Consider the following 72,089-nt stretch of genomic DNA (forward strand, 5'->3'; position numbering starts at 1 on the left):
GTTATCTGGAATGCACTGTCTGAAAGCGTGATGAAAGCAGATTCAATAGTAGCTTCCAAAAAGGAACTGGATGAATACTTCAAAGTAAAAAAAAATTACAGAGCCATGGGAAAGAGCAAGGCAGTGGGGCTAGTTTGATTGTGACACCAGAAAGCCAAATGGCCTTCTTCTGTATCATATCATTTTCTATGATTCCATGAGCACTCATTATCCAGCAAGCGATCAGGAAGGCAAATAACACATTTATTGCCAGGGCACTGGAGTACAAGGACAAGAAAGTCTTGCTGCAATTGTAAAGCAATTTGGTGAGACCACACCTGGAGTATTGTGCACAGTTTTGGTCTCCATATCTATGGCAAGATACACTTGCCTTGAAGACGGTACAGCAAATGTAAACTAGGGAGATGAGAGGCTGAGTAAATTGGACTTATCCTCTCTGGAGTTCGGAAGAGTGAGTGATGATCTCATTGAAACACATAAGAATTTGAAAGGGTTTTACAGGCTTGACACTGAGAAGTTATTTCCCCTGACTGGGGAATCTAAATCACAAGGACACATTCTCAGGTAAAGGGTACAATCAGTTAGGACTGAGATGAAGACAAATTTCTCCACTCAGAGAGGTGAGAATCTTTGAAATTTTCTTCCCTGGAAGATTGTGGATGCTCCATTGTTGTGTGCATTCAAGGCTGAATAGAAAGATTTTTGATCTCTCAGGGAATCAATTCATTTCGGGAGCAGGTAGGAAAATCACCTATCCTCTTACCTTGCGGCACAGTTTATCTTCTGAATGTTCTGGATGTGAGGTAGGCCAATAACAGGATAGTTTCTATTCACTGTGACTATTGTGTATACTTGTATGTTATAAAAAACATTCTTAGAAGGAGAACAATTTTGGAGAAGCGTTTCTAAGAGAATATCCTCAGAATTAATCTTCTCGTTCCACTTGCTACCCTGTCTCCTTCCTGGAATCCTGGTGCTTGATGAGTTAAAATTTGGTCCCTATCATTATCCTCATCCTCATTCAGACAACCTGTTTCCTCCTCGTCAATGTTTACTGTTTGTAAGCTACAACAGATTCACTGGATAATTGGAAATAGAAGAGTCATTTGTAGTGATGTGAAACATTGTTTTCAGTATTATCTTTTGTACCCTCCTTACATTGCGGTTCATTTACATTTGTGTTAAAGTGAATAACTTTTGATGGGTTGGGATTTAAAATGAATATTCCTTCACTTATAGTTAAGCAAACTAAATACATCATGTGTACTGACCTGGGAGGAAAGCAATCAATCTGTACAAACATTGAAGGTTAACCATGCTTTAGGCAGTGAATCATCATTTCTTCTGAAGTACTATTGATTTTCCTGCTCACAAAATCATGGAAGACCTTGGTCCTATTAGTAAAATAGTTTCCATCAGGAATATATTTGCCATCTCTTTATATCCTATTTCTTCATGGTTATTACATATTACAATCTAAATGTATAGTCATTTTTAAAAAAATATATTCTTTTATGGGATATGGGTGTTGCTGGCTAGGCCAGTACTTTTATTGCCCATCCCTAATTGCCCTTGAGAAGATAGTGGTGAGCTGCCTTCTTCAATCGCTGCAGTCCCTGTGGTGTAGGTGCACCCATGATACTGTTAGAGAGGGAGCTCCAGGATTTTGGCTCAGCAGCAGTGAAGGAACAGCGATATATTTCCAAGTAAGAATTGTGAAAGGCTTGGAGGGGAACTTCCAGGTGGTGGTGTTCCCATCTGTCTGCTGCCCTTGTCCTTCTAGATGGTAGCGATCGTAGTTTGGAGGGTGATGTCTAAGGAGCCTGGGTGAGATGCCACAGTGCATCTTGTAGATGGTACACGCTGCTGCTACTGTGTGTCAGTGGCACAAGGGGTGCCAAGAAAGCAGGCAGCTTTGTCCTTAATGGTGTTGAGCTCCTTGGGTGTTGTTGGAGCTGTACTCTTCCAGGCAAGTGGAGGTTAGCAGGATTCCTAGCCTCTGGCCTCCTCTTGTAGCCAAAGTATTTATATGGCTGGTCCAGTTCAGTTTCTGGTCAATGGTAGCCCCCAGGATGTTGATAGTGGGGGATTCAGCAATGGTAATGCTGCTGAATGTCAAAGGGAGATAGTTGGATTTTCTCCTGTTGGAGATGGTCATTGCCTGGCACGTGTGTGGCATGAATGTTACTTGCCACTTATCAGCCAAAGCCTGAATGTTGTCCAGCTCTTGCTGTATCTGGGCACAGACTGCTTCAATATCTGAAAAGTCGCAAATGGGGATGAACATTGTGCAATCATCAGTGAACATCCCCACTTCTGACCTTATGATGGAAGGAAGGTCATTGATGAAGCAGCTGAAGACGGTTGAGCCGAGGACACTACCCTGAGGAACTCCTGCAGTGATGTCCTGGAACTGAGACTATTGACCTCTAATATCCACAACCATCTTCCTTTGTGCTAGGTATGACTCCTGCCAATGAAGAGTTTCCCTACTGATTCCGATTGACTCATTTTGTTATGGCTCCTTGATGCCACACTTGGTCAAATGCTGCTTTGATGTCAAGGGCAGTTACTCTCACCTTACCTCTTCGGTTTTGCTCCTTTGTCCATGTTTGCACTAGGGCTGAAATTAGGCCAGGAGCTGAGTAGCCCTGGCAGAACCCAAAGTGAATGTCAGTGAGCAGGTTATTGCTAATCAAGTGCTGCTTGATAACACTGTTGATGACCCCTTCCATTACTTTACTGATGACCAAGAGTGATGGGGTGATAATTGGCTTGGTTGGATTTGTCCTGTTTTTTGTGTAGAGGACATGTTTGGGCGGTTTTCCATATAGCTGGGCAGCCAGTGTTGTAGCTGTACTGGAATAGCTTGGCTAAGGGTGCGGTTAGTTCTGGAGCACAAGTCTTCAGTCCTATTGCCGGAATATTGTCAGGGCTCATAGCCTTTGCAGTATCCAGTGCCTTCAGCTGTTTCTTGATATCACATGGAGTGAATTGAATTGGCTGAAGACTGGCATCTGTAATGCTGATGACCTCTGGAGGAGGCTGAGATGGATCATCCCCTAGGCACTGTTGGCTGAACATTGTTGCAAATGCTTCAGCATTTTGCACTGATGTGCTGGGCTCCCCCATCATTGAGGATGGGGATATTTGTGGATTTTCCCCTCCAGTGAGTTGTTTAATTGTCCACCACCATTCACGACTGATTGTGGCAGGACTGCAGAGCTTATATTTGATCCATTGGCTTTTTAGTTGATTGCTTAGCTCAGTTTATAGCATGCTGCTTTCACGGCTTGGCACACAAGTAGTCCTGGGTTGTACCTTCACCAGTTTGATACCTCATTTTTAGGTATGCCTGGTAATGCTCCTGCCATGCCTCCTGCATTCTTCACTGAACCAGGATTGATCCCCCAGCTGATGGTAGCGGTAAATTGGGGAATATGCCAGGTCATGAAGTTATAGCTCATAGTTGTGTACAATTCTACTGTTGCTGATGGCCCACAGACCCTCATGGATGCCCAGTTTTGAGTAGCTAGATTTGTTTGAAATCTATCCCATTTAGCATGGTGATAGTGCTATATTACACAATGATGGATATCCTCAATGTGAAGTTAGGACTTCGTCTTGAAAAGAACTGTGCACAAGTTCACTCCTACCAATACTGTCATGGACAGATACACCTGCGACAGGTAGATCAGCAAGAATGAGTTCAAGTAAATTTTTCCCTCTTTCTGGCTCAGTCATCACCTGCAGTCTGGCAGCTATTCCTTTAGGACCCGGCCAGCTCAGTCTGTCCTTGGGCCACCTGCCACCCTTGATGATGGACATTGAAGTCCCCCTAGAGTAAATTTTGTATCCTTGTCATGCTCTGTGCGTCCTCCAAGTGGTGTTCAACATGGAGGAGCACTGATTCACCAACTGAAGGACAGGAAAGCATGATAATCAGCAGGAGGTTACCTTATCCACGTTTGACCTGATGCCATGAGACTCCATTGGGTCCAGGGTTGATGTTGAGGACTCCCAGGGCAACTCCATCTTGACTGTATGTCACTGTGCTGTGTCTGTCCTGCCTGTGGGCATGAGATATCCAGGAATGGTGATGGTGGTGTCAGGGACATTATCTGTAAGGTATGATCCCATGAGTATGACTATGTCAGGCTATTGCATGACAATTCTGTGGGGACAACTCTCTCAATTTCAGCACAAGTGGATAGATGTTAGTAAGGAGAACTTTGCAGAGTCGCCATTGTTGTTTCCTGTGCCTAGGTCAATTTCAGGTGATCCATCCGTTTTCATTCCTTTTAATTTGACAGAACAGTTTGATACAACTGAGTGGCTTGTTGAGCTATTTCAGAGGGCACTTAAGGGTTGACCACCATTGCTGCAGGCCAGACCATGTGTTATGACATGGCAGATGATGTTTGCTGGATAGACCAAATCCACAAGGGAAACTTGATCGTGCTATCACAACGGTTTTGCAATTTGTATTTATTTTGAGATATGTGCACTGAATTCAAAAGTAATAAGTCCACCAAGGATTTTAGATATTTTTTTTAAAAAAACTAAACTAAAATTTGTATTAACAAAAGAAAAGATTTAAAGCACATGTAGGACTACAAATTACTACTATAATAACTCCTAAAATTCCTAATTAACCTGGCTCCCAGTTATGCCCCCTTTAAGGCTATGGTCCAAGCATAGATTTTAGAATTTAAACAGATCCAGCAAATTAAGACAATACCCTTAACAGTGGAATTCCAATTAACATTTTTCCAGCTTCAGTTTTGGTAGACAGCACAAATGCACAATTACTGGAGGCTTCATTAAGGCTGTTTCACATACTTCTGTTAAATCTCACAATGCCTTTTCCTGACACAGCCTCTTTCTCCTTTATATGTGTTTCTCTCTTTTTAATATGTAAATTCTATTGTTTCATATGTCTTTGAAACTGTATCTTCCTAACAATATAAAAACTTTCATGTTGTTATTATTTATTGTCAATAACCTTTGGGAAAAATAAGCACATTCCTTAGCCTTACTTATCTGGCTATTTGTAAACAGACTGAGATCCATTTGAAATCCAAATCTCACTTAATTTATGTAAAAATACAAATTCCCTTCACACCTTACATGCTAACCCAACATCCATGTCTACTCGTTAGCATATCAACCACCTTCTTTTGATGAGTCAAAACCTGTAGTCTTGTTGACTGCAAATTTAGTTAAATCACACACAGACAGACCTAACTATACTTACCCACATAAGCCTACATTACAATAAACCAGAAAAATTTTATGAAAATTATTATACTTTCATGACACCTCCCTCCTTATGAGAAAATGAATCATCCTAATTTTAAAAGATGGCTTCATTTTCTTAACCCATCTTACACTACCTACTCTACTTATCCATATACCCACACTATTACATTACCAGATACATGCATTAACATAATATATATATATATTAAATCCTTGGTATCAACAGAGGTCTTTTCAGTCCAGTACCCAGGTTTTAAATGTCCAATTTCTCTTTGAGCTTTAAACTTCCAACAATACATTTGCAATTAGATTTTCTCATTCAGCCACATGTGTAATATGTAGATTAAATGGCTGTCGTAAAAAAACTTCACCTGAACAACCTTGCACTTCAGTTTCGAATCGGTCCAGAAATTTTAAAAGATTGTGGTCTGTATAAACAATTGTTTCTGAAGAATTGTTTGCAACATAAGCTCAAAATGCTGCAATGCTAACACCAGACCCAGAGTCTCCTTTTCGATTGTTGAATATTTTCTCTGTTGTACATTCAACTTTTGTGAAAAATACCCTATCGGTTTCTCAATTCACGTTTTATCTTCTTGCAACAGTACTGTTCCAATGCCCACATTACTCACATCAATGGCCAACTTAAATTGCTTGACATAATTGGGTCCTGCCAAAACTGGTGTCATAGTCAATACAGTTTTCAAATTGTCAAATGCCTTCCAATTCTCCTGTGACAATTAAACTTGTTTTTTTTTAAATAATTCATTCAGTGGAGCAACCGCACTGCTAAAATCTCAAAACTTCTTGTTTTGTTGTAGGCTTGGAAAATCCATGATTGCTTTGGCTTTCACATCTCTTGGAGCCATCTTACCAGGTCCAATGGTATGGCCTAGATATGTAACTTACACTTTTGCAAATTCACTTTTAGCCAAGTTCATCACCAAATTAGCTCCTTGTAGTCGATGAAATAACTCTTCCAGATGTTGTAAATGCTCTTCCCACGTTTGACTGAAAAGTATCAAGTCAATAATAAATTACTAAGTTGTGCAATTACTTTGTCAGTCTTTGAAAAGTTGCTGATGTATTTTTCATACGAAATAGCATGACTTTAAACTGATGTAATCCATCTGGCTTCACAAAAGCCAATATCTCATTTGATCTCTCTGATGATGGTACATGCCAATATCCTCTCAGCAAGTCAATCTTTGTGATAAACTTTGATCATCCCACATTCTCAATTCAATCTTCCAACCATAGTATAGGATATGAATCTGCTTTTATCACTGCATTCACCTCTCGATAGCCCACACACAGTCTTTGTATTCCATCCGGTTTCGGTACAATCACAATAGTTGAACTTCAGTTATTGCAACTAGACTCAATGATGGCATTTTGAAGCATGAATTCAATTTGTTTCTGTACTTATGATAACTTTGCTGGACTTAATCTATAAGGATATTGCCCTATTGAAGATGAATCTCCTATACTCATATCGCGTGTAGCTAAATTTGTCTTCCCCAGCGTATTTCCAAAAATAGCTTTCTGTGACATCTCCAAATCACTTTGACACTTGTCCGGAAGATGACTCAATAAGTACCCCTTCATTATCCAATTTAATAGAGAGAAATCAATTTCAGAATCCTTCATTTCTACCTCTTTCTCTTTATCTACCACCACTAATACCTTATTTTGGTCCTCTACCCTGTTAAAATACTTTTTAAAGCATATTTACATGACTCACCCTCTGCTTCTTTCTTCTATCAGGAGTATATATTAAATAATTTACTTTACTCAGTTTCTTTTCAATCTTGTAAGGCACATTAAACTTTGCCTTTAATGAATCACTCAGTGCTGGTAACAAAAGTAACACTTTTCCCCCAGCAACAAAACTACAAGCTGTGGCTCTCCTATGTCTTCACTTTCATCACTTGCTGTGATATCTTTAAATGTTCCCTAGCCAACTCACATGCTCTGTTCAATCTTCCTCTGAAGTTTGATACATAATCCAGGAGAGTGGTGTCTGAATTTTGACCCATTGATTTCTCATGATTTAACTTTAGTGGTCCCCTTACATCATGACCATAGACTAATTCAAAAGGACTAAATTCAGTTGATGTGTTAGGAGCATCCCTAATAGAAAATAAGAAGAACGGAATTCCCCTATCCAAATCCTGTGGATAATCTTGACAAATGCCCTCATCAAGGTTTTTAAATTTGATGCCATCTTTCAAAAGCCACATGTGATTCAGGAAGGTAAGCTGTTGACTTAAACTGTTTTATCTCCAAACTGTTCATTTATTCTTTAAATAGCTGTGACATGAAATTTGAACCTGGATTTGATTGTATTTCTTTTGGCAAACCATAACTTGTAAAAAATTTAATCAACTCTTCCACAATTGTCTTTGTTGTAATATTTCTCAAAGGTATTGCTTCAGGAAACCTTGTAGACACATCCACTATTGTAAGTACTGATTTCCACTTTTAGTCTTAGGAAGAGGTCCTACACAATCAATCATGACCCTGGTGAAATGTTTCTCAAATGTTGGAATTGGAATTAAAGGTGCCAGCTTAATCAATGCTTGTGATTAAGCTCATAGGTTTCCCCATGACCTGACACATGTGAGATGTTCTACAGAATTTGACTACTTCTTTATGCAATCCAGTCCAATAAAAATGTTTTTGTATTTTTGCCTTGTCTTTCTAATTCCTAATGCCCTCCTATTGGAATTTCATGAGCTATTCTCAGTATGTCATTTCTATATCCAGATAGTATATCAATCTGATGCACTTCCATCCATTTTTCATCTACTGAAATTTAATACGGTCACCACCTTCTCATTGCACATTATCCTTAAGGTAATAACATTCTGGAATACATTCTGCCTCTGTTTCTGAGTAAGCTGTTTGATATAACTGCTTCATCCATGGATCTTTTTGTTGTAACTCTACCCACTGCCTTGAGCTAAATATTTCAGCTGCATTCTCTTCAATTCTTTCTCCTTTATCAATCTTATGAAAGATTGTATCAGCTAATTGAACTTCAACATCTTTTCCCTGCCTTTTAACTTCCTCTTCTTCCTGTTTCAACCCGTGTGCCTGTGATGTCGTTACCACACAATCTGGAAACAATCCACACTGCTTTTTCTGATACACCTCTGTTGAAAACACCTCTACAGGTTGCTCAACTACCACAGGCATCACCCACATTTGTTACCCAGCTACATTATTACCTAAAATAAATTTAACACCTGCAATGGGCAATTTTTACACTACTCCAACAATCACCTCACTTATTTTCCACTTACTCTTTAAATTTACCTTCCACAATGGAACAGGCTTAGCATCTCCATGAACCCCACTTATTATCACCTGCCTTTGTAAAACTCCCTCTGAACAACAAATCTCACTATCCCATAACATTAAGGATTGACTAATCACTGTGTCTCTTAAAATTTTACTATCTTCACCTGCTCCACCCTTTACACATGGAAAGTCTTCCCCTTCACATGCAAAATCTTTTAACATTTATGCAATCTGCTCCTCAGAAAATTATTATACTTTCATGACACCAGGTAAGGATGGCAGATCTCCTTCCCTGAAGGAAATTAGTTAACTAGATGGGTTTTTACAACATTGACAATGGTGTCATGGTCACCAATACCGGAACTAGCTTTTTTATGTTCTGGATTTGTTAACTGAATTTCAACTGCATCAGCTGCCGTGATGGATTTTGAACTCATGGCACCAGATTAATAGCCTGGGCCTCGGGATTGCGAGACTGGTGACTTTACCATTACACCACCACCATTTTCAGAAGTTGCACCTCGTGATACCAAATAAAATAAAAAATAATTGACAATCCAATTAAAAAATTTCTGGGAAATCATTTTGGATCAAGTTGTTCTTCTCCTTCTATTCCACTAGATGGCAGACAATACTTACTTTGCAAAGGATTTACCTTAAATGTTGAACTCTCAAGATGTCATTATCAGGCACTATAACATTGAAAGAGACAGGAGGTGTAGAGAGAGTTTGGTGACATTTAATTGTCTGTTAAGGTATGAAATAAACGTTTAACTACTTTTACATCCTTTGCTAGTGAAGATCATTTCAGGCTTAACACTCATTCAATGTCATTTATGCTGCTACCAATCTGCTCAACTGCATCCTCACCTCCACCTTTGATGTCCTAGCCCCCAATAAAACCACTTCCCTCTCTCACCTGGACCATTCCCTTGGCACATCCGTTATTGCCTCCCCCCTTAAGGTTGTCAACTGTCCTGGATTGGCTTGGAGCCTCCAGGAATGGAAGATCAATCTCCAGGGCACTAGTGTCTGCAATCCTGGAGAAAAATCATAGGGACTTTAAAAAAATTGGATTTTAAAAAAAATTTTTTTCTTTCAAAATAGTGTAGGAAGGCAGTGTGTGTTGGTTAATGAATGGCTGGAGCATGGAGGCAAGTCATGCGATGAAACCTCCAGGAATACATTCAATTATAATTGGCAACCCTAGCTCCCTTAAGTCGAAGGAATGCAGACTTGAACAGAAACACTGAGCAAATAGTTCAGCCATTCACAACCAGATCTGGCTGGACCACATAAAGTACTATTAGTTCCTGCTTATGCCTGTGAAAATTGCTCACTATTTTGGAATGCAAATATAACCCCAGCTTCTTTTCTCTAAAGCAAACTGTCTTCCTCAACAACTCTCCCCTATCTCCTCCACCTTCAGCTCTAACAAGTGTGAGGAACTCATGGACTTTTTGTCACTAAGATTGACATTATTTTATCAACTTCCTCTGCCACATCTCTCCCCTCCACTGGCCCACTTAACCAAACTTTCCCTAAGGTTTCCCTCTGCCCTAGCCCTGAACGTGTATCCTTCTCTAGTTTCTCTCCCATCTCCTCTCATACCTTGATCTCCAAGCTCACCTCCTGCTCCCTCAGCCCTACTCTCACTAAACTGCTGACCATCAACCTTCCCTTCCTGGCTTCCAAGTTAGCTGATGTTGGTTCTCTCTTCTCAGGTGTTGTCCCCTTCCCCTCTGTGTTATCATCACCAGGGCATCATTGCAGGAGTTCTTCAGGGTTGTCTCCTTCATCAATGACCTTCCCTCCAACATAAGGACAGAAGGGGGAATGTTTGCTGATGATTGCACAATGTTCAGCACCATTTGCAACTCCATAGGTAATGAAGCAAATGCGTGGGAATAGCATCACCTCTTAAGTTCCCCTTAAACTCACACACACCATCCTGACTTGAAACTATATCACCGTACCATCATTGTCACTGTATCAAAACCCTGAAACTCCCTCCCTAAAAACATTGTGGGAGTATGGACTGCAACAGTGCAAGAAGATGACTCACTGCCACCTTCTCTGGGGCAATTAAGAACAGGCAATAACTGCTGGCCTTGCCAGCAATGTTCACATCCCATGAACAAATAATTTCAAAAAATTGCTCTGTCATTAGTGGCCATTCCTTTAGCTGCCAATGCGCTAAGCTTTGGACTTCCCTCCCTAAATCTCTCAATCTCTCTTTCCTCCTTTAAATGCTCCTTAAAACCTACTCCTTTGATGAAGCCTTTGGATATCTGCCCTATCCTTATATGGCTTGGTGTCACATTTTGATTTATCATGCCCCTGTGAAGCCCCTTGGGGTGCTTTATTACATTAAAGACAGAAGGTAAATAAAAGCTGTTGTTTCTGTTCTTATTCAACACTTCCAATGTACCCCACAGTAAACCTCTATCCGGTTTCAGAAGAATAGCCCCTCCCCATATCAGAATTATCTCAATCATAGTACTTTTATGTTAAGATATCATTTGCCACTGCAGTTGAGTTGGATTACAAACTAAGTGGAGAGAAATTAAAATAAATTAGAGTTTGAAACCCTTGGGAGATTAGTTAGATGAAGGCTTATGAAGTCAGTATTGTTAGACTTCAAATTGCAATTATCAGCATATTCAATTAAGAGTCTTAGTAAGAAGTTGCTGAAGGAATGGCTTTTGGCCTCAGTATGTGTTGAATATATAATATATTATAATATCATTAATATAAGCTTGCTAAATAAAGGACAGATATTTAAGAGTAACTGTTATTAAATTGTGAATCCATCTAATTTGGGTATCTTGGTTCCTTTCTACATTGTTGAACCTTAATTGTTAGCATTCAATGAAGCGCAATTTATATTTATTCACATCTTAATGTAGGAAAAATGCCCCGGACATTTCACAGTTTTCTCACCAAGCAAGAGTGAAGAAACAAATTACAGGAGGCACTCAAGGCAGGATCAAAGAGGTTGTTTTTAAGGAGATGTTTGGAGATGAGAAAGATAAAACAAGGCACAAGCATTTAAGGAGAAATCCAAGATTGTAGGGGCAAGATATGGTACGGTGAAGGAGAGGGAACAGAAAGCTGCCAGAATTGGAAGAGCAGTAGTCAGGGCAGGCTTGTGAAGCTGTAGAAGAAGTTGCCTGGAGGGATTTGTAGATGGCTATGAAAGTTTTGAAGATTACATGCTGAGGGAAAGAGCATTAATGTAACAGCCATATGAGGGTAATTTTCTAGCCATGTGTTTCTAGGAGCAATGCTCACTCACCTGGAATGGATATCAGGAATTCAGGCACGGGCTGTGCATGATTATTCTAAATGGTTGAAAATCATGCACAGCTGGTGCTCCAATCACCAATAAGCCTATCTTATAACATTTTGGGTGGAATTTTCTGCTGTGGAGACGAAGTGCAGTGTCGGACAGGATTAGCGGTGAGTTTCCCGCTAATCGGTGAATTGGGCTGATCTTTCACTTGAAGGCTTATTAATTATGTGCAGGCGAGCTGTTCATGGAATCATGTGGTGGGACAAGCACTGATTGTCCACCCGTCATCACCTCATGGGCCCGAAGTTCCTGGCACTATATCTAAATGCCACCTGAACACACATATTACTTTCCAGAGCTGGCCCCAAGGAACAAGAAGAGTGCACCAAGGTTTAGCCACAGCTCCCTGGAGGCTTTAATTAAAAGCATCTGCCGGCACCAGGTGATTTTTTTTTTCCCCAAGGAGGGATCTACTTCACTGTCCTGGGAGGCCGTCACAAAAGAGGTCAGGTCCACATGCAACCGCCGAAAAACACCATCCAGTGTAGGAAGAGGATGAATGATCACATTCGATGACGTGCCTCACTCCAGCACAAAGTCAGAAAATTATGTAAAACAGAACAGCTATGACCATGCCAGCAGTTACCTGCCTTATTTGGATGTAAATGATAGCCACATAGTGGTAATACATCTATGAAGAGAGGTAGGGGGAGACCAGACAGAAGTTATAGTGCACATAGGAAATGGCACGTTCAATATCTTGCAAAGAGAATTTGAGGCGATCATTCTAAGTTGAAGTGTAACACCTTGAGAATAGCAATCCCAAGGGTATTCCTAATGCCAAGCACTGAAAGCATTGGGAAGAATAAATTCAATGTTTCAATGCATAACCAGAAAATACCAAAAGAAATCTTTCAGAATGCCATGATATTTAATATTTAAGGGCCAAACACAGTGTTCAATCATTGAGGATTTCATCTAAATTGGGCAGGTTCTAATTAGATCTTAATATCCATACATAGAGTAAATAGAGTAGTGAGGGAGGATAGAAACTGGTAAGGCTAAACAAAGGTGGCCAAAAAGAGAGGAAAAAAATAGTGATACCAGAAAGAATATAAGGAATATTTTGAATGACAGCATTAAATATTTTATACAAATGGAAGGAATAACAAATAATGTGCTTGAGTAGAGATATATTCAACTGGCAAGAAGATTGACATTGCCATCCGAGAAGAATAGCTAACACCAGTGGATAGCCAAGAGTTGGAGGTAAGTGGATATGAAATATATTATAATCAGACATCCACAAGGGAGGTGGAGAGGCTGCTTTATTGCAACAGAATGATATAGCTTTAAGAGAAAAAGTGAATGTAACAATGAAACGGGATAAGGCAGCATTAATAGGGGTGATATTTTGAACTTGATCCTTGTCCAGAGTGCATATGAGAAAATGTGAACCCATGTGCATGATTTTCTGTTCATTAATATTCATCAGATGCCAATAGCAATACTACCCCTCACTGCAGACATCTCTAACTTGGGTATGTAATTCCCATGATCTTTGCATGTACATAAAATGATTTGAACCTATCTCTTAAACATTCTGGGCTGAATTTTCCGCTGTGGAGACTACGTGCAGTGTCGGGCAGGATTAGTGGCGAGTTTCCCGTTAATCGGTGTATCGGGCTGATCTTTCGCTTGAAAGCTTATCAATTATGCTCAGGCGAGCTGTTCATGGAATCACGTGGTGGGACAAGCACTGATTGTCCACCCGTCATCACCTCATGGGCCCGATGTTCCTGGCGCCATATTTAACGCACGTATTACCCTCCAGATCTGGCCCCAAGGAACAAGAAGAATGCACCGAGATTTAGCCACAGCTCCTTGGAGGTTTTAATTAAAACATCTGCCAACACCAGGCGATTTTTTCCCCCAGGATGGATCTACCTCTCTGTCCTGGGATGCCGTCACAAAAGAGCAACCGCCAGAAAAATGCCATCCAATGTAGGAAGAGGATGAATGATCACATCCGCACCACCAGGGTAAGTCAACTTTCAGCTCACTCCAAACCCACACTCTCATCACGGCATTGTGTAGTCAAAACGTCACACAGCTCAGGGATCTCACACAATATTACTGCTGGAGATATCAGCATTGAAAGCATATTCACCATCCTGTACAAACAGCATCTTCAGCCCTTACGTTGGAGGGCTCAGCACACACAGTAGGCATGCATGCTTCCCAACCTCTGCTCCATCCCTTCTCATCACATCATATCAAAAGGGAGAGATCCCAGACTGGTGGAGGGATGGCCAACATCCAGGAGCTCACCAAATTTAGGGACTGCTGGAGAACAGCCATCCACTGAGTCTGAGTCAGATGATAAGCTTCTGGAGCAGCCGCCGCAAACATGCTGGAGATGCAAAAACAGGCAGTGGTACATCAGGCAGAGTTTTGAGAGGCAGCCAACAGACAAGATTGAACGTTGGAGGAGTCCAGCTGCGTTCTGTCTGATGTTGTGGCTCTGACGTGTGAGCACCTTGAAGTTACCATGGGAAGGGTGGCAGTCAACTTGGAGACCATGGTCCAGCAGGTTCTGCCGGATTTGCATTCAGACCTGCACTCCATCGCTATAGGCATTGGTGGGACCCATCAGTGGCTAGGCAAGAGGGGGCAGGCACCAAGACCTCCCTCCAGGTGTCCCTTCTCCTCAGGGAGTCAGGCAGGGGCTCTCAGGCACCCACAAGGAGGAGGACCAGTAGCTGGACACCGCAGGGGCATCCACTCAGGTGATTCTGCAACTGTCCAGCTGTCCCCAATCCCCTCTGCCTGTGACCACCCTCACCTCCACCTGTACAGGCAAAGGAAGGTGCAACTGCCTCACAGCAGGACGCCCAAAACAGGCCAGGGCCCTCTAGGCCTCAGCCCTTCAGTGGACACCTGTCAAAGTCATCAAAGACAAGTGTGTAGCAATGAGCAGGTTGGCTCCATCGCTGCTGCAGATGCCAGGGATGCAACAAGACAAAGCTGTAGAGTTTGAAAGATTAAGAAACATTAACATCAGCTCTGGATGTTGGGTGGTCAATCACTGTTTATATCACACACCTTTGTAAATACATTTTCTGTACATGAAAATAGTCTTGTCACTTGAAAGCGTCGTGCATACACATTTATGCACCCTCTTATGGTGAGAGTGGCCCAAGCCACCATTCTGTAATCACCTCCCTTTGTGAGCCTCACATTCATGTGATGTCTAGCTGACTCATGATCGTTACTCACCCCTTGTCTAATGTCTGGGAGATGTATCAACCTCTTTATTGAAAGTGATTGCAAATTGAATTAGGAAGTGATATTCATTAAAAGACAACATGGAGTTATGTGTGCTCAGTTTCATTGGAGGGCAACACTCATGTCTCATTATCAAATAGCTATCTTCATTGTTTTTGCCAAAGCACAAGATCTGCAGTCATGATGGTCTCTCCAGCTATGTGAACAACTCTGTGGCTGCAAGAAGTGTCTCATTCAGGAGGCCACAATTGCATCAACTCCACTTGATGCAGGGTTTGCGCTGGAGAGCTGCCTTTCACTACTCAGCATGGCTACATACAGCTGTGGCTGCTGACCTTTCCAAAGATTACGGCTTGGTATAACACGAGGGTTGGAGCTCCAACGCCCAATGCTGACCTTTCTCTCAATGTTAGTGGTTGTAAAGGCCTTTCAGTTCATTGCATGCCACTAAGGGACAGGAGAAATGAGATTGGGTACCGTGGCTTGCAGTTTACTCCTCCTGGAACCTTGTGTGTCACGGGCACGGCTTCTGTGTCTTGCGGCTTCAATCACATCCTCAAGTGAAAGTTCCCTATCATCAACCTCTTCAGGTTCCTGCTCTTCCAGGCCTTGATCACCCAAGGAGCTCTCAGCCTCCTCCATGTTGTCTTCTGCCAAGTGATCCGTCCTTTGAAGCGCCAGGTTGCGAAGGGAGCAACAGACCATAACTATGTGGAACATCCTCTGTGGAGATTACTGCAGCATCCAACATGAGCGGTCCAAACATTGAAAGCGCGCCTTCTGGATGCCAATGGTCCGCTCGATGATGGATCGTGTGGACTGATGCGCCACGTTGTATCCCTCTCCGAGATGCTTTGAGGGCAACGCAGGAGTATGATAAGTCATTGTTTCAGCAAGTACCCTTATTACTAAATGGCGTGACCCTTCAAATATGTGAGGCACCTGGGAGTGACTCAGGATGTATGAGTCATGGGAACTCCCAGGGTACCTGGTACAATGTGCATAATGTGCTTCTGATGATCGCACACCAGTTGAACATTCAGGGAGTGGAGCCCCTTCCTATTCATAAACATCAGGAGCTGCTGCCATGAAGCCCTCAAAGCCACATGTGTGCAATCAATTACACCCTGCACCCTAGGGAAGCCAGAGATTGTGGCGAAACCCCGTAATCTAGCAGCCTGGCTTGTTCTATCGAGTGTGAACTTCACATAATGCTGAGCCTTACTGCAGAGGGCATCTGTCACCTCCTTGATATGCTTATGTGTTCAGGACTAAGAAATGCTGCATGGGATCCCTGTTGATCCCTGAAACAAAAAATTGCGTGGGGCAGTGACCTTCAGGGGCACTACAGAGGATGTCCTCCCAGCCATGCAGTGTTAGCCCTTCTGGCAGAATGTGGCAGATTTGAGTACCACATCCTTGGCAAGCATAAACATGTTCAACATAATCTCTCGCTCATTTCCAGACAGAAACAATGTCTTTGGTAGACCCTTAGTCATGCGAGTCACCTCTGTGGGATGGGTCTGACCTCCTGATCCTGGACCATAGTCCTAAGGCCAGACCTCTTCTCAAAGCTGTGCTGGGCAGTGCCAGGCCCTTCTTCTATTCCTCAATTGGATCACTGCCATCAGGAAGGTATCATTGAGTGCAGGCTCCATTATTCACTCCTCCTTCTCCCCGTGGATAGATAGTTCCAACAGATTAACGAGTAATGGACAAGTATAGTAGGTCCCCCAACCCTGTTCAGAAAGCCACTGTCATGCCCTAGAGCTGTGTCTGTGCTACTCGCCTTTCACTGATCCAGCGTTCCAGCTGAGGTGCTACCTCAAAGATCTAGGTGAACAACGTGCTACCCCAACTACTTGACATTTTAATGCCAGAGAAGTTGGAAGAGGCTTGAGTGCATTCAGGACATGTTCACCATTAACTAATGCACTCCTACTATGCCTGATGTGGTATACTGATTATGCCTAACCTGCACTTTTGGGATAACTGGATGCCCTTTGGCCCATTTGCCATGCCAATTGCAGAAAACCGCTTAGAGGCTTTCATTGATCATCTTGCATATATCCAGCGGCTGAGCTCCCTTCATGGTTGCCTGCATCTTCCATTTTCACATTCCTCTCTGCTAATGCTCAAATTGATCAACCCAATGACTCCTGCAGCCTCACGTTAAAGCTCCAAATGTCAGTGGCTCCAATTGCTCCTTCTCAGTAAAGCCCTCCTGACTTCTTTCAGCTCAGGCTCCTTTTCCATGTTGTTACTCTAAGCAGTGTGAGAGTGTCCCTGTTAGGTTAGCGCCTCTGTGTCCAGCCATGGGCTCCTCCCACCCTGCCTCAGACTCCTCCCTTGCAGATTCTTTTCCAGTTTCAATTTTAAACTGCGCCATAACTTCAGGGTCTCAAGATGGTGTTGCTGCATTTTTAATTTGAAACCAGCTTCAACCCTCCCCCTTTAAGAGTTTGGGTACCCTTGATCTTCCTGGAGCCTCACAACATGCAGTTAGAGCGTCCTCCGGTTATTCTCCAGCCTCTCCCAGTAACCCTGGATCCCACTGTCATTGTTGTGGATATTCCTGCTCTCCCCACTGAACCCACACTGTTGCTTTCCCCATGTCCCAGGTGGACCTCACCCCTCCCCATCTTGAAGCTGTGTCACATACAAAGGTGACCCCTCCTCAGGAGAATGTTGAGTTCCCCCCCTTTATTATGCTTTTCCCATTTACAGACTGCAGATGTTTCCCCTGACCACGACCATCCCATCTGCAGCCCAGTACTGAGCCAGACATCCCATCACCACCAACTGTGAGACTATGACCATGTCCTGCACACCAAGCTGTGCCTGATCCCCATTGATCACACAGGACTTGCCCCTCCCTGGAATGGGGACGTGACATGTGTGCCATGCACAGCTATGTAGCATGGTCCACAGAGTCCCAGAGCTGCCTTTAATCTGTCACCCCAACCTCTTGGCATCAGTACAGGGACCAAGACTTGTCTTTCACTCAGCTCTCCGGGCTCTCAATGAATGACCACAAAACCGTTTCCCTTTGCACCCAGCTCAACACCCGAGGCAGCCATGATGAGTAGCCCCACCGTATACCTCCACCAGTGTGGGCTAACACTGGCATCGCTGAGAAACTGAAGCAGTGCTGTTGCAGTTAGGCTTTGAATGTTGCACTTACTTTGAAGTCAGAAGCAAAGTGAGGGTGGACTGTTGCATGCCACTTATATCTGGTCGTGATTTAGACTGGCCTAATTTCCCACTGGTGTGACACGTAATTGGGGGAGGGCAATGTGATTCTGGTGAGTTCTGTTTTTAATGAGTATTCATAATATGCTAATGAATGCAAATTGCAGTCCCAACATGGATCAGCTGGAAAGCCAACCTGCAATGAAAGTGGTGAGGGGAAAACTCCAATTTGTTTTTCTGCTGGCGGATATCCGACTTTTGGCATCACTCTGAATTTTCTACTCCCACCCGCCACAAAATCCGCTGCTGTTAGGACCAGAAAATTCCATTTTTTTTTATTGTTTGATCTTTTTGCTATTGTCTTCAATTTTATCTATTTTTGATCTAATTTTATTTAAACCTTCCCCACCTTACTATTTAAAATCTTCCCTGATATGGTTAGAGTAACAGCAAAACTGACATAATTAATTGGCACCTATTGGCCACTAGCAGAAGGTGAGAAAGTTGAGGACAGCTTTCCTGAGCCAAAATGAAGGGCTGCAGAACATTTCCACACAAGTGATGGGGGATGAATATTCCAAAAGTTGAATGGATATATCTGGGACAACCCAAGGGAAGGGGTGAAAATTCAAACAAATTAATTCAATCAATCTATTGCAACATGTGAACCAACCTATTGAGGCAGACATTGGTGGTTATCAATCTGCCAGAGCAGGGTAATAACTTGGAGCTTGGTGAACAACTGGGAGCTGATGAACATTGTGGAGCTTGATTGATATTTTTGTCAAAGCTAAGGTCAAATTCAACAGCTGGTGGTACAGAAAAATGGATTTTGGGTTTATGAAACAAGTCTCGAGTAATATTAATTGGGAAACTGTACTTAAAAAAAGGGCAGTGGAAGAAAATACATTTTCAGGCTGTCATAAAAGATGTGGAAAATTATGCTTCATTTTATAAAAGCATCACAAGGCTTAAATCACAGTGTGATAGCATTGGAAGAAATGGATAACGCCGTTCAAATTCGACCAAAATTCTTTCATGTTGTAACCAAGCTGATAGATGAAGGCAACCCCCTAAGTAAATGTTCGGATTTTCAAAAATTGTTTAATGAATTTCCTCATGTGAGATTAATAAGAAAGTTTAAGGCTCAATGAGCAGCTGATAAATTATCTAGATGATTTGAGAACTTCTTGGCAACAGAAGACAGAGGATGGTGATCAATGAAAATTTCCGCTTGAGAAAATGTGTTGTTTCATAGGAATCTATTCTGCTTCTCCTGATAAGTATAATATTTACAAAGGTTATGGATCAATACTGTTAAATTATCTGATGACATAAAGCTCAGTGAACAGGTATAGAGTGCATAAGAAGCAGGAAATATAGAAAAAGTGTAGACCATTCAACCCTTCAAGACCGTTCTATTCAGTAAGATCATGCATGATCTGTACCTCAACTCAATATTTTTTGTCTTTGTTTTTCTCCTTTGATCCCTTGACCTAACAAAAACCTATTAACCTCAGTCTTAAAAGTTTTAATTGATCCAACATCTCTAATCTTTTAGGGAATAGACGAGTTCCAGATTTTCACCACCCTTTGTGTAAAAAAAAGTGCTTCCAGGTTTCACTCCCAAATAACCTAGTTCTAACTTTAAACTTATTCACCCACAAGAGCAGTTTTTTTTTTTCTGTACCAACTCCACCTTTCACCAAAAAAATACCTTGATTATAGCTCCTCTCAACCTTCCAAACTTACAAGCCATGTTATCAGAAAGCCTGTCATCATAAAACTGAAACCCTGTCGTGTACTGGTGAAACTTTATTGTACCCTCTCCAAGGTCCAGTGTTCAAAACTGGAGACAGTACTGCAGGTAGGGTTTGTCCAAGGCTCTGTATAACTGAAGCATAGCATCCTCCCTTTTGTGTTCTAACCCCTTTGAGATAAAAGTCAACATTCAGTTAACCCGTTTGATTACTTTTTGTACGTGTGCACTTTTTTTTTAGCGATTTGAGGATGTGAGCACTTTACTCCTCCATAGTGCCTCATAACTCATCAATAAGAAAGTATAGAAAAAGTATGAAAAATAAGTAGAAGGGAGATTAACTAACGTGAGCCAATTATGTAGCTGGGCTAAAATATTTGAGACAGACTTTAATGTGGTAAATATGAAACAATGCAACTGGAAAGAGTTGATAGTGAATGAGCATGTAACATGAAAATGTCTTACGTTCATATGTTAATGTGAACTGTGGGGCCAGGCAAACCTAACCCCACTAGGTCTATTTTTATATGTGTGTGTGCTTCTGTTAAAGGGGTGGCACCACTAAAATTTCAGAGGCCAGAATTTTTAGCTTGGCAGGTGGGCGCACGCCCGACTAGACCGATCGTGAAATGACGCGCAATGACATAGGCCGAGCACGCTGACATGTTCGCGCAGATGCGCAATAGTTCAGTCAGTGACCATGTGTCAGAGCCATCAGCGCGCCCACTGACAATTAAAAGGCCTATGAAGGCCATTACGTTCTAAATTGTCCTGAATTTTTCACTGCCCATTCAACCTAATGGTTGGCGGGCAGACAAAAAGGCCAAGCAGCCTTTGCATTTTTTGGAAACCTCGTCCACAGGCAGGATGAGGTTTCCAAAAGCAAATACAAATAAAATAAAAACTTTATTTTTTTAAATTAAAAACATGTCCCTGTTCAGTCACATGAGGGGACATGTTTCATTACGTTTTTCTGCTCTTTATAATTTTTTGAAATATCTTTTCATCTCCCTGAGGCATGGAGCTGCCTCAGGGAGATTATTCAGTGCACTATCACACGCATGCACTGAGTGTGCGCTAGGCCCGCTCACCCTCCTCCCCCATCCCTCACACAGGCAGCACTCAGTGCTGTCGCTCATGTATCATGCAGGGTGGACCTTAATCTGCCTGCCTGCCTAAAATCGCGGAGCTCTGCCGATCGCGGGCAGCAGTCGACTTCTCGACCACCCCCTCCCGCCCCTGCCAATCCTGTATGCCAAGGTCAAAATTCTGCCCAGAGATGAGTTGGCAATCCAAAGTATTTTTTTAACAGGGCAAAAATAATTAAAATAAAGATATTAAATCTGTGATAAGGACACGGAGCTTGTGCTAGAGGCTAAAGATAATTGTATCCATTCTCCCAAAGGTTAATTGGAGAAAATTGAAGTTCACCAAGACTGGATATCAGATGAAGAATTCGGCAATACAAAGACAATGCAGAGTTCATGAGAGATCATAGTGAGATGGAGGTAAGTATCATCAGCCTATATATGGAAACTGAGCCCATGTCAGCTAATGATGTTGCCAAGGTTTAGAATATAAATGAGGAAGAGGTAGGGAGCAAGGTTATATCCTTAGAATGCTCCAGAAGTAACACTGTGGGAAGAAAAACCATTGCTGTGGATTTTTTTGGCTATAATTGAATCGGTAAGATTGGATAAATAAATGTCCATACTCATATGAACAGAACTTCGAAAGTTAAGATCAAAAGAAGTTCACTATACCTTTTTGGCTTGTCTTGCCACTCGTGTTCATTTTAAGAACAGAACATTTTTATTTTCTTTCTGCAATGGTACAATGCTTATTTCCTTCAACTTTTCATTTGTATCATAAATATCTATTTTATATTGCTCTCCTTTCAATGTCCTGCTTTCCTACATGGTTTGCTGTCATCCATAAATTTGAAACTACTCTAATAACTTATCAGCAAATAGCTCCTGGCTGTCTCCTTCTACAGATGCATTTGGAGGTCTTCACACAGATGAACAACTAACTAGCCGTCTGGAAGATATCTCATTCAACTGGAGTGCCATCCAGTGGCAATGAATCCTGCCTGCTGGCAGTCTATATATGGACACAGAAAAGTTTTTCATCTGGTGCATGTTTGCTCCATCAATGGAATAAAAGGCGACAGCATGGAAGTTACAGAATGAATTGGACAACATGTGCATAATGGAGGATGAAATTTAATGCAGATAAGGAAAAATAGACAACAAGCAGGCTGCCTGAGTCATGTTGAAATATTTAAGGAAAAAGACTAAAAAGGCTGCAGAAAAGAATGCTCTAAGATTTCCTTAAATGTGTCTTGAAAAGTCAGGAGCCAGGTTAAATGCTTGGAAGGGAAAAAACAAATATTAATTAAACTATAATCTCTATACAAACAAAACATTACCTGGAATAGAAAACAAGATATTAAGACCATAGTCTGGGACATGGCTCATTAATAAGAACATAAGAACTAGGAGCAGGAGTAGGCAAGCCCCATTCACTTACTCCTGAGCTTCTCAGGTCTTTCTAACAAAGCGGTCATGCATAGGTTCAGATGAGAATGTCCCCTCGGAGATCTAATTGAGGTATATAAGATGCTAAAAGGGATAGACAAAGTAGACGTGAGGTGGACATTCCGAGGGGACATTCAATATCGAGCCTGCCCTGCCATTCAATACGATCATGGCTGATCTTATTTCAGCCTCAACTCCAATTTCCCGCCCTCTCCCCATAACCTTTCAACCCATTACTAATTAAAAATCTGTCTATCTCCTCCTTAAATTTACTCAATATCCTGGCATCCACTGTACTCTGAGGTCGTGAATTCCACTGATTCACGATCCTTTGAGAAAACTAATTCCTCCCCATTTCTGACTTAAATCCATCACCCCTTAGCCTAAAACAATGGCCTCTTGTTCTAGAATGCCCCAGAAGGGGAAACATCCACCTCACGTCTACTTTGTCTATCCCTTTTAGCATCTTATATACCTCAATTAGATCTCCGAGGGGACATTCTCATCTGAACCTATGCATGACCACTTTGTTAGAAAGACCTGAGAAGCTCAGGAGTAAGTGAATGGGGCTTGCCAATATCATTTTGATTTGGAGGTATTCAAAAGGCACCAACAAAGCTGTGAGAAATGATTAAAATGACAGGAGGCGAACTCTTCTAGCACATATCCTTCAAGTTTTGGCAATGAAATTGAGGAGGATTCTTTAGAAATTACGTATATGTAAGACAGTGATTTGTAAAAACTTCTGTTGGCAGTTCCCAGTTCTCATTTCATAGTTGAATTCCAGCACTCTATTAGCTTTTGTAATAGCTGTTTTTGTAGAATCATAGAATGGTTACAGCATAGAAGGAGGCCATTTGGCCCATCATGTCCACACGGCTCTCTGCAAGAGCAAACCAACTATTCCCACTCACCTGTCCTTTTCCCATAACCCTACAATTTATTTCTCTTCAGATGCTAATCCAATTCTCTTTTTGAAAGCCAAGTGTCCACCATGTTATCAAGCAATGCATTCCAGACCCTAATCACCCCAGCATAAAAATATATTTTCTTTAGTTTGAACTTACTGGCATTTTTCTGCAGCCTATGTACAAAGCTATCTGTAAAATTTTTAACAATGAACATGAGGAATTGAGATTGTGCAACTGTATTAGTCAGATACAGACAAATGCAAGTATTTCCTTTAGATATGCAACTTTCCCTGAAATTAAGTGATGACATGTAAACCAACTCGTTTTGTGAAAGCTATCAATGCAAATGTAAATTTATCCAGGAGTAGAGCATCTAAGAGGAATAGATAGCACCTCTATGGATGAAGGCCCATCACTCTAATGTCTCATAAGGCTAGCATTATTTCCCAGAGGTAGCCAAATTCACCAGATCATCCATGCCAGCATCCGAGGACAAGGTCATATAACTTCTGGAAACGTACATAGCTAAAAACAAATATGCCCCCAATTTTTGGGGCTGGATTGGGCCATAGGCTTTGTTCAATAAACTTATTATTGTTAACTTACAAGATATCAAGAGAGATTAATCTTAAATTAATTTCAGTTTTAAGTTTATAAATATAAATATATGTTTGGAACCAGCTGGAGTTGGCAGAATATTAGTCCTTTTTAATAATCTCCCCTATGAACGATGAGGTTATTTTTCATTTCCACTTATAGATAGTGATTGCCGTTGCTTTGATGTAAACAGTGAATCAAACTCCTTAAAATGCCTGAAATTTATATATTTCTAATTAAATGATTCCTTGGTCCTTGAAGGCTTCCATGGTAAATATTAGTCACAGTTTTGGTACATGGCAACATATATTCCTGTGATAACTATGAGAATCTCATTCCAATTTAGAAATAGTTAATATTTAGAAATAGTTAATTAAGTAGAACATTTTCACATGCTTAATTAGAATCTACTTGATATAGAGTTGACCTTCCAGACAACTTTTCTCAGTGGACAGATTTAACTTTATTTGCACGACAGCAGCAGCAACTACACGTGTGCATCCAGCTCTATAACTAAAGAAGAATTCTCACCTAGAGGTTCTCCACACTGCCAACAGATTTGTTCACACAGGTCCTGTGATATAACAGCACAGGATTATTCTTAATGCTACAGTCCTATCCGACGTTTATTGAAACTATAATTACTACATTCTTCCCCCTTTAACACTTAAGCGCATTTTGTATTTCCAAGGCTATTTATCTCATGAGATTACAATATTTACACAGGTCACGAAATTACAAATTCAGTTTTTCAGGTGGTTTCCTGAACTGTGTGCTTCATCGTAGTTCCATGACTTCCAATTCATTAGCAAGAAACACATTCTCTGGAACCGCATTAACAACAGGTACCTCATTAGGCACATGCAGCTCAGTGCCTTCCAGTCTGACAGAGACATCGGGCATGTCTATCCTTGGTTCAGCAACTTCAACAGGAGCCACAGGTTTGGCAATAGTTACAGGTGGAACATCATTTTGTTGGGGTATCTCCCTTTTTCATAAATGATCCATTTGCTTACGGGTGATCCGGTCCTCCACGTGGTACGACAATGGTCCAGACACAGAGCTTACTTTACCAATTAACCACTTCGGTCCTCCACTGAACTTGTTTATACTGCTTCTCCAACATTAAATTGTTGCTCACGATTATGCAAATCATGTGTCTCTTTTTGGTTCCCCTGACATTTCTCCACCTTCCCCTCCAAATTGGGAAATATCAGGCTTTGTCTTGTTCGAAGATGTTGCCTCATCAATATTTCTGCATCCTCTTCCTACGAGTCTTCTTTTTTTTTTTACCACAGAATTTAGACTTGGCCTTCTTTTTGACTTCACTGTCGGCCGAACTTCTCCCAGGAGCTGAGCTACCCATGTCTTCATTATCTACTCGCCTCTTGGAAAGTTCTACAACTTTTGCTTTCAAAGCCTTGTTAGCTTCATTCAACTGATCCTTCAGCTGTTGTGTCTCCTTCTTGTATCTGTTGGCTTCCTCCTGGAAATTTGAACATTGTTGCGCCTTCTCTAACAATTCGTTCTTCAATTTGTTCAGAGAAGTGTCAAATCCTTCCTATTTCACTTCCTAATTTTTAAGAGGTACAAACTTTGACCTGAGGGACCCTTATAGTGTGTAACGGTCTTTCAACAGGTTTTCCTTTTCTTTGCGAAGCTCGCTTACCTCATCTTGAATTCTGTCATTCAGTAGCATCTCCCTGGGTTTCTTCTGCTGCTTTCCCATGTCATTGTTTAAGACAGTCTTCATTTCTACAAGTTGTTGAATGGCTACACCCTCCTTTTTCATCCTGTTAAGTTCCTAGGACTCTCCAGGTTGTTTCTGAAACATAGAGATAAAAACAAAAAAACTGCGGATGCTGGAAATCCAAAACAAAAACAAGAACAGAATTACCTGGAAAAACTCAGCAGGTCTGGCAGCATCGGCGGAGAAGAAAAGAGTTGACGTTTCGAGTCCTCATGACCCTTCGACAGAACTTGAGTTCGAGTCCAAGAAAGAGTTGAAATATAAGTGGTTTAAGGTGTGTGTGTGTGGGGGGGGGGGAGGGGGGGGTTGCGGAGAGAGAGAGAGAGAGAGAAGTGGAGGGGGGGTGTGGTTGTAGGGACAAACAAGCCGTGATAGAAGCAGATCATCAAAAGATGTCAACAACAATAGAACAAAAGAACACATAGGTGTTAAAGTTGGTGATATTATCTAAACGAATGTGCTAATTAAGAATGGATGGTAGGGCACTCAAGGTATAGCTCTTTTGGGGGTGGGGAGAGCATAAAAGATGTAAAAAAAAAAAAATTTGTTTTTTTTTACATCTTTTATGCTCCCTCCACCCCCACTAGAGCTATACCTTGAGTGCCCTACCATCCATTCTTAATTAGCACATTCGTTTAGATAATATCACCAACTTTAACTTTAACACCTATGTGTTCTTTTGTACTATTGTTGTTGACATCTTTTGATGATCTGCTTCTATCACTGCTTGTTTGTCCCTACAACTACACCCCCACTCCACCTCTCTCTCTCTCTCTCCGCCCCCCACACACACACCTTAAACCAGCTTATATTTCAACTCTTTCTTGGACTCGAACTCAAGTTCTGTCGAAGGGTCATGAGGACTCGAAACGTCAACTCTTTTCTTCTCCGCCGATGCTGCCAGACCTGCTGAGTTTTTCCAGGTAATTCTGTTTTTGTTTTTGTCTTTCTGAAACATTGTGCCTTGTTCCTTTTTCAACTCAGGAACTCTTCCCATTTCCTTTGAAATCTCACTGGTTAATCAAGGTTAATTTTCCTCAACCAATTTCGACCTAGAAGGCTTGGTCCTCTACCTTCTAATGCCATCACGGGTGGCTGTGCCGATTGGTGTCTATAATGAACAGTTATTGTTCATACCTATCATTTGGATTTCTTCACCTGTGCATGTTTTCAACTTGGCAGATATTTGTTCCAAATGTCATTGTTGATCACCTTTATTTAAATATCTGAAAGTGTGTTCTCCTATTGCAGCGATGGAAGCACCCATATCTACTTCACCTTTTAAAGGTTTACCATTGTTATGGCACAGCTGATGGTAAATGCTGAGTTGTTCAAATCCCAGAGGGAAACTTGAAACAACTGCCACAACCTATTTGCAAATTGTATAAATTTCGTGATGCATGCCTTGAATTCTGTAGGAATAAGACCCCCAAGTCTTATAGGCTTCTACAAAACTATATTAAACATTTATTGACAAGGGAAATAATTTTTAAATAAATACATAGACTCAAAATTACTGCTATGATAACTTCTAAATCTCCCACTTGATCTGACTCCCAGTTACACTTTTGTTAAGGCAACAACGAGATACATAGGGGAGGATTTTCTGCTCATCGGGCAGGCACATGCCCAACCCGACTGAGTGGAAAATGATGTGTGATGACCTCGGGTGAGAGCCCTGGAGTCAGCAGCGCACCTGCCGACAATTAAAAGGCCTACTGAGGCTATTAAATAGCTAAGAGAATGAAATTTTTCACTGCCCGTCTAACCTTGCAGTTGGTGGGTAGGCGAAAAGGCCAAGCAGCCTTTGCAATTTCTAGGAAACCTTATCAACGGGCGGGATGAGATTTCCAACAGCACTAAAAATAAAATAAATCATTTAAAATTTAATTAATAACATGTCCCAGCTCACATGAAGGGACACATTTTATAACATTTTAGAAATCTTTATTTTTAATTTTCAAAACTCTTCACCTCCCTGAGGCAGTTCCGTGCCTCAGGGAGCTTTGCGCATGCGCAAAGTTTACGCTTGCCCTCCTCCCCCTCCCCCCAAATGCAGGCAGCGTTGCCAGATGCAACTCACGCTGAGTGAGCCTTAATTGGCCCACAAGTGTGAAATCGGGGTCCAGCACCGATCGGCTTCCCAACCGCCCCGCCCACCCCTGCCAAGCCCGCCTGATGAGGAAAAAATCCTCACATAGATTTTAAAAGATCCAGGCAAAGAAACATGATACCCTGAACAAGTCGAATTCAAAGTGAGTTCTCTAGAATTCAGTCCCTGGAGGCAGCAGCTTGAGGTATAGATGCGGAAGGCATTTCACACTTGTAAGTTTCAAAAATGCCTTCAGTCTGTCCGCAAGCATGACCCAAACCTTCTTGTCATTTGCCATTTCAACACTCCACCCTGCTCTCATGCCCACATGTCCGTCCTTGGCTTGCTGCATTGTTCCAGTGAAGCTCAATGCAAACTGGAGGAACAGCACCTCATCTTCCGACTAGGCACTTGACAGCCATCCGGACTTAACATTGAGTTCAACAGCTTCAGATCATGAACTGTTTCCTCCATCCCCAGCCCTTTTTTATCTCTTTTCTTTAATATTCATTTTTATTTTTATCTGCTTATTTTTATTTTTTATCCACTTATTTTTATTTTTTATCCACTTATTTTTATTTTTATGTATTTTCATTTTTATTCATTTTTTCATTCATTGTTTTATCCCCATCTTTTATCCTATTTTCAATCTTTTTTCCCACCACTGTCCCCTCCCCCCACCCCACACCCACTAGGGCCACCTGTCAACTTGTTCATGTTGTTCTTTCCAGGGTGCTTAATCTTGTCCTGCTGTTACCACCTTCTGCTTTCTAACCTTAATCCACCATCAGTGCCTCTTTTAGCCAGTACTACTACCATTAACACCTTTTTGTCCTTTTGTTCATGACATCTTTGCCAATCTCTCCTTTGCTTCCACCTATCGCTAGCCTTCTATCCAGCTTCACCAGCTCCACCCCCTTAAACAATATAAATTTCATCACATTTTTACTTCTCTTTAGCTCTGAAGAAGAGTCATATGGACTCAAAATGTTAACTCTGTCTATCTCTCCACAGATGCTGTTAGACCTGCTGAGTTTTTCCAGCATTTTCTGGTATTGTTTCAGATTTCCAACATCTGCAGTATTTTGCTTTTATCTTGGAATCTGGGACACAGGGGGCCATCAAACTTCGAATTAAACATTAGGTTTTGCTCCCACAAATACTCAGGAGAATCGCTCACCCCATTTCCTCCCCCATGATTTTGTTGGCTTGAAAGTAGAATGCAAGACGTTCTATATATTGAGACCAATTGCCTGTGGCTGGTTCAAAGGGATTGATTCTGCCAAACTATGGCATCTCAGATGAATATATATTCCTTTCTTTTTAATGAACTTAGACACTCACAATCACTGGGCGAGATACAGCAATGGATCTGATTCATCCTTGTCGCCAGTTTGTGATACAGTTGACCTTCTAGACAACATTTCTTAGTGGATATATTTAACTTTATTTACAACACAGCAGCAGCAACTACACGTGTGCATCCAGCTCAATGAGAAAATTTTTTAGCTCAGCCGATGGGCATGTACCCGACCAGCTCAAGTGTAAAATGATGCGCGTTGATGTCAGGCAAGCATCCTGACATCAAAACACAGTTGCATGATATTTCGGTCGGCAGGCACACACTGGAGTCGGCAGCATGCCCCCTGACAATTAAAAGGCCTTTTTTAGGCTGTTAAGAAGGTTATTAAAATAAATTTTTCACTGCCCCCACAACCTTACTGTTGGCGGGCAGGTGCAAAGGCCAAGTGGTCTCTGCACTTTTTAGGAATCCTCACCCATAAGTAAAGCAAATAAAATTAAAATAAAAGTTTTATAAATTAATTAATAACATGCCCCTGCTCATGTGACAGAGTCCAGTGAGGGGGACATGTTTTATTACATTTTTCAATTATTTATTTATTTTTTACAACATTTCATCTCCCTAAGGCAGCTCTGTACCTCAGGGAGATTCTGAAGCATGCACTTGCAGCATGCGTGAAGTTTGTGTTCACCCTGCTCGCCCTCCTCCCCCTGCTCACACTGGCAGTGCTGAGCGCTGCCACTCACGTTTCACGCTGGGCGGGCCTTAATTGGCATGCCAGTGTGAAATCACCTTCTAGCCTCGATCACGGGTGGCAGTTGGCTTCCTGACCACCCCTGCTTGCCCCTGCCGAGCCCGCCCAATAGCAATGTTCTGGCCTATAACTAAAGAAGAACTCTCTCCTTGAGAATCCCTGCAGTACTAACAGATTGGTTTACACAGATCATGTGATCTTACAGCACAGGGTTATTCTTAAAGTTACAGTCCTACATTTATCAAAACAATAATTACGACACTACTGTGAAGACATTTAATAACTAACGACAGTATGAAGCCTTGATTTCTTCAGTAAGCGGTGTTACCATGATTGACCTGTTCTTTACTAGAGATACATTGCTCTAATTTTTCATATAATAATTGCTACTTTACATCACTTTTAAAACAAAATACGCTAATTGAATTTGTGGCGTCTCACAAAGTGCAATGTCTTCTGATGTAAATATGTTACATGCATTGATGTAAATATCAATTGGCAGCAAAATAAAAATGATAAACTTAAAGGGAAAAACACAATTTGAATGTGTTCCAAGACAACAACATTTCAGTTCGATGATGTAAATATCAATTGGCAGCAAAATAAAAATGATAAACTTAAAGGGAAAAACACAATTTGAATGTGTTCCAAGACAACAACATTTCAGTTCGATGATATTATTAAATGGTTAAAATGGTACCGTGCTAACATCAGATATCTTACAGCCATGCAACACTTTCTAGACTGCTTGCCATCCTAAACATGTCACAGAGCTTTTAATGTGATTTGTAGTACCCATTAAAAAAACAGGAAAAAAGGATTGAAGGTATATGGGAAAGGGAGGGCAAACGTGATTAGAACTATTTGCTGATATGTTGGATCAATGCTTACTGAGAGGCTGGGCTGAATTGCTTCTTTCTGCATTGTAACACCTATGCATTTCAATGATAGCTAGCTGCAGTAAAAAAAATCAATTACTTAATGATTTGTATCATGTGACATCTTCCAGAATGCATTTGAAAACACAATGATTATTAAATAAATTGCTGACATGATTAACTTAAAGGGCAGAATTTTCCCGTTGGCGTGCCGGGGACAGGACCTGCACGCTGACACGTAAAATGATGCGTGGTGACATCGGGCGAGCGTCCTGACTTCACCACGTGCCATCGCGATATTTCATTGGGAGGGTGTGCGATGATATACGAAGCGCACCCACTATTAATTAACGGGCCACTTAAGGTCTTTGAGTGCCAATGTGACCTTCAGGTTGGCACATGGGTACAATGGGCAGGCGGGTAGGACACATTTGTATAACCCTTATCCACGGGCAGGATAAGAGGGCTCAGGGGGGCCGTGATTGCACTCTGTCAAATATCGATGTTTCAAAGTTACTGATACTTGCCTGTGTGTGCTCCAATGCTTCAAAACACACACCAGCTGCTTGGACTGGACTCACAACCCTCAGGTCAGCACTCTGCAGTAAGGAATCATTTTTGGGCCTGCAGGTTTCAGGAAGCCTTCCCTTAGCCTTGGAATGGGAGCTGAACTGTCCACTGGAGGCAGCTCTTCTGAGGAGGAAGGGAGGGCTAGAAGGAGGAGGAGGCCAGGAGTGCACATTCAGCCTCTAGGGGAGGACAGGCGGAGGCACATGGGGTGCAGGGCCAAGAGGTAGTCCAAGGCGGAAGGGGCTGCAGAAGACGCCACTATCCTGCTGCCAGGATATACAGGTGGCGAAGCAGCTACTTCAATATGTCTGACGTGCAGTGCTAAAGGAGGCTCCTTCTCAAACGAGACAGTCAACTATATCTGTCAGATGATTGGGCCCGAGGTCACCACAAACTGTGGGTGGACACCCCATGCCAGTGGCTCTAAAGGTCACAGTTGCTCTCAGCTTCTATGCCTCTGGCTCCTTCCAGGGCTCGGTGGGTGATCTTTGTGGTGTCTCCCAATCAGCTGTCCACACTTGTGTCAAGCAGGTGACAGACGCACTGTTCCGCTGCCCATTGACCCTCATCCACTACCATTGGGACCAGGCAAGCCAGACACAGTGAGCCAGAGGCTTCGCGGCCATTGCTGGCTTCCCCCATGTCCAGGGTGCAATAGACTGCACACATGTGGCTATCGGGGCAGGTGAGCCCGGTGCCTTCGTCAACAGGAAGGGCTTCCACTCCATGAACGTGCAGATAGTGTGTGATCACAGGATGCAGATTCTACAAGTCTGTGCAAGGTACCCTGGCAGCTCCCACAATTCTTACGTCCTCAGAAACTCCCAGGTGCCGGGGCTCTTCAGTGCTCCTGCCTGGCTGGATGGATGGTTGGTGGGTGATAAGGGCTATCCCCTCAGAAGGTGGCTCATGACACCTCTCTACTATCCAAGAACAGAAGCTGAGCAGCGGTACAATAGGAGCCACGGCACCACAAGGGCTGTGGTGAAGAGAACCATTGGTCTTCCCAAGTTGCGCTTCTGATGCCTGGATCACTCAGGGGGCGCACTCCAGTATCCCCCAGATCGTGTCTCTGTGATAGTAGTTGCATGCTCCGCTCTTCACAATCTCGCACTGGAAACGGGCGACGCAGTGGACGATGAAGACATCGACGCAGTGTCTGCGGCTGCATATGATGAGTCCATCAGTGAGTCCGAGGGTGAGCATGCACAGGGAAATGCTGAGGGGGTAGACGCTGACCCGGGCATGCTCTAGGGAGGCAGGGACATCCAGGAGGCTTTAATACAATGGACCTTCAGCTAGCAAACCACATATGGACCTCCAGAACAAGCCTAGGCTGCAGGCTACATATTCGATGCCTAAGTGCAAAACCTGCCTGGATAGGAACATTAACTAAGGGACTTGTTAATAAAGCTGAATGTCCCACAAATCACTCATAACATTATTGGTAACCATCCACCTGCAGAAGAAAAGAGGCAACCTCAGCCATGGTGACATGTCTGAATTTAATATTATAACAAAAGGAACTTAAGAAAACAAAATGATAAAGGTGTTCAACATCACACCAACACATAAAGACCTCATTGTGGGCCAACACAAAAGCACCAGTGATAAACCCATAGTTTGCCTAAGGTGCCTTATGTTTATGTTTCCGGGTGCTACGTCTTGGTGCTGCCCTCATCCAGAGTGCCCTGAGAGGAGTCCGCAGAGATGACAGGCAACTGCTGCACTGACGTGAGGTTGCTTCGGACCTCCCTGCTCACTGTGAATGGATGGGCACCGAGCTGGGAAACTTGGTGCCCAGACCATCTCCCACATTGGCACTGACCAGCTGAGGTCAATACCGATGTGAGGGCTTGCTGGTCCAAGTACATCCCCAGGAAGCCCTGATTGGTCCCCTGGAGGAGCCTCTCCACGGGAGTCGCCACTCTCTCCATGGAGGACGCATGGTGCTCAGCCATGAGGCTCATTGCATCGGCGATGGTCCGCATAGACTCCTCCACCACAGAGGCCAGACCAAGCATAGCCTCATGTACCTCCCCCAGATGCTCCCGCACATCCTGCCACATTTCTTGCATTTGCTGCATCGCGGACGACTCTAGAGGCACATCATCAGGCACCGACTGAGCCTGTGCCTGGTCCCCTGCAGTCCTCTCTGTCTCTGCCAGCTCTTCCAGCGACTGTGAAGTGCACTCACTGCTGTGCTGTGCAACGCTAGCCGATGTTCCAATTACCACCGAGGGGCTAGTATCTGCGCTGGTGCCTGCCTGGCAGGGATGGTGTGACGCTGGTGAGTCTGAGACTTCAGGGCCCTCAGGTGTGAGAGGGGGCCCCTGCTGCTCCTCCTCCCAGCCCTGCTCTGCTGTTGCTGAAAGGAAGAACACGGACATTGGACCGGTTAACGTGGAGACAATGACAATGTGCATCACTGTCCCCCGGATCATTATGCGCACATCCTTCCAAAAGCAATGGTCAAGCCATATTGCAAACTTCAATCACTGAACATTCAGCACTGCCATGGCTGATGGGAGAACTATGGTGACCTCGCTGCTGGGCAAACTTACCTGCCCGTGGCACCCCACTGACCATGGTGGACTAAGCACATGGCACCTCTCCAAATCTAAGGCCTTCTGCTTGAAGCGGCTGAGAATTGCCAACTGGGCCGGCCCTCCGCCAGTCCTCACCCACTCGGCGGCACTGTGTGCATTCTTCTCCTGAAAAGGAGAGAAGAGCATTGATTAGTGCTACTTGTACCTGGATTCTCTTCGCAGACGGCCCATCCCAACCAGAGTGCCTCTTCACTCCGCTGCTGCTGAACACTCACACAAAGATGCTCGTCTTTTCCCCACCCACACTTCATCCCCCCCAACCCCCACCCCCACCCCCCACACCCCCCCCCACCAACCCCCCCACCCCCCCACATGCCCCCATCCCCTTGGCCAAATGTTGCCTACATCACACTTGGCACCACACAGTCTAACCTTCCATCCCAAGGAGGCGCAAGCATATGGAGCGCAGAGGGCAGCAGATCGATCAGCGTCATGGCACCTTGAAGCTTCCCTCTCAGCATCTCATCACCCTGACTTTGACATGTCCTGGAGTTCCAGCACTGCACCGAGGTGCAGCTGCTCCAGGCTGCCCCAGAACAGTCATGTGGGTTTCAGTGTACCACATGCTGCGGGGGCGGGACCCATCTCTTCACCACCGTCTCATGGTGACCTCAGCATGGGCAAAGTATGTGTAGGCGAACATTTTGGGTCCAGTGACTACAATGTCATTAGTTTTAAGCTAATTGTGGATAAGGATAGGTCTGGTCGTCGAGTTGAGATTCTGAATTGGAGAAAGGCCAATTTTGTGGAAATGAGAAAGGATCTAGGAAGAGTGGATTGGCATAAGTTGTTTTCTGGCAAGGATGTGTTCAGTAAGTGGAAGGCATTCAAAGGTGAGATTTTGAGAGTGCAGAGTTTGCATGTTCCTGTCAGGATTAAAGGCAAAGTTAACAGGCATAGGGAACCTTGGTTTTCAAGGGATATTGGCGATCTGGTTAAGAAGAAGAGAGAGGTGTATAGCAGGTATAGGCAACAAGAAGCAAATGAAGTACTTGTAGAGTATAGAAAATGTAAGAAAATACTAAAAAAGGAAATCAGGAAGGCAAAAAGAAGACATGAGGTTGCTTTGGCAGATAATGTGAAGGTAAACCCGAAGGGTTTCTACAAGTATATTAAGAGTAAAAGGGTAGTAAGGGACACAATTGGTCCCCGTGAAGATCAGAGTGGTGTCTACGTGTGGAGCCTCATGAGATGGGGGAGATCTTAAACAGTTTTTTTGCATCAGTATTTACTCAGGAAACTGGCATAGTGTATAAGGAAGGAAGGGAAACAAGCAGTAGTTTCGTGGAACATATAGAGATTAAAGAGGAGGAGGCGCTTGCTGCCTTACAGTGAATAAAGGTAGATAAATCCCCCAGGCCTGACATGATATTCCCTCGGACCTTGAGGGAGACTGACGTAGAAAGTGCAGGGGCCCTGGCAGAAATATTTAAAATGTCCTTACCACGGGTGAGGTGCCGGAGGATTGGAGGGTAGCTCATGTTGTTCCGTTGTTTAAAAAAGGCTCCAATAGTAAACCAGGTAATTACAGGCCAGTGAGCCTGACGTCAGTAGTAGGTAAATTATTGGAAGGTGCTCTGAGAGATCGGATACATAATTATTTCGACAGCCAAGGGCTGATTAAGGATAGTCAGCATGGCTTTGTGTGTGGTAGGTCATGTTTAACGAACCTTGAAAAATTTTTCGTGGAGGTTACCAAGAAAGTAGATGAAGGAAAGGCTGTGGGTGATGTCTACATGGACTTTAGTAATGCCTTTGACAAGGTCCCACATGGGAGGTTAGTTTAGAAGGTTCAGACACTTGGTATCCATGGAGAGGTTGTAAACTGGATTCGAAATTGGTTATGTGGGGGAAGACAGAGAGTGGTAGTGGATGAGTGCTTCTCAGACTGGAGGTCTGTGACTAGTGGTGTGCCTCAGGGATCTGTGCTGGGACCATTGTTTGTTGTCTATATCAATGATTTGGATGATAATGTGGTGAACTGGATCAGCAAGTTTGCTGATGACACTAAGATTGGAGGCGTTGTGGACAGTGAGGAAGGCTTTCAAAGCTTGCAGAGAGATCTGGACCAACTGGAAAAATGGGCCAGAAAATGGCAGATGGAATTTAATGCGGAAAAGTGTGAGGTGTTACATTTTGGAAGGTCAAACCAAGGTAGGACATGCACAGTAAATGGTAGGGCACTGAGGAGTGCGGAGGAACAAAGGGATCTGGGAGTTCAGATACATAGTTCCCTGAAAGTGGCGTCACAGGTAGACAAGGTTGTAAAGAAAGCTTTTGGTATACTAGCCTTCATAAATCAAAGTATTGAGTATAGGAGTTGGGATGTTATGGTGAGGTTGTATAAGACATTGGTGAGGTCAACTTTGGAGTATTGTGTGCAGTTCTGGTCGCCTCACTACAGGAAGGGTATCAGTAAGATTGAGAGAGTGCAGAGAAGATTTACTAGGATGTTGCCGGGTCTTGAGGAGTTGAGTTACAAGGAAAGATTAAACAGGTTAGGACTTTATTCCTTGGAGCGTAGAAGAATGAGGGGAGATATGATAGAAGTTTACAAAATTTTGAGGGGTATAGACAGAGTAAATGCAAGTAGGCTCTTTCCACTTAGATTAGGAGAAATAAACACAAGAGGACATGGCTTTAGGGTGAAAGGGGAAAGGTTTAGGGGGAACATTAGGGGGAACTTCTTCACTCAGAGAGTGGTGAGAGTGTGGAACGAGCTACCATCTGACGTGGTAAATGCGGGCTCACTCTTAAGTTTTAAGAATAAATTAGATAGATACATGGATGGGAGAGGTCTGGAGGGTTATGGACTAGGTGCAGGTCAATGGGACTAGCGGAATAATATTTTGGCACAGACTAGAAGGGCTGAATGGCCTGTTTTCTGTGCTGTAGTGTTCTATGGTTCTAATATCTGCTGGCCCACACAGCGAAGGACACATGCTGTCAATGATTTAATGCAGTCACTACACTCAGCCTTGGGGGGGCAGTGGGGTGCATGACCTGCCGGGTTAAGTGACCATTGCCAACATGGTCCTCACCCTTCCAGAGTGCAACAGGTTGTTGAAGCGCTTCCGACACTGGATCCAGGTGCGCCGCACCATGTCGCAGGAGCTCACCACCTCCTCCCAGGCATGTTTGGTCATGTGGGGGGGGCCTCCTCCTCCCAACCTGGGGTATGGGCACCTTCTGCCATGCTACCACCTCCATGAGGAGGGCAGCAAGACAATTGTCAGAAAAATGAGGGGCACAGTGCCCCCCTGCCCTACCCTCCTGCCTGGCCTGCTCACCAGCAGCGCTCTGGGGAGCCCTTCCAGTAGCCATGTTTCACAGCCTTTAAAAAGGCTGCAGCAGCTTTATAAAACAGGCCGCCAGGTCACGATTGGACCCGGTACTCATTGCAGTCCCGCCGCCGCCTGCCCACTCCTGCTGTCCTCTGGAACCGTGATTCACGCTGGGCGGGCCCGGGTAAAATGATCAGGTCTGCACCCGCCAGTACTTGCTCCCGCACTGCCTGCCCAACAGGCAGAAAATTCTGCCCAAAGAGTAATTTATTGGCTGTGAAATGCTTTGCAATGCCCTGAGGATAGGAAAGTTACCACATAAATGCAAATTCTTTCTTTAATTTATTCATTACAACATTGTGCTGTTACTTTAACAATTCTTTCGATGACGCAACTGCATGATCTGTGACTAGACTTGGGTGTGCAGTGTGCAATTTCAAAATTTATACATGACACAAAATTTGGGGGTATTGTGAACTGTGAGGGGGATAGTGATAGTCTCACGTAGACAGGTTGTTGAAATGGACAGTTATGTGGCATTTGTAGTTTAGTGCAGGGAAGTGTGAAGTGATTTGTTTTAGTAGGACAGTCAACAGGAACTAATGGGTGCAATTCTAAAGACGGTACAGGAACAGAGGGACTTGGGGGTATATGTGCACAAATCATAGAAGGTGGCAGGGCAGATTGAGAAAGCGATTAATAAAGCACACAGGATCCTGGGCTTTATAAATAGAAACAGAATGTAAAAGGAAGGAGATTATGGGAACCTTTTTAGAACTTGAGTATTAGGCCCAATTCTGGGCACCACACTTTAGGAAGGATATGAAGATTTACAAGAATGGTTCTAGGAATGAGGAACTTCAGTTACGAGGATAGATCATAGAAACTGAGGCTGTTTTCCACAGAGAAGAGAAGATTGAGTTGAGGTTTGATAGAGGCATTCAAAATCATGAGGGGCCTGGACAGAGTAGATAGGGAGAAACTGTTCCTATTGGCGGGAAGGTCAGGAATGAGAGGGCGCCAATTTGAGGTAATTAGCTAATGAAACAAAGGCAACATGAAGACAAACTTTTTTATCCTGCGAGTGGTTTGGATCTGGGGTGCATTGCCCTAGAGTGTTGTGGAGGTAGGTTCAATCCTGGCTTTCAAAAGGGAATTAGATAATTACCTGAAGAGATCAAAATGCAGGGCTGTAGGGAATAAGTGGGGGAATGGGACTAGCTGATTTACATAGAGATGATGGGCCAAATGGCCTCCTTTGGTGGTGTAACCATTTCATGATTCTGTGATTCTATGGCTCACAGGTTTTTGACATAATTATTGCAATATTTAAATATTCACACACCAGTATAAAGGGATGGAGGGGTTACAGTAGCAATTTCAAATATTTCTCACACAGTTCTCTCGCTTTAGATCCTGAAATTCTATTACAAAGCAAAATACTGTGGATGCTGGAAATCTGAAATAAAAACAGAATGCTGAAATCACTCAGCAGATCAGGTAGCATCTGTGGAAAGAGAAAAAAATTGCATTTCAGGTCAATGGCCTTTCATCAGGACTGTGAAAAATTAGTGGTTTAACAGTTTATAACCAAATACAGGGGCAGGGAAAAGGTGGGATTGCAGGGGAATGAAGGGACATAAAGGAAAGCCTGTAATAGGGTAATAGGTAATAGCCTGTAATAGGTAATGGCAGGATGGATTAAATGATAAAGAGGATGATGGTTTAAGGCAAGAGAGGAGGGGTGAAAATGAGACAATAAAGAAATAAATTAGGCTTCCACAGGAGGCCTAAATGGTTGCATCAGACCCATTACCAGTGCCTGATGTCTGAGAAAATGGAACTGAACAGACATGCTCAACAAAATGATCATCCAATCTGCATTTGGTGTCCCCGGTGTGGAAGAGGCCACATGGTGGGCAGCAAATACAGTGTACAAATTGGAAGAAAAATGAGTAAATCACTGTTTCACCTAGAAGGAGTGATTGGGCTCTGGAAAGTGCAAGGGAGGAGGTGAAGGGGCAGGCAATGCATGTTCTGCCCTTACAGTGGAATTTGCCAGGGGAAATGCAGCAAGTGTTGAAGCTTATGGAAGAATGGTCCAGGTGTCGTGGAAGGAATGGCCTCTTTGGAAAACTGAAATGCTAATTGCGCTCATTACCATTCCCTTTTGCCTTGCACCATCATTGTTTTTGTCATTTAATCACTCCTGCCCTCCACCCTATTATAGACCATTTTGCTCTCATGCCTTCCTTACCTCTGTACTTGCTTGTACACTGTTATATCTCTAAGTTTTGTCAATTTTGTTGGTAGGGGGATGAGGGCAGGGGACGGGGTGCGGTGGGGTGGGGGGGTGCACTGGGCCCAGTGACTACATTTTCCCAGCCACAGCCAATTAAGTGGCTGTTCTTGGGGCAGTCAACCTATTAAGGACAGCGGCTTATCCCCAAGAGCTGCCAGTCCAAACAGAGGGCCAGCAACTCAGCAGCCTCAACATCACCGCTGGGAGCAGTAACCACTGCTGACATTGCACCTGGAGGAAGAGGGCATAGCAATGGACATACCTCCTTTTAATAAGTGGAGTCTGGGGAACTAGGGTCAGACAGGCAGGCCCTGGCAACAAAGAAGTGGGTCAGTGAGGACAGGTGGCTCCACGGCCATGGGGGTGGCCATTGTCACCAGGGTACCCCTCCATGAGCCAAAAAATGCCCAGGAAGGAGGGCCGCGCCTGGAGCCTACTGAGTGGCCACCTGGGTTTACATGGCAGTCTCCCCATGTAGTAGAGGGCTCCTCACTGCTGGCAAAATGACAGGGAGGTTGGGAAGAGGTCCTTAATTGGCCAATTAAGTGGCTTATTTGAACTCTGGATGAATGAGCTATTGGCTACTTTTCCCACCACTGGTAAAAAAGCATGGCAGTGGGAAGGTGTCCACACAATATCTTCCCATGCTTCCCCTCCCAACCTGCCCCAAATTTCCTATAAATTTCCAGCCATAAACTCTGTTTTTCTCTCTACACAGGTGCAGTCTAACATGTTGAGTTCTCCAGCATTTTCCATTTTAATTTCCTGAATTTCTGCTGCTTCCCTTTCCAATTCTCCTAACCAGTAAAGGCCAATAGTTCTTGTCAGTTTTTGTTGACTGGTTTCTCTGAAACCTCTGCTGCATTTCCAATTTCTCCAGAGGAAATCCCCATACCTCTACTGTATGAGGAACCCAAGCATTAAGTACAGGAAAGCATGTACAAATTAAAACTATAGTAAAGAACAATCAGCACAAATTTCAGGAGGGAAGGCCTTGGCGAACTTTACAGAATTTTTTGAAGAAGTAGTTGAAAGAGTAGACAAGGGCAATGTTGTACATGTAACATACATGGATTTTCAATACCCCTTCAGTAAGTTACCACATGGTACATTCATTACTAAGGTCAGAGCATGTGGAGTTAGGAGACAAATAGCAGAACAGATATCAAGCTAACAACAATAAGTTTTAAATTGGCAAAATATAGGAAGTAATGTACAATGATCAGTGCTGGAACCTCTGTCTTCAGCATTCACATAAATGATTTGAACTTGGGAATCAGAAATATAATTTTAAAACTTGCAGATGGCACCAAACTGGAAGATACAGTCAATATTGAGGAAGATTGTGACGAATTCTGACAAATGCAAATATTTGCATAATTGGCAAACTAATTTCAATATAGATAAATGTGAGTTGTGCATATTGGTGGGGAAAACAAGAATACAACATATCCCTTAAAATTTAAAGCTAAATAGGTAGGAGGAGCACTAAAAATCGTGACAGTTTAATAAAACCATTAAAAAAGCAAACTAGGTACTGCAGTTCTAAAGGGATAGAATGGAAAAGCAAAGCAGTTATATTAAATTTATTTCTAACTTTATTTAGGCTACACTTAGGGTTAGATTTTTTTTGCTGAGGCAGGTAGATCGAGTCGGGAAATTTCCAGACTCGGTAACCTCAGCTTGGTTTAAAGAGCTCCATTAACCCAGTTTTCGCTCCAGAGAGACTGCGGCAGGACAGAGTCCAGCCCACTGACCACAATAGCAGATCATAGGCGGTCATGGGGCCAGGCAGGTGCCCAGGCAGGCTGGCTAGAAGGCCTGCCCCACATCTCTTGGACTTGGACTCTGTTGTTTTTGAAGCTGTTAAGCACTCTAGCCCTCACCCATCACACCCCTTCACCCTCGCTGACTCCCCATGCCTTCAAGCCAGCTGATCCACCACCCACACACCTCCCATTTCTCCTCACACCCTTAGCCCCTCCACACCACCCATGACACCTCCATCACAAATAATATTCCGTGCCACATCCATAGCTCCTCGTCCAGCATCCACCATGGGCATACATCAGGAGTCATGTAAAATGTAAAAAAAGTAAGCTTCTAACAACCTAATAGGGCTCTCAATCATACATACTTGATACTGAAGAAAAACTCTCATTCATGAATTCTGTTCAAAGATCTTAAATCCCCTCAAGTGTTCAGTCTGTTATATAAACAAACTTGTATTCCATAACCCTATGAGGAGGCGATGGTGGATTGGTATTGTCACTAGACTAGTAATCCTGAGACCCAGGGTAATGCTCTGGGGACCAGGGTTTGAATCCCACCATGGCAGGAGGTGAAATTTGTATTTAATAAATATCTGGAATCAAAAGTCTAATGATGACCATGAAATCATTGTTATAAAAACCCACCTGATTCACTAATGCCCTTTAGGGAAGGAAATCTTTTCCTGGTCTGGCTTACATGTGACTACAGACCCACAGCATTGTGGTTGACTCTTAACTACACACAGTTGTATCAAACTATTAGAAAGCCAAAAAGAAAGGGAACCGGATGGACCACCCAGCATCGACCAGGCATCAGAAACGGCAACGGCAAACTCAGCCCTGTTGACGCTGCAAAGTCCTCCTTACTAACATCTGGGAGCTAGTACCAAATTGGGAAAGCTGTCTCACAGACTAGTCAAGCTATAGCCTGACGTAGTCATTCTCATGGAATCATACAGACACTTGAGTTGTACGAGTTACTGCTACAAGGTATTCAAAGCTTTGTGGTATGATAGCCAGTTGTTAAGAGAAAATGCAGTGCTAATTTTAGTTTTTCCCAACTGTATACTCAAAGGATCAAGGAGAGATAAGGTTATATCCTACCCATGTTTTTCATTATTATCACATTGTTGGTTGTGAAATCTTGCTGCATGCAAATTTGTTGTTGCATTTCCTACATTACAGCAATGGCTACACATCAAATATATTTAATTGGTAAACAGCTTTGGGACACCCTGAGGTTGCAAAACACACTATGTAAATGCAAGTTCTTTCTTTGCTTTAGTACCCACCCGAAGGAAAGCTGTCACAGCTTCCTCACTGAGGCCCCAGTTAAAATATGGTTGGAATCCTACTGATATCATAGGACCCTAGTTAGAATTTTTCAATGAGGCTCCTACCTGAGGCTGATGGATGCCTCACCAGTGCTGAAATCGCAACATTGAAATCAGAAGTTGGCCGAGAAATTGAAATGTGCCCAAAGGCTAGCATGCAGGATCACAGGAAACGATCACGCCCTGAATGGATAAGCCCCATGCACAAATAATATTGGGCCTCAAGCTTTGTTATCATCGAACCATTAACCAAATTGACACCGAATTAGGCACCCCCAGAGTAGCTCAGCGCACAAAAGGTCTGAAAGATCAGGTTGATGAAAGAGCAGAGACTCTAGCACCAATTGTTCAATCCTTCTTAAATTTGTAAGTTGTGCCATGGTCTGGAAAGTACTCATTGCAAAACCTTTATGCAATAGTGTCATTATGTATGCTTGGCTGGGAGCCCAGGCAATCATTAAGCTTGTTGAAATACCTATGCCCCGGAGAAAACATTGCTCGATTGACGGCTCAGATTCCCTGATCTCTGCTGTCAATTTCACAATGTTTATTTACCACAAGGTTAAGTGGTTTCAAGGGCTTGTGTTTTTGTCATAAATACTTTAAAGGATCTCGATGATTGATACTTTTATTAGCTTGTCATGAAATTACTTTTTTCCAACATAGTAGAAAGCTATTAATTCATTACTTTTCAAAGCTCTTTTTAAACACGTCCTACTGTCACTATAGGGTTCATTGGTTCTCTACAGTGTATAGTGGATCAATGGGTATGGAAGTGTCATAGTTTGGCATAAGGTGCATGAGGGGCCATAGGGGGTGGGCGGAAGGGTAGAGCTTAAAATGGAGGACCTTTTAAATTTATCTTTTAAAAGATCCCCTCATACAGACTAGGGTGCATGACATTTCAGTGGGGCCATGAAAATGACTCTTTTAAAAACCTGGCCCGACTACGTAAAAATTTTGGAGGAGTAGGACATGCCTATGCCCACAATGGAGCCAACTAAGTCAGGAATGCCAGAGTCAGGCTTTTGGCAGGAACCAGCCCACACCCTTTAAAAGCACTGCTGAAAATCAGACCCTGGAATTAGAGCTTGCCTGCTATTTTTACAGGGCTCATGAGTCATGCTAACTCAGTGAATATTCTGGATGATATGTTAAACTGAGGTCCCATTGATGTGGGCGTGATAAGCCTTACGGCAGTATTTCAGAAAAGAGGAGCTCTCCCTGATTTCCGAACCAACCTTTATTCCTTAGCTAACATCACCTGATATTTTAGTCATTGCTTCATAGGATCAAAGGATCAATAGTCAGCCTGCTCTACCATTCAGTGCGATTCTGACTGATCTGTAACTTAACTCCATATATCTGCCTTTCCCCCATATCCCTTAATACTTTTGGCTAACAAAAACCTATCAATCACAATTTAAAAATTAGCTGTTGATTTAGCATTAATTGCCCTTTGCAGAAGAGAGTTCCAAGCTTCTACCACCTTTGTGTGAAGAAATGTTTCTTATTTCACTCTTAACAGGTGTGGCTCTAATTTTTTAACTATAGCCCCTAGTCCTAGACTCCCCAATTAGTGAAAATAGTTTATCTCTATACCCTATTTGTTCCCTTTAATATTCTTGAAAACTTTGATCGAGCCATCTCTTGGCCTCCTAAATTCCAGGAAATACAATCTTAATTTGTTTAGTCTCTCCCCATTGCTTCGCTTAGAGTCTAGATATCATTCTAGTTCATCTATGCTGCACTCCCTCCAAGGTCAACCTACCCTTCCTAAGGAGTGGTGCCCAGAACCGCTCATACTACTCCAAGTGTGCTCAAACCAGGGCTTTGTACAGCTGAGGTATGACCTGTAATCCTTTGTATTCAATTCCTTTAGATATAATGGCCAGCATTCCACTGGCCTTTTTGATTATTTTCTGTAACTATTGATGACATTTAAATGATCTGTGTGTCAAAGTGGATGACTTCACCTTTGCCTACATTGAAATCCATTTGCTGCAATTTTTCTCATCTACTTAATCTATCAATACCTTTCTGAAATGTTAAGCTTGCATCCATACTGCTTACAATGCTACCTATCTTTGTGTCATCAGCAAATTTGGATACGTGGCTTTCTTTTCCACCATCTAAGTTGTTAATGAATAAAGTGAATAGTTGAGGCCTTAAAATAGATCTTTGCGGAACACTGCTGGTCACATCCTGCCAATTAGAGTGCCTGCCCATAATTTCTACTTTGTCTCCTTCCCCTCAGTCAATTTCCTAACAGGTCAATGATTTGCCTACAATTCCACAAGCTTCTACTTTAACTAGCAGTTTTTTCTTATAAGGGGCTTTATCTGGAAATTTATTTAAATAACATGCATAGACATCCCCCTGTCCACTACTTCAGTCACCTCTTCAAAAATGATTTGGATGAAGGGGCAGACGGTATGGTCGCTAAATCTGCTGATGACGCACAGATAGGTAGGAAAGTAAGTTGTGAAATAGATGTAAGGAGACTACAAAGTGGCATAGGTAGGTTAAGTGAATGGGCAAAGATCTGGCAAATGGAGTATTGCAGTTGGTGCACTCTGTGCCCAAAACCAAGGCAGACAAAGCACACTGGAAACTAGAACTGGCTCCATAGATTTGCTTCAGTGCCAACCAGAAATTAAATTTGATCAACAATAAAGTGGCAGTAGAACAAAAACTCAAATCTTTATAAAAATTAACAATAATGAAAATGTACATATGCTTTAATTATGGACAGAATTTCAATGTGTTTCAGAAAACAAGGAATAATTACATCTCAAGGAGATTGTGTAACAACAAATATGCACAGATTCATATTGCTTGTTGAGCTGTAATTACAGTGTAATTTATGAAATTAGAAAGAGCAATGGACCATCCAACCCCTCGATTTGGACTGCCATTCAACTTGATCACAGCGTGTCAGCGCATCATATCTATTTTAAGGGCCTTTGCTCCTTACCTCTTACTTAATCAAAAATCTATCAATATCAGTATTGAGAATTTTAATTGATCCAGTATCCACAGTTTCTGGGAACCACACCTTAGGAAGAAAGAAAGAAGAAATACTAGCACATTCCACAACCACCCAATGTCTCAAAGCGCTTTACAGACAATGAAGTACTTTTAAAGCTTGGTCATTGTTGTATCCAAAAGATATTGGGGGGAATTTTCCAAGCCCGCCGGTGGTGGGCCTGATAGGTGGCGTGCATGGAAAATTCCCCGATGGTGTGAAGGCAGGTCGTGATCATCCGCACAGCCTGCCAACGACGGGCTGCGTTTCCCGCCATCGGTCAGTGGGGAGCTAATTGTATTAGCATATAATTAAGAGGCCATCCTGCCAGGCTCTAGGCTCTTGGAACACCGCCATATCATATGTCCACGTCTGCAGGAAAGCACGCCGACATGTTTCACAGCAGCACGCAGGCGACTTGCACTTGGCGACCTTCACTTTGGGGGAACTGAGGTGAGTGAGCAGCAGCATTTTCCACAGCTCACCTGTTGTTTATAGGCCTCAGGGGCAGCAGGGGAGCTGGGGCAAGTGCTGGCCAGACTCAGAAGCAACTGCTGAGGGGGTGGGGGATGGGGTGGAGGTTGGGGGGTGGGGCGGGAATGTCCGGGGGGCAAGCGCTGGCCAGCCTCAAAGGCGACCGTTATCGTTGTGGCGGTGGGGGGGGTGGTCGCAGTCAAGAGTTGCCTGGCTCTGCATCCCACTCACAGGCAATTGAGGTGGGGGAGCAGGGTAAATAAGGGAAGTGGCCACATATTAGGGACACCTGTATAAGCTGACCATGCCTCTGCAACTGAGACAGGTCAGGCGCAGCCGTTGTGATATGATTGGGGTCGGGCTCCTAGTCTGTCCACCAAAGGACCACTAAACGCTCCATATCTCACCCACACCCAACTCCCCCCCACAGGCCCCACCAACTCCAGGCACAGACTGCGAGTCCGCCACCACTTTATTGGACTGCACAGCAGTTGGACTGCACACATTGTACAATCTCCTTGCCAATGCTGGTCATGTAGCAGTCACTGCTGGAGGCGCTCACAGCCCCTTGAAATCTCAGTTTGGAACAGTGTCCTCCGTGTCACAGGCTGACAGGGCAGCCATGCAGCGCACTCACCTCTGGTCATCCAAGGGGTGACAAGCACTATCCAGGAAGCGTTAAGGGGCGGTTACACTGGGCCAGGAAAGGTGCTAAGTACAGCCATGATAACCATGTCTCTCTTCCTTTCATGCTGCAGGAGGACCACGTCAGGATCATGGATCCTGGTGACCTAGCTGTGTGCCTGATGGCCTAAAGAGACTGTAGAAGATGGAGGAGAGAGTGATTGAGGCACCTGGCCGTGCAAAGGCAGGAACTGCAACCTCATGAAGAAGTGGCATGAGGAGAAGGCAGGAGAATGGGGTTGAGAAACTTATCAGCCATGATTGAATGGCGGAGCAGACTCGATGGGCTGAATGGCCTAATTTCTGCTCCTACGTCTTATGGTCTTATGGGCAGCAGGGCCTCCCTCAAACGCTGCCCAGGAGCGACAGTGAGCCATGGCTGACTGGCGCCTAGTGACACCCACTGTCTAAAGATGCTGCCTGCCATTCATGCAGATGACTGAGAACCAGTGTCACAGACAACTGCGCATTTCTAGGCATTGCTCACATCTGCCACTTACTTATTGCAGGATGTATGGGGAGGCAATGGCGTAATGGTATTGTCACTGGACTAGCAATCCAGAGACCTGGGGTAATGCTCTGGGGACTGGGGTTTGAATCCCGCCATGGCAGATGGTGGAATTTGAATTCTTTAAAAATCTGGAAATTAAAACCATTGTGGATTGTTGTAAAAACCTCTCTGGAGATCTGTCATCCTTACCTGGTCTGGCCTACATGTGACTCCAGACCCACAGCAATGGCCTAGCAAGCCACTCAGTTGTTACAAAGTTATGAAAAAGGGATGAAACCAGACAGACCACCCAGCATCGACCTAGGCAAGACAATTGCAGCCCAGCCGACCCTGCAAAATCCTCCTTACTAACATGTGGGGGCTATTCTGGAAGAGCTGTCTCACAGACAAGTCAAGCAACAGCAATACATAGTCATCCTCACAGAATCATACCTTACAGATAATGTCTCAGACACCACCATCAACATCCCTGGGTATGTCCTGTCCCACCAGCAGGACAGAACCAGCAGAGACAGTGGTATACAGTTGGGAGGGAGTTGCCCTGGGAGTCTTCAACATCGACTCCAAACCCCATGGCATCAGGTCAGACATGGGCAAGGAAAAACCCTGCTAATTATCATGTACTGCCCTCCCTCAGCTGATGAATCAGTTCTCCTCCATGTTGCACATCACATGGAGGAAGCACTGAGGGTGGCAAGAGCACAGAGTGTGCTTCGGGTGGAGGACTTCAATGTCCATCACCAAGAGTCTCTCAGTAGCAGCATGACTGACCTAGCAGGCTGAGTCCTAAATTATATAACTGCTAGACAGGGTCTGCGGCAGGTGGTTAGGGAACCAAGAGGGAAAAACATACTTGACGCCAACCTGCCTGGCACAGATGCATCTGTCCATGACAGCATCAGTAGGAATGACCACAACACATCATTATGGAGACAAAATCCTGCCTTCACTTTGAAGATACCCTCCATCATGTTGTGTGGCAGATCTCAAATAGATCTAGCAACTCAATACTGGGCATCCATTAGGTGCTATGAGCAATCAGCAGCCCTCAAACACAATCTGTAACCTCATGGCCTGGCATATCCCCCATTACCATCAAGTCAGGGGATCAATATTGGTTCAATGAAGAGTGCAGGAGGGCAGAACCAGGTATACCTAAAAATGAGGTGTCAACCTGGTGAAGCTATGACTACTTGCATGCCAAACAGCATAAGCAGCAAGTGATAGACAGAGCTAAGCAATCCCACAACCAACGGATCAGATCTAAGCTCTGCATTCCTGCTACATCCGGTCCTGAATGGTGGTGGACAATCAAACAACTCACTGGAGGAGGATGCATCACAAATATCCCCACCCTAAATGATGGAGGAGCCCAGCACAGCAGTGCAAAAGATAAGTCTGAAACATTGGCTACAATCTTCAGCCAGAAGTGCTGAGTGGATGATCCATCTTAGCCTCCTGCGGAGCACCCCAGCATTTGTGATTTGACAGAATGTGGCATCAAGGAGCCTGAGCAAAACTGGAGTCAATGGGAATCAGGGGAAAACTCTCCGCTGTTTGGAGTCATACCTAGCACAAAGGAAGATGGTTGTGGTTGTTAGAGGTCAGTCATCTCAGCTCCAGGACATCATTGCAGGAGTTCCTCAGGGTAGTGTCCTTGGCCCAATCATCTTTAGTTATTTCATCAATGACTTTCTTTCCATTATAAGGTCAGATGTGGGGATGTTCACTGATGATTGCACAATGTTCAGCACCATTCGCAACTCCACAGATAATGAAGAATTCCATATCTAAATGCAGCAAGACCTGGACAATATCCAGACTTTGGTTGACAAGTGGCAAGCAATGTTCACACCACACAAGTGTCAGGCAATGACCATCTCCAACAAGAAAGAATCCAACTATCGCTCCTTGATGTTCAATGGCATTACCATCACTGAATCCCCACTATTAACATCCTGGGGGTAACCATTGACCAGAAACTGAACTGGACTAGCCATATAATACTGTGGCTAGAAGAGCAGGTCAGAAGCTCGGAATCATGTGACAAGTAACTCACCTCCTGACTCCCCAAAGCCTGTCTACCATCTACAAGGCACAAGTCAGGAGTGTGATGGAATACTCCCCAGTTGCCTGGATGAGTGCAGCTCCCACAACGCTCAAGAAGTCTGACACCATCCAGGACAAAGCAGCCCACTTGATTGGCACCACATCCACAAACATTTATTCCCTCCACCACCAATGCACAGTAGCAGCATTGTGTACCATTTACAAGATGCACTGCAGGAAATCACCAATGCTCCTTCAACAGCACCTTCCAAACCCATGACCATTAACACCTAGAAGGACATGGGCAGCAGATAGATGAGAACACCACCAACTGGAAGTACCCCTCCAAGTCACTCACCATCCTGACTATATTGCTGTTCTTTCACTGTTGCTGTGTCAAAATCCTGGAACTCCCTCTCTAACAGCACAGTGGGTGTACCTACATCACATGAACTGCAGCGGTTCAAGAAGGCCGCTCACCACCACCCTCTCAAGGGCAACTAGGAATGGCCCAGCCAGCAAAGCCCAGATCCTGTAAATGAATTTAAAAAAAATTAGTGCAAAGGGGACATGGAGGGCATCCACTGGCAGTGGCTGTGAAAGTGACCATGGTGCTCAATTTCTATGCCAGTGGCTCCTTTCAGAGCTCTACAGGCGATCTCTGTGGGATTTCACAATCCGCCACCCACAACTTCATCCATGAGGTCACGGATGCCATCTTTTCCATGGCACACAACTTTGTGCATTTCACCTGGGATCGGGACAGCCAGGATGCAAGGGCCATTGGATTCACCCTGATCTTGGGATTCCCACAGGTGCAGAGTGCGATTGACTGCACTCATGTGGTGCTCAGATCTCCATCGCTATACTCGTTGGGCTTCATCAACCGCAAGGCCTTCCACTCACTGAACCTGCAGCTGGTATGCGACCACCATAAATGCACCCTGCAGCCGTGTGCACACGGTTTCCAGGGAATGTGCACGACGCTTACATCCTGAGTCTCCCACAGATCTCTGCAGTCTTCCAGGGTCTACAGAGGCTGCAGGTTTGGCTCCTTAGGACAAAGGCTACCCGTAGAGGCCGTGGCTGATGACACCCGTGTGGTGGCCTCAGGCTGCAGCAGACCAGCACTATAATGAGGCCCGTGCAGCAGCTGCAACTTGGTGGAGCAGACCATCGGGATGCTAAAGATATGGTTCCGGTGCCTGGGCTGGTCTGGTGGAGCCCTGCAATACAGTCCGCAGAGGGTGTCACGTATCGTTGTCATCTGCTGCGCCCTTTCCAACCTGTCGCTGCAACGGGGAGGGGAGCTGGCTGAGGAGGAGATGGAGGAGCTGGAGGATGCCAATGGGGATGAGGGTGAGGGGGTCTTCGGTGGCGACGATGATGGGGATGATGCTCTCACACTGGCTAGATGAGACAGGCGCACTCGGGAGGCCTTTCATAGTTGCCAGGTTTGTGGAGGATGATGACGACATGCAGTGAGGTGACCACACAGATCCTCACATTGCAGTTGTGAATGTTTGACTCCAGTTTGGCTTATGGCAGCGCCAATACCCTCTGTGAGAATGTTCCTGTCATGGAGATGCAGTGGAGACCCTAATAATAGTTCGATCACAGGAGGATGATGACATTATGCAGTGAGGACACTCCATAAATCTTCACATAACCTCTGGGAAAGCCTGACTCCTGTCTGGCCCAGGGCAGCTTGCTTGTGCTCCATGATCAGGGCCATCTCAGAGACGCAGTCATGAAACATTAAACGCATCTGATGCTGTGCCTATCTTCAGTACCTCAGCCTTTCAGGAGCTGGTGCACAGCATCACCTGTCGCAGATGCTGGTGTGATGGGGTCAGCCTCACCTTAAAGGTGTTGAGAACACACAGAGAGAATGAAAGAACTCTGTGATGCCATCCCACTACATTCTGGCAGCAATGACCAGCACCGCCGAGGTGCAGGCATCAGTAATGTTTCCAGGAAGTGAGGCTGGACCATCACTGTGATCTGAAGGCTGCACAGAGCACAGGGAAGAGGCTCTGGACTGAGACGCCTGCCTTTTATCTTATGCAGAAAGGTTTCACATCTGAGTGACAAGAACACCGCTCATCAGAACAAGGAGCCACAGGCAAGGTGACATTCTTAGGAGTATATTGACAATAGTGAACAGTATGTACAAGTGATCAACACCCATGGCCAGGCTGTGTAACTACTTTTACTTAACTTTCCTAACCCTTCAGTTACGTCTTGGTGCTCCCCGGACATCCACAGCAGAGGTGGAGGCAGCCTACAGACTGCGACGCCCTGTCTGTGATGATTTTGGCGGGTGTCCTCTGGAGGGCCAGGAATTGGTGGACCCTGGCCTGCTTTCAGGGTCCTGCTATGTGGCAGTGGCACCCTCCTCGGCCTGTGAAGCTGGATTGGTGGAGGTCACAGTAAGATGGGAGTCGGGTGGGCTGGTCACTCCCAGAGTTACCTAGGTGGATGGTCTCAGGGTGTGCACCTGCTGATCCTCTTCCCTTTGGGTGCCCGAGGGTCCCTGGCTGACTCCATGAGCACAAGAGGTAGCTGGAATGAGATCAAGCTGCCCAGCACCCTTCTCAAGTACACACTGTTGGAGGCCAACTCTGGCATCAGCAATGGAGTTAAGCCCATGCAGCAGTGCAGAATTGGCATCCTAGAACAAGGTCTTCATGGCAGCCACCATCCTGCCAATGTTGACCTCGGTGCATTGCAATGCTGGTGCTATCACCTCAGCCTGAAGGTGGAAGGACTCCTCCATCATGCCTTGCAATCTGAGGAGTGCGGCGGACGTCCCTTCCTGATATTCCCAAGCTTGTCTTTGCAGCTCCAGCAACTGTGACATGACCTAGTCCAGATGTTCATCATCTGACTCGGACTCAGCAACGTTCTAGCCTCCAGCAATCCTCCAAGTGCCAGGGACCTGAGAAGCCCTTGCCTCCATCTGTTGTGGATTGGAAAGTGCGATGTGCTCACCAGATTTTGATCCGGAGGCTACTCTGAAGCTAGGTCCCATCGAGGTGTCTGTCTCTGTGCTGGTGGAGGATGCGGGTGAGCGCTGTGATGGGAGTTCAGGGACGGTGCCTTCAGATTCATCTTCAGAGGATTCTTTGGAGATGGATTGGAGGCCTTGGGTCATGGACGCTGTTGGCTGCTTGGTTGATGTGCCTGTGAAAGCAAGGGGAGATAATTAATGCATGGCAGTGGCCTGTGAAACAGGACACATCACTCACGGCATGGATGTCTGATGGATATTGCACTGATGGGTCCTCACTTGGTAGAGCAGTGCCGACCTCACTGTCAGCACAGGACCGGTCCCAGTCATCGCCAGCCAGCCGGATGGCTGTGTTTTTGAATTGTCAGAACTTTGATCGCCAGCATCCCTCAACCTGTCTGCAACCTTTCCCTCCTGATGTGAGCCAATTTGTCTTGCATAGATACAGATGGGGAGAGTGTATCGCAACACCTTCCAGGCCAGATGGTAAGTATGCCTGGCCTGTGGGGGTGGTGAGTGGTCCCATGGTCAGGATGAGGACAATGACGATGTGTGTGAAAAAGTGAACCGTGATGTCCCATGCACTAGCAGTGAGTGAGGGCCCTGTGGGTGTGTGATGGATTTGTGAGTGTGTGAGTTGAGAGTGATGAAAAGAGTGATTTACCTTGGCTTAACGGAGGAGATCATTCATCCTTTTGTGGCTCTGGGTGGCTGTCCTCCTCTGCAGGGTGCTTGCGGTGACCACCGCAGCCACCCCCTCCCAAGCCGGGTTGGTGAAATTGTTACCCATCCTGCAGCCAGAGTGGGGGCAGAACACATCCTGTGGGCCTCCGCGGCATCCAGCAGTCGCTCAAGGGACCCATCATTGAAGTGGGGTTCTGCAGATTTTTTTCCTTTGCTGTCCATGTCTCTCAGGCAGCGGTGGTGAGCTGGTGGGGATGAGTGTTTTGCTGGCGGCTGCCTTTTAAAGATGGTGGCTGAGATGATGCAACAGCTGGGTAATAGCGGGCAGGTGAATGAGAGCCCACTCACCATGGAAACGGCGCATTTCGCGGCAGTGAATAAATTATGAGGCAGGCTCGGGACGATACGGCATGAAAACCCACCATTTTCATCGATGGGTAGGACTCCATTTTACCCAACCGCTGCCGCATTCTGGGAAAATTCCACCCATCACCTCTGACAGTGAAGCATCAGTATTCCATTGAAGTGTCAATCTTTACTTTTATGCTCAAGACCTGAAATGGTGATTGAACCCACAACCTTCTGACTGAAAAGTGAGTGTGCTAACAAACAAGCTATAACTGACATGGAAGGAGATGTTAGTCCCAGGATGTGTGCAATACAGCTTCATCAAAACATTACCAGGTTATGAGGTGAGATGATATGGACCAGGCTTATATTCTCTGGAATATAAAAGGTTAAGAGATGGCTTGATTGAGAAGTCTAGAATTTAGAAAAATAGGGCAGGATTTTGTCGGGTGGGCTCAACAGGTCGGGTGGGAAGCTGACTGCCACCAGCAATTGGGAAACGACCACAATTTCACACTGGTGGGTCAATTAAGGCCTGCCCAGCCTGAAACTCCATTGATCAGTGCTCAATGCTGCTTGAGTGAGGGGTGGAGGAGAGTGAGTGGGGAACTTTTTGCACACGTCATTTTATGTTCGTTCAGGCCGGGCCTGCCTGACGAGTGAAAAATTCTGGCCATAGAAAATAGGAGCAGGAGTAGGTCAGTCAGTCCTTTGAGTCTTCTCCGGCACTCAGTATGATCATTGATGATACTCCTGCTCTCTCTGTATACCCCTTGGTGCCGTTAGAGTCTAGAAATCTATCTATATACTTGGCCTCCACAGCCTTATGTGGTAGAAAATTCCATTGGTTCACCACTCTCTGAGTGAACAAGTTTCTCTTCATCTCAGTCGCAAATGACCTACCCTGTATCCTAAGAACATAAGAACATAAGAAATAGGAGCAGGAGTAGACTATTCAGCCCCTCGAGCCTGCTCCTCCGTTCAATGAGATCACGGCTGATCTTCTTGTGTTTCAATTTCCACATTCCCATCTAACCCTGATAACCTTTGATCCCCTTGCCTAACAAGAATCTATCTACCTCTGCCTTAAAAATATTCAATGACCCCGCCTCCACCATCTTCTGAGGCAGAGAATTCCAAAGTCGCAAAACCCTCTGAGAGAAAAAAAATCTCCTCATCTCTGTCCTAAGAGGGTGACCCTAGTTTTTAAACAGTGCCCCCTAGTTCTGGACTCACCCACAAGAGGAAACATCCTTTCAACGTCCACCTTGTCAACACTATTCAGCTCCTTGCATAATTCAATCAAATCACCCCTCATTCTTCTAAGCTCCAGTTTGTACAACCTTTGCTCATAAGACAACCCACTCATTCCAGGTATCAATCTAGTAAATCCTCTTTGAACCATCTCCAATGCATTTACATCCTTCCTTAAATAAGGAGACCAAAACTGCACACAGTATTTGAGGTGCAGTCTCACCAATGCCCTGTATAACTGAAAAATAACATAATTTCTTTTATGTTCAATCCCGCTCTTAATAAAGGGTAGCATTCCCTTAACCTTCTTAGTTACTTGCTGTACCTGCATACTAACTTTTTGTGACTCATGTACTAGAACACCTAGATCCCTTTGCACCTCAGAATTATGCAGCCATTCTCCATTTAAGTAATACACTGCTTTTTTGTTCCTCCTGCCAAAGTGAACTTCACATTTTCCCACATTAAACTCCATTTGCCAGATCTTTGCCCACTCACTCAACCTATCTATATCCATCCGCAACCTCCTCATGTCCTCTTCACAACATACCTTCCGAACTATCTTTGTATCATCTGCAATTTTAGCTTCCATGTCTTCACTCCCCTCACCTAAGTCATTGATGTAAATCGTAAAAAGTTGAGGCTCCAGTACAGACCCCTATGGGGGTCCACTCATTACATCCTGCCAATCAGAAAAAAGACCCATTTATGCACACTCCCCGTTTTCTGCCAGCCAGCCAATCTTCTATCCATGCTAATATGTTACCCCCTACACCATGCACTTTTATTTTCTGTAATAATCTTTGATGTGGCACCTTATCAAATGCCTTTTGGAAATCTAAGTACAATATGTCTACAGGCTCGTCTTTATCCACTGCACATGTTACTCCCTCAAAAAATTCCAGTAAATTGGTTAAACATGATTTTCCTTTCACCAAAACCATGCTGACTCTTCCCGATTGCCTTGAGCTCTTCTAAGTGCCCAGCTTTAACCTTCTTAATGATTGATTCTAATAACTTCCCCATGACAGACGTCAAGCTAACTGGCCTTTAGTTTTCTGTTTTCTGCCTCCCTCCTTTCTTGAATAGAGGGCTTAAATTTGCTACTTGCCAATCTGATGGAACCTTTCCAGAATCTAATGATTTTTGGAAAATTAACATCAGTGCATCAACTACTTGATTAGTCACCTCTTTTAAGAATTGAGGATTTAGTCCATCAGGATCTAGAGACTTGTCAACCTGCAGCTCCATCAATTTGCTCAGTACTGTTTCCCTAGTGATTTCAATTTCACCTCGCATTCACCTTCTGATTTACAGCTATTACTGGAATGTTTTTAGTATTCTCTATAGTGAACACAGAAGCAAAATATTTGTTCATTTCTTCCACCATATGCTTATTATCTATTATTAACTCCCCATTCTCAATGTCTAGAGGACCAACACTCACTTTACTTACTCTTTTCCTTTTTAAGTATCTGTAGAAACTCTTGCTAACTGTTTTTATATTTCTAGCTAGCTTCTTCTCATACTCTAATTTCTTTCTCCTGATTAATCTTTTAGTTATTCTCTGCCAATCTTTATATTCTGACCAATTATCTGTCTTGCCACTCAACTTTGCAGAGTTGTATGCTTTTATCTTAAGTTTGATGCTTTCCTTAACTTCTTTAGTTAACCACAGATGATGGGTTTTCCCCTTAGAATTTTTCTTTATAGTAGGAATATGCTTATTCTGAATATTCTGAAATATCCCCTTAACTGTCCTGAGACTGTGTTCCCCTTGTTCTAGACCCCCAGCCAGAGGAAACACCATCCCTGCATCCAGTCTGTCCAGCCCTGACAGAGTTTTATATGTTTCAATCAGGCCCCCTCTGATTCTTCTAAATTCCAGTGAACACAGGCCGAGCCGACCCAACCTTGCCTCTTACAATAACCCTGCCATCCTAGGAATCAGTCTGATGAACCTTTGCTGTACTCCCTCTATGGCAAGCATATCCTTTCTTAGGTAAGGAGACCGAAACTACACAAATTACTCCTGTAAAACTGCAATAAGATATCCTTGCTCCTGTACTAAAGACCTCTTGCAATCAAGGCCAACATACCATTTGCCTTCTTAACTGCTTCCTGCACCTGCATACTTGCTTTCAGTGATTGGTGTACAAGGACACCCAGGTCTTTTGGGTATTGGGAATTGATAGGGCAAATAGAGATTTTTTTCAAAACAAAAACAGAATTACCTGGAAAAACTCAAGAGGACTGGCAGCATCGGCGGAGAAGAAAAGAGTTGACGTTTCGAGTCCTCATGACCCTTCGACAGAACTTGAGTTCGAGTCCAAGAAAGAGTTGAAATATAAGCTGGTTTAAGGTGTGTGTGTGGGGGGGGGGGGGGGGGGGGGGGGGGGGGGGGGGTGCGGAGAGAGAGAGAGAGAGAGAGAGAGAGAGAGAGAGAAGTGGAGTGGGGGGTGGTGTGGTTGTAGGGACAAACAAGCAGTGATAGAAGCAGATTATCAAAAGATGTCAACAACAATAGAACAAAAGAACACATAGGTGTTAAAGTTGGTGATATTATCTAGACGAATGTGCTAATTGAGAATGGATGGTAGGGCACTCAAGGTATAGCTCTAGTGGGGGTGGAGGGAGCATAAAAGATTTTAAAATATTTAAAAATAATGGAAATAGGTGGGAAAAGAAAAATCTATATAACTTATTGAAAAAAAAGGAAGGGGGAAACAGAAAGGGGGTGGGGATGGAGGAGGGCGCTCAAGACCTCCTCCATCCCCACCCCCTTTCTGTTTCCCCCTTCCTTTTTTTTTCAATAAATTACATAGATTTTTCTTTTCCCACCTATTTTCATTATTTTTAATTATTTTAAAATCTTTTATGCTCCCTCCACCCCCACTAGAGCTATACCTTGAGTGCCCTGCCATCCATTCTTAATTAGCACATTCGTTTAGATAATATCACCAACTTTAACACCTATGTGTTCTTTTGTTCTATTGTTGTTGACATCTTTTGATGATCTGCTTCTATCACTGCTTGTTTGTCCCTACAACCACACCACCCCCCCCACTTCTCTCTCTCTCTCTCTCCGCCCCCCCCACACACCTTAAACCAGCTTATATTTCAACTCTTTCTCGGACTCGAACTCAAGTTCTGTCGAAGGGTCATGAGGACTCGAAACGTCAACTCTTTTCTTCTCCGCCGATGCTGCCAGACCTGCTGAGTTTTTCCAGGTAATTCTGTTTTTTTTATAGATAGATTCTTGATTGGTAAGGGGATCTAAGGTTAAAGGGAGCAGGCGGGAGAATAAGGTTGAGAAACTTATCAGCCATGATTGAGTGGTGGAGCAGACTCGATGGGCCGATTGGCCTAATTTCTGCTCCTATGTCTTATGGTCTTATGGTCTTATTTGTGCATATACAGCCCCAACTCCCTGGCTTCCTGCACCCCCTTTAGAATTCTACCCTTTATTTCATATTTCCTCTCCTCATTCTTCCTACGAAAATGAGTTATTTCACATTTCACTGCATTAAATTTTATCTGCCATGTGTCCACCTATTTACAAACCTGACTATATCCTCATGTCATCCTGAAGTTTATCACTATTATGCTCCACAATTTACAAACTTTTTTGTCATCCACAAATTTTGAAATTGTCACCCTATACCACCAATTCTAGGTCATTAATGGATATATAGGGCACAGAAGGCAGAAGAGGTTTGAGAAGCTTAATGTTAATGACTTATTCCTCTTGCTAAGACATTAATGGAAGTATTAATTCACAAGGTGTTAGAAGGCATTTAAAGCACAAAAGCAGGCCATTTGGTCCATCAGATTAATGCCAGTGTTTATGTTTCACATAAACCTTCACCCACCTTCTTCAAGTAACCTTATCAACATATCCCTATGTGCTTTTTCAAATACCCCATAACTACACCTATGCTATTCACCTCAACTACTCTTTGTGGTAACAAGTTCCACATTCTTACCACTCCCTGGGTATAAATTGCTCTTGAATTTCCTGTTAGAATTATTAGTAACTACCTTACATTTATGGCTCCTAATTCTGGTTTCATCCACAAGTGGATTCATCTTTTCTAAGTCTACCCAATCAAAATCTTTCATAATCCTAAAGGACACTATCAGGCTCTTCAGCTCCTCCTCTGCCACCATCAACAATCCATGCTCTGTATTTCATCCTGTGACACACTCTCTCAAATCTCTATGTGTGAATTGATGCTTGCCATGAGTTAGAGCATGTTTTGTGAACTATCAGCATAGACAAATGAATAGGATCTTGGTTCTATTTCCTCATTGCGAATGTCTTTTGATGCATTTGATTTTTCAAGCATTTAAGGTAATGGTCCCAATGGAGTACACTCTGAATTAACAGAAGGCAATTGCGCATTCCGCTTCCATGGTTTGCCTATTAAGGTTATTAAACTTGATTCAGCGCTGTTGCCTGTGAGGAATGGTGAGCATGGCAGTGGCACCAGTCATCATCTCCTGCCATGCTCTCTGGCCTGTTTTCGTTGGAAACCTGCCATTCCCGTTGTTGAGTAGAGTTTCCATGTCTCCTTCCCTGACTTACCACAAGAGAATTTCAACAAGCTTGTTCAGAGCAATGCACTTTTCTTTGCACTCCTTGCCAATCTTTTTCAATAATAATATTGTTTCCTGAAGCTGCTGCCTGCATTTAAGTACTGCAGCAAGAGCTCATCAATGGTTAAGCTCCCAATCACAGTGTTTTATGTTAGGACCATCCTTACATTATGTAAATGACATTGACTCTGCTATGCATCACCCAATTTCTGGTCAAGATTGGATGAAAAGCTACAAGGACACTGCTGAATTATCAGTGAACAGGTTATACAATCATGCAGGTTTCATAATATTTCCTTTTTATTCACTTTTAAGGGATGTGGGCACTGCTGACTAGGCCTTTTATTGCCCATCCCTAATTGCCCTTCAGATGGTGCTGTTGAGCTGCCTTCTTGAACTGCAGCAGTCCAAGTGGTGTAGATACACCCACAGTACTGTTAGGGAGGTAGTCCCAGGATTTTGACCCAGCGACAGTGAAGGAACAGCGATATATTTCCAAGTCAGGATGGTGAGTGGCTTGGAGGGGAACTTCCAGGTGGTGGTGTTCCCATGTATCTGCTGCCCTTGTCCTTCTAGATGGTAGCAGTCATGGGCCTAAGGAGCCTTAGTGAGATTCTGCGGTGCAACTTGTAGATGGTATACACTGCTGCTACTGCCATTGGTGCTGAAAGGAGCGAATGTTTGTGGAAGGGGTGCCAATCAAATGAGCTGCTTTGTCCTGGATGGTGTCAAGCTTCTTGAGTTTTGTTGGAGCTGGACTCATCCAGGCAAGTGGACAGTATCCATCAAACTCCTGACTTGTGCTTTGTAGATGGTGAACAGGCTTTAGGGAGTCAGAAGGTGAGTTACTCGCCACAGACCTGCTCTTCTAGCCTCTAACCTGCTCTTGTATCCACAGCATTTATATGACTAGTCCAATTAAGTTTCTGGTCAATGGTAACTCCCAGGATGTTGATAGTGGGAGATTCAGTGATGGTATGAATGGGCTGAATTTTCCATTTGGTGGGCGGGCGGAGCTGAACCAATCGTGGGCTGCACTGCCATTTTGCGCGGGTGGGCCGATTAAGGCCCACTCAGTGCATTTCACACTCCCATGGAGAGCAGGACTTTTAAAATTGTGGCAGGCGTGTACAGACCGCCAGTTCCAATAGGAAACAAGCAGTCTGCATAAACAAAGGCCAGGCAGCCTCCTTTAGGCTGATCATCATGGCCAGCTCCAGGTGCAGGGGATCTGCACAGCAGGCTCCAGTGGAGGGAAGGCCAAGGGAGGAGGGCAGGCTGAGGGGTTGGCCAGCGAGGGGGGCCAATGTGCCCCTTGCTTCTCTGATGACTGACCTGCTGCCCTTCTTGAGGAGGTGACAGCACAGCAAGAGGTCCTGTTTCCGCAGGATGGGATTAGGAGGGCCCCCCACATTACGAAATGGGCCTGTCAGGAGGTTGCGGAGGTGGTCAGCTCCATGGATGCTGTGCAGCGATCATAGACCCAGTGCTGCAAGCACTTCAATGATATGCTGCTCTCTGGATGAGTGAGTACCATGTCAGCCTTGGTCATTTTACCCAGCAGGTAACCTTAGCCTTTGAGCCCCCACCCTCCCCCCACGTCTTAGTGTTGTTACTGCATTGGGCATTTGGAGCACGCTGAGTGGGCAAACAGATAGTGACTATGCTTATATCAGCCTTAGTGGTTGAGGAGAAGATGGGTTCTCCCCGCAGCATGTGTTGGTGTTTGTCGCATTTGAGTAGTCTGGGGGCAACCTGCAGGGGAGGCAGCTAGACACATACTCAGATCTCCAACACATGTCTTATTGACGGTGATGAGATGGTGGAAGGGGAGCTTCAAGGTGTCGTGGCCAAAGGCCATCAGCTGGCCTAGGCGCCACATCTAGTTGCGCCTCCTTGCCATGGGTGCTAAGACCCGTGTGTTATTCAAAGTGATGGACGCCGAATGTGTCCAAGGTGGCCGTTGGAGGAGGGGTTTGGGACGAGCCGTACTATCTACTGGGGACTGATCACCAGTAGTGTGGACAGGAGCTACTGGAGGCCTCAGATGGGCCACTGTGGTTGAGGTGCGGCGTGCAGAGTACATGAGTGATCAGCCCCAATAAATGGTGTTCTCTGTTTTGCAGACGAAAACTGCGAACAACATCCATGAGCAGTCGTGCACTGGTGGTGGCCAGGCCATGCTGCACATACTCACCCGATTCAAAGAACAGGCCATGGAGCTGGAAAGGAACCAAGTGGCCATGTCATCCGGTGTCGGTGAGGCTGGGGTTCAGCGGCCAGGTATCTGAGGCCCACAGTCCCATCCACTCTGTCTCCCCACCATCCAAAGCACTGATGGTTGCTGCAATCGTTAATGCAGCAACACTGCTCATTCACAGACTGATACAGTCAGACATGTGGGTCATACACAAAGGTCCTTCGGCCCTTGAGGATGCGCGTCTCTAGCACCTTCCAAAGTTGCCTTATCCCATTTGTGACCAGTATCCCCATGGCCTAACATCTCATGGCATCGCTGCTGCACATCCAAAGACTAATTGCATCTTAGGAGGGTTTGTACCTCCATCACCCTTTCAGCCAGTGCGTCCCACATTATTCTGTCCAAAAGGTCCTCAGCACCTCACCTGTCAACCTCATGGCACTCAACTTAAATAAATGCCACCAGGTTAGTCTTAGTCATCCCTCCGCCAAGGGGAAATGTTGCCTTCTGAGCAGCCGGTCTATGCCTTTCAGAATGGTATGAAGGTCAATAATGTGACCTTTCAATCTCCTGTGCTCCACGGCAAAAGTTGCAAGTGTTTGCAATGTTCCCTCATAACTCCAACTCTCCAGGTGAGCATGCATCCTGGTCAGGAACCTCTGCATTCTCCCCACTCCAATGTCATCCCTCCCATGAAGAGCAGGTCACAACTGAACACAGAAGTGTAGATGTGGCCTCGACAGTGTTTTCTGCACTTGCAACATGACCTCCCTTTTCCTACATTCTATTCCTCGGCCAATAAAGGCAAGTCCAGTATTTACCTTGTCAAATGCCTTATGTTCCTGTTCTGTCACCTTAGCAGGTCTGCCCAGCAAGGTCCCTGTAATCGTCCTTATTTTCCAAGGTCTTACCATTTCTCCTATATTCCCCTACCTTGTTTGTCTTGCCCAAGTGCATAACCTCACGCTTATCCACATAACATTCCATGTGGCATTCCTTAGGCCATCTGCCCACCCTGTCTGTATGCGCGTGTAATGTATGGACCTCCTCTTGACTATTTACCACCCCACCAATGTTCGGCTCCTTAGGTTCTTGAAGGTTGAGGGCATTATGAACCTGGGGGGAAAGGGATGAATTGTGTTACCAACTGAATGCTAACTGATCCACTGTCCTTGTTGTTAATTTCAGCATCACCACCGCTTGACCGCCAGGAGGATGTCCAGAGTCCCCCTTCTGCACCTAAAGGGCGTCAATTGGCATGATCGTCACATCATTTCAGTTAGCCAGGCACTAGCGCGGTGACTACCACATCGGAGGGGAATGTAACGTCGCCTAGTATCCAGGGGCACAGTGGAGAGGGCACTTCACAATCACTGGAGGAGATGACAGGGACAGAGAGTGCCAATGGCTCCAGCAGCCAGAGAATTGCCAGGGCACATGCTGAGTCCAAATGTGATGATGTGCCTCTGGAGTTGTCATCAATGCAGCAGCTGCAGGACAAGCGGCAGGGTGCATGGGAGCATCTGGCAGGGTTGCATGAGAGTGTGCTTCACTTGGTCTCTGTGGTAGAGGAATCCAGGCAGAGTGTCAGTGATGGCATGAACCTCATGTCAGAGTGTCAGGCTTCCTCCATTGAGAGATTGGCGACTTTCATGGATAGGAGCTTCCAACGGATTGATCAGCTTCTGATGAGGTTAAGCTCAGATCTGCAAGCCCTCACAGCACTACTGGCCACAGGTGGTCATTCGCAATGTGGGAGATGTTCTGGGCACCAAGTGTTGCCGCTCAGTGCCCATCCATCTGTGGTGAGCAGGGAGGTCCAACGTGACCTCATGTTGGCGCAGCAGCTGCCTGTCGTCACTGCAAACTCCTCTCAGGGTGCTCCAGATGAGGGCAGCAGTTCCTTCTCCCCTCTGCCAGTGACTGTTGCATCCATTGAGGCTGCGGCAACTGGGGAGGTGCCAGTTCTGGAGCTGGCCACTGCCTCCCAGGCGGAGCCATCACAGGCTCCATGGGCCGCCAAGGTCATCGAGGCCAACAGACAGCAGAGTCAGCAGGCTGTCTCACAAGCCACTCCGAGCGATGGGGCGGCACCTAGACGTAGCACCCGCAAACATAAGTTAGGCACTCCACGGGTTTCTCACTGGTGATTTTGTGTTGGCTCTAGATTAGGGAATTTATATTTGTCAACGTTGGAGCAACATTTTGTTTTGATTCTTGTGGCACCACCTGATGGATGGGAATAAAGTCCACTTTTCTGACCATGGCTGAGGATGTTTCCTTTGTGCTGCATTTGTATGTATCACAGACATCTCATGAGCATTTGAGTGGACATTGATGTTTGTGTACTAAGCCCTTAGTTACAGCTGATGAAATAGAAGATGTAGCACCTAAGTTCCGCATATGGATGCACCAGCAATGCTGGTCCTGCAGATCTTTTTGTGAGGAGCTAGCTGAAGGATTGTTGGATTAAAGTCTCCCGGATGTACCTGCCTCCTTGATGTAGTTGCGGGTCGATGTGCTGCCCCTCATCATTCCCCTATGCTTCCTCATCCTCTGAACCACTGCCGGAGTCACCATGTGCAGCCTCATCCACTGTGTCAAGGTCTTCATCATCAACTGTGTCCCCCTTTTCCAGCGCAAGATTGTGCAGAGTGCAGCATGCTACCACTTTCACAGAGACACGATCTGGCGGGTACTGGAGTGCGCCCCCTGAGCAGTCCAGGCATCGGAAGTGCATCTTGATAAGACCTATGGCTCTCTCCGCCACAGCCCTTGTGGAGCCGTGGCTCCTGTTGTAGAGCTCTTCAGCTTCTGTTCTTGGACGGCAGAGAGGCGTCATGAGCCACATTCTGAGGCGATAGCCCTTGTCACCCAGCAGCCATCCATCCAGCCGAGCCAGAGCACTGAAGAGCGCCGGCTCCTGGGAGTGTCTGAGGATGTAGGCATCGTGGGAGCTGCCTGGGTACCTTACACAGACTTGCAGAATCTGCATCCTGTGATCACACACTATCTGCACGTTCATGGAGAGGAAGCCTTTCCTGTTGACGAAGGCACTGGGCTCACCTCCTGGCGCCTTGATAGCCACATGTGTGCAGCCTATAGCACCCTGGATGTGGGGGAAGCCAGCAATGGCCGTGAAGCCTCTGGTTCACTGTGCTTGACTTGCCTGGGCGCAGCGGAAGTGGATGAAGGTCAATGCATGCCTGAACAGAGAGTCTGTAACCTGCTTGACACAAGTGTGGACAGCTAATTGGGAGACACCGCGAAGATCACCCACCGAGCCCTGGAAGGTGCCAGATGCATAGAAGTAACCTTCAGAGGTGCTGGCATGGGGTGTCCACCCACACAGTTAGGAGAGATCCCAGGGCCAATCATCTGACAGATGTAGTTGACTGTTTCCCTTGACAGTCAGAGCCTCCTTCGGCACTGCACCTCAGTCATATTAAGATAGCTGCTTCGCCACCTGTATACACTGGCAGCAGGATAGTGGCATCTTCTGCGGCCCCTTCCACCTTGGACCACCTCTTGGCCCTGCGCCTCTTGTGCCTGCGCCTGGCCTCCCAAAGGTGGCTCCCCGGAGGCCGATTGTCCGCTCCTGACCTCCTCCTTATTCTAGCTCTCCCTTCCTCCTCAGAGGAGTTGCCTCCAGTGGAGATGTCAGAACCCATACCCAGGCTAAATGGAGGCCTCCGGAAAGCTGCAGGCCCGATGAAGATTCCTGACTGCAGAGTGCTGAGCTGAAGCTTCAAAGTACAGAGAAAGTTGCTGGAATTTGTTCTGAACTGCTACAGATCACACTGGCAAGTTTAAAATACTTGCTTCAATAAATACTTCACATAAAACATTGACAACCCCACTGAGCCCACATATCCCGCCTGTGGATGAGGTTCGTTAAAAAGTCACTTACCCGCCTGCTCGTTGTGCCCATGCGCTGAGCTGAAGATCGCACGGGCACTTCAAAATCAGTGTCGATTGCCGAGTTAAGGGCCTTAACAAGCCCTTTAACTAATGGCGGGCGGCGTCACACTTCATCGCGTACCCACCCAGCTAAGTATCGCGATGGCGCGCAGTGATGTTGGGATGTTCGCCTGACGTCAGCTCACGCCATTTTAAGTGCTCATGTGTGGGGCCCACCACCTGCACGTCACCCAGAAAATTCTGCCCAATGACAAGGGGCGATGGTTGGATTCTCCCTTGTTGGAAATGGTCATTGCCTGGCACTTGCGTGGTACGAATGTTTCTTGCCACTTGTCAGCCCAAGCCTGGATATTGTCCAGGTCTTGCTGCATTTGGACATGGACTGCTTCAGTATCAGGGGAGTCGCAAATGGTGCTGAATATTGTGCAAACATCCCCACTTCTGACTTTATGGTGGAAGAAAGGTCATTGTGAAGATGGTTGCGCCTAGGCCTCTTCCCTGAGGAATTCCTGCAGTGATGTCCTGGAGGTGAGATGACTAACCTCCAACAACCACAACCATCTTCCTTTGTGCTGAGTATGACTCTAACCAGTGGAGAGTTTTCCCCCTTATTCCCATTGACTCCAGTCTTGCAGGGCTCCTTGATGCCATGCTCTGTCAAATGCAGCCTTGATGTTAAGGGCAGCCACTCTCACCTCACCTCAGGAGTTCAGCTCTTTTGTCCATGTTTGAACCAAGGCTGTAATGAGGTCAGGAGCTGGGTGGCCTTGGTGGAACCCAAACTGGGCATCTCTGAGCAGGTCATTGCTAAGCAAGTGCTGCTTAATAGCACTGTTGATGAACCCTGCCATGCATATCAAAGTACAACTGTGCACTGAGTAAATTTGTGTACTGATGGGTGAGGCAAGATAATCAGAAAATACATCCTCACAAACACTGAAATACCCTCTGTTATACTGGATTGGGAGAATGCTGAATGCTATACACATAAACAGAGGGTGCAACACAATTTCCTGTTGGGTGAGCTTGTAACAACCGTGCACACAGATAGAGAAATATGAGCATTGTCTTGGATTTGAAGAATGCCAAGGTTAGAAATGTCCATACTTTTCATAGTATCACAGACTTACAAACAAACAAGTGGCAGGATTAGACCATTCAGCCCCTCGAACCTGCTCTGCCATTTAATAAGATCATGGGTGATCTGATAGTAACCTGAAATCTGCATCCCACCTACCACCACCTCTGCCTTAAAAATATTCAAAGACTCTGCATCCACTACCTTCTCAGGGAGAGAGTTCCAAAGACTCAGAAGCCTCTGATTCAAAAATATTTGCCTCATCTCTGTTTTAAATGAGAGGTCCCTTATTTATAAACAGTGACCCCTAGTTCTAGATTTTCCCACGAGAGGAAACATCGTCTCCACATCCATCCTGTCAAATCATCTCAGGATCTTATATGCTTCAATCAAGTCACCACTTACTCTGCTAAACTCCAGCGGATACAAGCTTAGCCTGTCCAACCTTTCCATTTAAGACAACCCACCCATTCCAGGTATTAGTCTGCTAAACCTTCACTGAACTGCTACCCCCAAGATAATTACCATTCAAAGAATAATCATGATTACCAAAGAGGTCAGAGGTGGAAGTTGAAAACACTTAAAAATGGGCTATTTTGCCTGAGTTCCATCATGGGCACATCGGGGGCAGTGGGGGGAATGGGGTGGGGAGACGAGGGGTGGCCTCAGGGTTTATTGAACACGTTAAACAGGACAAAACCTGGCAGAGGTCAGTTCGACCACAAACTGCCAAAACCGTAGATTTTATAGCCTTCAACATGCTGCTTTAGCCACAACAATATGGTTACTGACTATGATATCCTGAGTTCTAATGAATTGTAACAAGGTATAACTACAGGAATAACACCTTTATATAGCAACTTCAACATAGAAACCACTCAAAAGTAACTTCAGACATGCAACACGATGACTTTCTTCTGTCCGTGTCAGAGAACCAGTAGGCAAATTTGTGACAAGAAAGGGCCAACAGTGGCCTGTCATTGAATATCCTGGAGGGCTCATAGCAAACAAACTCCTTTGCTAAAGCACCTCAGCCGAAAACCTATATTTAGCAGTTGGTGATAACTAAGTCTAGTACATCTTTGGATTGAAAATCGAGAGAGTTCTTGCAGGAATTCTACCCCTGTAACAGTGCTCCAAGCCTATGAGTAACCCTAATTTTCTTTGCTAATTTGAATAATCATATGAGGGTATGTAGATGTTCACCTCTGAGGAATTCAATTTCAGTATTTTCTCATATTTTCATCTTCTCTGTCTCCTTTACATCAATTTCCAACACACTGTTATATTCTTCCATTGCTAATGTAATGTCACTGACCTTAAATCATAGCTTTTGTTATTTGCATCATTAGCATGAAATTTAAGTATTAATTTGCTTTAAAAGGAAAGTCTGATAATGGCTACCTTTCCTCATTATTTCAATCATGTAAATTGTAAAGCAATTCCAAAATGATCCCCTCTGTTTTTTTGGGTTTTTACCCCTGGATAAGAAACAAAAAAGTTGTAAACAATGATGTTCAAAGAGTTTGCTGAGAATGATCTGGGAAGAGATTGTGTTCGTTTTGTTACAGTGAAAGCTGTATACTTGGACTACTGAACCAACAAGTGTGTTTTTTTAAAGTATATTGCAAATTTTAAAACTGTAACATTATGTATGAACAATCTTGGAAAGTTCCAATGTGCAATTCTCCAGTGTAGCAAGCCAAATAAATTAGAAATAGTTTTTACTTTAGAACAGGTCTCCAACTTAAACGAGGTAACGGTGCCCAGGTGTAAAATGTTTACTCTGATTACCACGGCAACTGAATACAGATCACCAGTGAATTACTGATTATTGATAAAAATGAGAAGTTATGTGTGTCATGCATATCTATTCATTGCAATTAGTTTTAGGAAAAAACATAATACTAAATTCAAGCATCAGTGGAAAAATGACGATTTGTTGGTTTCAAAACCAACAACCTTTCAACAGACTCAGCCAGATGAAGTTGTGAAATAGTATTTCCAAAAGTTTTCAATATTCATAAGAACACTTTTTATATTATTTAAACCGATGAATTGTAGTTGTACTGAAACAGCAAAACATGTTTAGGCAGAGTCATAGCCCTTGATTGATCTACAAAAATATTTCTGCATAATTTTAAGTATCATCCAACATTTGTATTGCTAAAAATTAAACAGCAAGACTAATTATCAGACAAAAATTGACAAGGTGCAATCATTTGAATATATGTTTATGTAAATACACATCAACGCAGGAAGTGATGTAATTTCACATGTTCTAGTCAGTGTTGCACAGTAAGTAGCAGGAATAAACAAAAGCACAAAGAAGTCTCCTAATAAAGCTTTGTGTTCAACTGCTATGCCAGCATTTTGACTGTTTGTATTAATCTAAAACCCCAGATAGTGCAACATGGTGGGATGGTGAAATGGGAGCATTGACTAGAAGTTGAAATGGGCAGGTGGAATTGGAAGCCTTGCCAGAAGTTTCATTATGAGATCATGCCTCTTGCACTGGGAGAGTAAGGTGCAGGTAGTGAAATTTGAATTGACGTGAGTGCACTTCAGTTTTGTCCCAACGTAGCAAAGTAAAATTAGCTGCAGCCTTAGCCAGGGGCCAAGCAACATCATGTTTGGGCACAGATTTTTTTCCTGCCACTGCATACTTGCATGCCATTAGCCAACCCATCGCCAGAGCCTCTTGTGCCTGCAAGCTCAAAGCTTGCATTGCAGTAGCAGCTCACACCAGTGCAGCTTCGTGGACATCACGGTTAGTTGCACCTCCAATGCTGAGGCTTGCTCCTTAGCTGTAATCATGGCAACCAGATTCCCCGAGATAAATTGGAGAGTGTTGGAGATATTCCAGGCGAGATCAAATTATTCTAGCAGCGAATGGTGTTATGCTTCCTAGACCACAAAATTGCCTCTGCAAAAATAAGCCATAAAAATCAAAATTGCAGGGAGTAGTGAAAGGCAATGCAAAATAAATTCCTCTGATTTGTCCAAATCTGACCAGAAGGATCCCGTAATGTTATGGGTAAAGAATGTGGAGACTGTATAATTGCTAGAGGAATGTAGAGTTCCTGGAGCATTGTAGGACTAGAGGAGGTTATAGAGATGGGGTTTTTGCTTATCAGGTTCTCTTTGTCTGATGAACGCTAGCTGCGCCCTTAAACTTTACACATTAGGTGGGGCTTGAAACAATATAGGCAGAGAGACCGATTAATTGAACAAACATTGGTGGTTTATTGGAATTAAGAACAGAGCACTAACACCATATGTGCTTCTTCAATCACCTCCAGCTCGAGACATAAAGTTACCCAAGAAGCCTGCGCTGTGTAGCAATTGGTCAATACAGTCACATTGTCAACTAACTACATTCTCTTAAAAGTATATAGCACTCCACTTTACCATGGGGGGAGGGGCAAGACCATTGAAAGGATTCAATGCAAGGATGAGAATTTTAACATCAAATTGTTAGTGGTCCAGGAGTGAATTTATCCCAGCAATCATAGGGGTGATGGTGACAAGGATTTTATGTTTGTTAGTATACGGACATCAGAGTCTTAGGTAAGCTCAAACTGGATAAACTGTAAAGAATAATCATCTCCTTTTACAAATGTTGCTGCATGGCGGTGTACCCTGCAAATCAAGTGAATTCTACTCAACATCTTGAACCATTGCTTGAACCATTTTGAGATGACTCTAAGGGTTGAAATGAGACATAATTTAAATGTAAGAAGGAGACTTTAACTGGCAGCAGATTTCCAAGGATTAGCTGCTGGTGCCCATAATATTTTTGCTCACCACTACAGAATGAAGCCACAATGATTTTAAACAAAAAGAGAAAACGATGGAAAAGGTCAGCAGATCTAACAGAATCTGTGGAGTGAAAAAAAATAGAGTTCAAATTTTGAGTCCGTATGACTCGTCTTCAAAATCACAATGGATTTTAACATTATTAACATGCTTTTCAGGTGGAAAGCGAGTGAGAAGTGGCTGCAGGCCGCACTCAAGTAAGTGTAGATACGACAGTTCCAGGATGGAGGTGTCCCGCATTATAAGACCATAAGACATAGGAGCAGAAATTAGGCCATTCGGCCCATCGAGTCTGCTCCGCCATTCAATCATGGCTGATAAGTTTCTCAACCCCATTCTCCCACCTTCTCCCTGTAACTTATGATCCCCTTACCAATCAAGAACATATCTATCTTGGTCTTAGATACACTCATTGACCTGGCCTCCACAGCCTTCTGTGGCAATGAATTCCATAGATTCACCACTCTCTGGCTAAAGAAGTTTCTCCTCATCTCTGTTCTAAAAGGTCTTCCCTGTACTCTGAGGCTGTGCCCTCGGGTCCTAATCTCTCCTACTAATGGAAAAATCGTCCCCACATTCACTCTATCCAGGCCTTTCAATATTCTGTAAGTTTCAATCAGATCCCCCCTCATCCTTCTAAACTCCATCAAGTATAGACCCAGAGACCTCAAACGTTCCTCATATATTAAGTCTTTCATTCCTGGGATCATTCTCGTGAACCTTCTCTGGACCATCTCCAGGGCCAGCACATCCTTCCTGATATACAGGGCCCAAAATTGCTCACATTCTAAATGTGGTCTGACCAGAGCCTTACAAAGCCTCAGCAGCACATCCCTGCTTTTATATTCCAGTCCTCTCGAAATAAATGCCAACATTGCATTTGCCTTCCTAACTACTGACTCAACCTGCAAGTTAAGCTTAAGAGAATCCTGGACCAGGAATCCCAAGTCCCTTTGCACTTCAGATTTCTGAATTCTCTCCCCATTTAGAAAATAGTCTATGCCTCTATTCTTCCTACCAAAGTGCATGACCTCACGCTTCCCCACATTGTATTCCATCTGCTACTTCTTTGCCCATACTCCTAACCTGTCCAAATCCTTCTGCAGCCTCCCCGCCTCCACAATACTACCTGTCCCTCTACCTATCTTTGTATCATCTTCAAACTTAGCCAGGATGTGCTCAGTTCCTTCATCTTGATCATTAATGCATAAAGTGAAAAGTTGTGGCCCCTGCGGAACTCCGCTTGTCACCAGCCGCCATCCTGAGAAGGATCCCCTTACCCCCACTCTCTGCCTCCTGCCAGATAGCCAATCTTCTATCCATGCTAGTACCTTGCCTCTAACACCATGCGCTCTTATCTTACTGAGCAGCCTCCTGTGCGGCACCTTGTCAAAGGCCTTCTGGAAGTCCAAGTAGATAACATCCATTGGCTCTCCTTTGTCTAACCTACTCGTTACCTCCTCAAAGAATTCTAACAGATTTGTCGCGCATGACCTCCCCTTGATGAAACCATGCTGACTTTGCCCTATCTTACCATGCACTTCCAAGTATTTTGAAATCTCATCCTTAATAATGGACTCGAAAATCTTACCAATGACCGAGGTCAGGCTAATCAGCCTGTAATTTCCC

This window comes from Carcharodon carcharias, chromosome 1 (genome assembly GCF_017639515.1).
Source record: "Carcharodon carcharias isolate sCarCar2 chromosome 1, sCarCar2.pri, whole genome shotgun sequence".
In the NCBI taxonomy this organism is placed as follows: domain Eukaryota; kingdom Metazoa; phylum Chordata; class Chondrichthyes; order Lamniformes; family Lamnidae; genus Carcharodon; species Carcharodon carcharias.